Below are 72,089 nucleotides of genomic sequence, written 5' to 3'. Positions count from 1 at the left end.
TATAGAAAGACTACAATTGCCTGAAGGACTAAAATTCAGCAGTAGTTCTTATCAATAAGCAGTAGTTCTTATCAATAATTAAATGCATTCTCCTATAGGAAATATTGGTTCAACTATTATGGATTGAATGTCAGAAAAAATGTCTTCAGCCTTAAGTGTTTAGGATTTGGGCTTTAAAATTATTCCTTCCTTCTTCCTTCCATATTACTGATATCCCAGAAGCTCATGTGTATTTTACTAACTTTGAAACAATGTTAGGGACAGTCCAAAGTTAATAAAAAAAAAAAAGTTTAACAAAAAAATCCAAAACTCAAAAGTTACTACTTGTCTCATATGCTGAAATGCAAAGCAATTGCACTTCATCAGAAATACATGCTTTCCCTCCCTCTGTTATAGGCACTCCTCCGTATAAAAATTCTATTTGAAAATTTAGACAAGTATTACACTCTTGAGAGTGTACAGTACAGTCCCGAGATTTAACAGAGTAACACGATGAATTTCAGAAGTATCAGCATAAACATGAGTGAAGATTGCTAATGTTTGTATGCAGATACATCCTACTTCAAACTTTTTCTTTTTTAACCTGCCTTGTGGCTAATGACCTCAGGTGGGAATATGAGAGTATTGCATTTAAACAGCAAGAAACTACAGACAGAAGCCAAATGTAGGTTTTTCTGCTGTTCTATATGCTCTGAACAGGCAGACCAAAACCAGAAACTTAATCAGAACACCTTCAATTTATTTTTGCTAGAGTTAGACTCAGCAAAACAACAATTGCTTTTTGATTTTCCACCTCACAGGTCTGACAAAAGCAAAACGCAGTGCTGGACACTGACTTTGAAAACATTGTAAAAACAGAGCATTCTGCAATTGATCTGAGCTCTTTAAGAGAGGCATTTGTTTCATTTTTTAGCTTGACACCACAGCCCAGAAAGAGACAAGTGGAGAGGGATCCACATGCTGCTCTAGCAGCATCTCTCATTCCAGGGGCCAGCAATCACACCAACTTGAGGGTGACCCAGACCTGCTAAAGAATATCAGCTCCTACCAACAAGTTTAAGGCTAACTTCTGCTAATGGCCAGCTTCACCTGTTTTTCCTCTGCTAAACTTTGCCAATCCAAGAAACTCTGGTTTTCAGGTTGCTCTGAGACCAGATAGGTTTTAGTCACTAGGAAATAACTCATGATTGAGAATCACTGTTAAAGATAGTAAATTGATATTGTATTAGAAATAGCAGTAAAAGCCACTTACATAATTTTACATTTTCATGCACTTAAACAATGTCAATTTATTGGAAAAAAACCCTCAGTCATCTTATATTCAGCAAACTGAGCCAATAATAAAGACATATTTTACAATGTATGAACTTTGCCATGTGCTGCAGACATATCAAAAAGATCAGTACAATTAAATTGACAAGTTTGTCAATGATTGAAATTAATTTCCTTTTTCCTTGTACCTCACTAAACTGAATTCCGTAGTGTCGTATTAATTAAATGTCCCACTTGCATGGTCTGTGTAGCTGGAAAACAACTAGGTTATCTCTGAGTGCATTCAGGGAAAGGGTTGCATTCTAAGCAGATTAAGACAGTGCAAGGTATTCATATGTAGCCGCAAATTATTTACTTACTAATTTAACTGCACAGACTCTTCAAAGTAATCAGTGTTAAAGTTTTGAAAACACACTAGTCATGCTGGATTCTCAGTTGGACTCTCAGGACCCAGTGTTCTTGGAAAACGTATATCTACAGCATTCCAGAAAATCTGAGTATCTCTGAATGCAGAATCGTAGTATTTGACCAGAAGACAGCTGTAAGACCCAGTGACTCATTTACAAAGTAACCAGCGCATTGGCTAAACCCGGTAATTGTGTCTCATGAAACTCAGAGTCTGAAAAACAGGACCAAAACTTAAACAGGGACACAGGGGAAAGACCTTTGTAGTTTCTGAATATAAACTTGTGGGGATGCTAAATTTAACATTAAACAGACTTAAGATGAAGTTTAGAGCAAGTGTTACGAAATCCTTTCTCTTAGAAATGTGACAGGGGTCGGGACTTGTAACTATAACATGCAGCTATCTTGTCTTTCTGGTCTTGTTTTGGGGGAGTCAGGGAATTTAATTTGTAAGACACTTTGGTTCTGATTAGATTTGGTTCTATTTGCATTCCAGACAAGAAGTATGCTTTTTTCAGAATAAATATTTTGTTATTTGTAATTTTGTTTCTGCAGCTGAAATCAAGCAGCTAGATCAGAGAGATCCTCTGGGGTGGGTGCTAAGGAACGTGGTTTTCACCTTGGTCTTTTGGGCCATGCTCTTAATTGAAGCTTAGTGTTCCATTAATGATTGTGCCTCCTGGGATTTATATGACCATTTCAGAACTGTGGTTTCTGCCTAATGGACTGCTGAACAACAAAGAGTCCTTGTAGTCATACCCCAGCACCCATCCCCCCTCCCCCCCCCCATTAAATATACAGTAGTTCTCAATTAACCTGATGTCTAAAACCCACAATAGCTCTAAAGGCTATCTGCTTAGGAAAGACCATGGTCTAAACTGATACCACTTAATTGTCCCCTAACGCAAGTCTGTCCATATGCAAAGACCAGCTTGCAAGTGATGCTAATTGTTGACTTCATGCTCTGCTGTGACCAGGCTAACAGGTTTCTGTGCCGATAAGTATCAGTTTCAAGGCACTAGGATACTGAAATTAGCCTTGATCATATCACAGAGTTCACAGGATCTGAAAGTACAAAAAGCAAGACTAGTTCCTCTGAAGCTTAAGCCACTGCAGGAATAATGTGTCACAACTCTTTCTATGAGATCAGGAAGGTGGATATGGAAAAAGATGATGATAAATTCACTAATCTCAGCAGCAGTGTGGAAAGACAGGGCTGACATGTTTCCATGCTCAGGAAAGCGAATTCCACCACCTTCCTGAAACGCCTGTAACAAGACAAATCCAAGGAAGGCAACTGATTATTTAACTACAACAGTATATAGACAACTATATTACAAAGTCAACTTGTCAAGGTAAACTTAGGTTTCAAGTTAGGAAACATATGCAAGCTATTTCTATTTTTAAATGATCAAGAAAGAGCTTTCCTGACCTTCCTAATACATTTGCTCCCACTGCACTTTCAAAAAGGGCTGGTGACATAGCCAAGAAGAAATACTAGAGAGAAGACATGAGGTCTGCACAGGACCAAAGAAAATTGCTCAGCACAAGATATATATATTTCCATGTATCTACTAGAGGAAATTGAAAACTTCCCCTCATTGCTAACCTGAATTTCTGAGTTTTAAGCTCCTAGCATGCTCCTAGAATGTCTTCCTTGCTCTCTGGTTCTCCAGGCTGTCCTATTTTAATTGGAAAAATCTAGTTCCCTGCAAAAAAAAAGCAGTGCAGAGCAATGTTTGCAAAGTTGGAGGAAAACAGAAAAAGACTCCAAAGACCTGAAAGCAAACAGAGCATCTGTGCTTCACCCACAACCTCGTAATTCCCCAGCACCTGAGATTCCTCTTTCTACTCTTCAGTTTCTACTGCTGAAATTCCTCTGAGTTTTCAAAGATCAAAAGAAATTTTAAAAATCATGAAAATTTTAGTAAAAACAAAACAACAAAAAAAAAACATAGCCTTGAAAATTATCCTGTGGATAGGCAATTTTTTTTTGAGAGAGGAGGTTTTTAGCAAAAGAAAAATGACAACCACTAGATACTCTGTCAAGGTAAAGACAAGCCTAGTGGCCAGTGCACTGTGGTAAGTCTCTGGAGATCCCAGTTCAGAGCCATAGATTTCTTGTGTGAGCCCAACGTCAGAAACATCAGATGCTAAAAGAACATGAGGATGAGAATCTTTGATTTCCTTAAAAATATGAATTTAGCTCTTGTTAGAAAAGTTTGAAGATTTATGGTAAGGGAAGCAAATCCAGGGCAGGGAGGGTGGTAGGGAAGGACGTGAGAAGGAACAGATATGACATTAGTTCTGAGCTCTGATCTAGTACATTTTTACAAATAGATTATCTCTGAAACTCACTCCCCTAAATCATTCCTTCCAGCCAATGGATTTGGAGCTTTGTTTCATTATCTCAAAGCTTTTACAAATAATAAGGCTAATGTGAGGGCCTTTCCCATAAATAAGGTCCAGCTGAGCACAGAGAGGTATAATTTATTCTAGAGAAGGGAAGGCCTAGGCTGGCCGTAGACACTGAGAAGTTACTCATCACTGATGGCTAGTAAGTGCCTCTTAGTGAGAAGGGGAGACTAGATAAGTGTCTTCAGAGGAAATTTCCTAGGATATCTCAGGATCTCAAGACTACTTTGATCTGGGTCCTAAACTGCTCTTTTCACCCCTGTCTGAAAAAAAATGAGAACATCCCTAATATTCAGGAGTTAAGAAAGTGCAGAAGGCACTGATGAGATATGAGATAACCAATATGGTCTCACTGGGAGACAGCAGGGAACTGAGGGAGTGCATTTCTGTTCTGCTCCCACTCCATTTCCCTCCCCTGACCTCTTTCTTTTCCTCTTTTGCCCCTTCCTCTGCTATAACTCGTCTAACATTTTTTTTCAATCTGTTTACAGCTTGCTGATTCATTTAGTCAACCTGGCAAAGAGATATGTACATCTTTTTGCTGAAAAGTTTTTAGTTTTTCAATATTTTACTTATTGGAACTCCTTTACATATAATCAAATGAGGAGATCAACATAAGTTTGATAGTAGAGTCATATAGCTAGGGGATGGGAAAGGGATCTCCAGGGTAAATTGTTAGTGACGCGTTATTCTATGCCTAACAGCTTTCTCTTATTAAAAGCAGGTGGATTTGCTCTCTTTGCCTTGCTGTTCATCCCCACTAGCTTTTCCTTCCTTCAGTCTTCTCCTAGCTGCACAGTTTCTACAGGGGACCCCTCTGCTGGGTCAGTGCCTCTGGTGTCAGGTGTCCCTATGAGTCACTTATAACTCAGCAAAGAAACGTGCTTTTTCTTCATTTTTTCTTTCTTTTTTTTTCTTTCCCAGTCTAGATTCCATAGATGAATGAGTTAATTGACTATCTGAAGAACCCAACAGAAGCCAGACCCATCACAATGTGAACAACAGATGTGCAGAGCTGGGACTGCCTAGAAGTTAGGGTATAGGACAGTTAAAGAGATGACTTAGACTAACAAAGTATTCAACGATTGCCAAGCTAGTCCATGGAAAAGGACTGGAGTGCATAGCTCACATGAAAAGAACAGGGGATGAAAAAGGCAAAAACTGGTCACGGTTTACAACTTCACCTCATGCTTTGCATGTTCACCCACCTCTTATCTGAACACCTTCAGGCATCCCAGTGCATTTCCATTAACTTCTCTGTGAGGTAGCTAAGGTTACCCATGTCTTATAGATGAGGAATCAAAACATAGAGCGCTCAAATAATTCACAAGAAGTCCCAGAGAAAATAGGGGTCTGCCTAGAATCTGAACCCAAGATTTACCAGGTTCTCTGGTGTTAACAAAGAAGGACAAGTTGTTCCTGGATTTGAAGACCCCAATGAAGGTGACAAATAATAGAACTTGCATCGAAGTTCCACCCCTACCAAACTCAGCACAGAAGCCTTGACTATTCAGTAGGTACCGTCTTCCCTCACAATGTTTGTATTATTAAACAAAATTTGTATTGTTAAAGAATTTAAATAAGGAAACTTCAGTAAGTACATTGAGAAAGCAGCAAATGCACTTAAAGCAGAAAGCTACCTTCCTTTATTGTTATAATAATAGCATGGAAGAGCTTTATAAAAAAAAAAATCAAGTGTACAAATTATCCAACATTCATTGCACGACATCCTGACAGCTATGTTAGTCCTGTTAAAAATATCCAGGAGGACGGCACAGTGCAGATGGTACTTCATAATGTGTTCACTTAAAAGCAGTCATTCTCTACCTCAAAGAGAGCGCAGCTTGATGAAGGCCATAGGACACTTGGTCTAGCCAGTAAAAGCTGCTTGATGAGGGCATCTTTAGTTAGTTAGCTGGTAACTTATTCATTCATTCATTTTATGCAGGAAAAAAATGATGAAACTTGAAGGAAAAATCACAGCCTTGCACCTTATTTGTGCAATCCAGAATCTAGGTCAAATAACGTCTGCTTCTCTGAGAATTACAAGTGTGAAAAATGGGTTAAAATGCCCTAGACTTTCACCTCTAGAAACAGGAGCTCAAATCTGGCTTCCTATGGGTTACCAGTGAAATGATTGACTATTTGTCAGTGCCACAAAGCCAATAAATTACTGGGCAACCTGATAGGATTGATTGTCAAAAGATGCCCAGGAGTGGAATATCCTGCCTGTGATGAGGTGTCTAGGCAGAACCCTGCAAGTGACCTTCAGGAACAGTCCATCTCACAGCCCACCCCACACCCCCTCCCCATTCTTCTTTGCTACAGAAAAAAAAAATGTTTGCCCTGAATAACATAAAAAAGAATATTTTAATAAATACCAAGTAGTGAAATATAATTTTCTCAGCAAACAAGATGTCAACTTGACAGTGCAAATGTCATATTTACATTCATCTTATTAAGATTTATACCATTTAATGTTGGGTTTTAAGAATTACACTATAAATGGAATATAATTTTCATATAAAAGGGATGGTATATTTTTAAATCAAGCCTGTAGAAACTCACTCGTCGGTGGTTTATGAAACTTGAGTACACTTATGCTTCAGTACTCAATTAATGTCAGGCAATATGGATTTCAATCTGGCTTGAAATATATTTAAACAAATGAAGTAGATACAAATGTTGGCTCTTTGGCCAGACAGAGCTAAAAATCCATTTTCTACCCCATTTATAATAAGAAGTAATCTGAATGTAATGTATCTAAAGCACAATATGTTTCCCTAATTTTTACATGTAACCATTACTTATAGTTTAAGTAACAGTTATATCCATGGATCTTAGTGCACTTAATTGAAAATGTATGGTATTAAAATGTAAGACTCCATCCTTCAAAAATAAAAGCACCATCCTAAGGAATAATTAAAGTGGGGAAGCAGGGTCCGGGAAAAGACAAAGGAAAAGAAGCTTAATAAAAATCCTGAAATGCAAACATTTCTTCTCCTTTATGTTATATTAGGCTTGTGTTTGAATGAAATTAGTCTCTCTCAGCCCCATATTTCAGTTCAGATTACAAAATTCTCTCATCTGATTGTCACATTTTGCGCTGAAGTCAAATCCTTCTGCAGCAGAGTGACATGTCAAGGGTGACAGTGACAAATTGTCACTAAGTAAGGAATAACACATGACAGGGCGTTCAGCCATAATGAGATATATGCATGCCTCGAGAGCGTTTGCAGGCATGAGGCTGAAGGGCGATTGCTCCCAACACTCATAATGTTGCTAGGTCTCATTAAGACTTTACATGCACTGGAATAGATTTCTAGTGATTAAAAGAAAAAAAAATTATGAATGAGTAAATCGTGGCAGCAAGGTTTATTTTTATTCATACCTACCCAGAAGTTTGTATAGCTTATAAGGCTAGGGAGAAAAAGGAGAAGGACTCTTTTATCCCTGTTTTAAATTTTTTATACTACTGTCCATCACAGCAATGTATAAGTTTCATCCCCTCTAAATGAGTAGCATCAGTGAAATCTTTGGCCTAATGGACTTGATGGTGTTCCCTGACACATATTCATTTGTAGCCATAAACTCTACATGGGCAAGGTGTTGCTCTTCAAATATATAATGATTTTATTAATGTCCCTTTTTGTTGATGTGGGTTTAGAGGTAATACAGAGGCATGTCAAAGTTCATGGAAAGGTTTTTAACATATCCTTTTTGATTTGATTTCTAATGACTTTTTAAACTTAGTGCTTCTTAATTAATTATTAGCACAACTGCTAAATTCTGACAAGACTGTCATAGCATAGGGGCTTTTATGAAGAAGGTCAGGCCTGTGGTTAAAGGGACATAGGAAGTCATATATTCAGCTCAGCCAGTGTCTCTCACCACCAAGGAAGGAAAAAGATGTTACAGAGTTTATTGTCCTTGCACTATAGATCTGGTTGATTCAGGCTTCAGGGCAAGATATAGAATAGTTCACTGTGCAGAGAAAAACTTGAAGCCAGGTAAAGAGAAGTGGGTAGAGCTTATGGTCCCCTCCCTAGCAAGAGCAGGTTGACTGACCTTTCCATGCCTCAGTTTCCTTGATTATGAAAGGCTGCTATGAAACTTAATTTCTCCATCACCTGTAAGGTACACAGAGCTTTGGGGGCTAAGAATAGTCCCAATTCAGAGTACAAAGCTTCTTGGTTTCAATTTCAATGTATAAGTTTGCTGCCATAAGCAACAGCAGTTCATGATTTCCTTACAGTCAAAAGAAAAAAAATAAGATTTTTTGTCTAAAAGTGAAAGCCAAAGTCTCATTCCATTCTCCTCTACAAAAGATGTACTGTCTCATTTTGCTTTAAAAAAACAAAGACGTACCCAGCAACATTGTGGTTGCTCATCACGTGTTCCAGTTCTTAGAGAACTGCAGTGACATTCCCAGAAGATTTCACCACTGAAGAAAGCTAGTAGACGATAGTATATCTTTTGTAAAATCCATGGAGCATTAGGAGCATCTTCTCCTAAACAGAACTTCCTCATTTCTCTGCAGGAGTGAAACACTTATCATGGCAAACAGTAAAATGGAAAAAAGGATGGGTTCTTTGGAAGAAAGAAGAAAACAATGACAGCCCCAAAGTCCAGAAGAAGAGAATGTGTCCCTGCTTGGATGCTTGACACGAGAGCACCCGCTTCTTAAAACAAACTTTAGTGGCCAATCATTTTATTAGTCACAGTGATACTTACTATTTTTATAACATCTGCCATTTAAGAGCTTCACACACCCTTCACAGAAAAAGCTCTTTCCATTTTGTTATCAGATATGTGTCTTATAAGCTACAGGGAAGTTATGGACTTGGCTCAACCCATGACAGAGCAGAAATAGGGAAAACAGATCTCTCAGATATAAGAAATTTTTCCAGCATGATATTCTTCTGGATATCCTGAACTTAATTCCCAAATCTCAATCACAATGATGCGTAAAATCAGAACTGATCTTGAAAGCCTTTCCATTTGTATTTGAAATAAAAACAAATCAGTGGTTGCTACCACATTGCCAGAAACAGGCAAATCAGAGACACTTTCCATTACAGAAAATAGTTAGAGCCTATCAGATTGGCCTGAGGCCTCAGATTCAAACCTTTACTCATATAAATGTGTCCCTTTTAGGTATTTTTCCTCCTGCCAAAGAGAGCAGTTTGTGCCCTTACGTCTTATCCAGAAAGTCCCCAGCCATATATTCTAGCCTCTAAACAGCAGTGCCAATCACCAGCCTCAGCTCTCCCATTCAAACAATAAAGTCGCAGGCCTCTTGGATCAGGGAACAACTCCTGTCACTAGAGTTGACAACCTTGGATTCGTTGCTCTCCCAGCAATAAATGAGTTATGCAAGTACATAAATTTCAATTACTCACAGCTTTGGAAAGAGATTTCTGGATTGTATTATCTGCAGTTATATCCCTGGCAGAGGGGCCACCCAGGCATTTTTCAAACAAGAGCGACACCTGGGCTGTGGCTTTCACTCCAACGGGCTGGTTTATGCCTGCAACCCTTAACTATCCCTCAGAAATATGTTTCACAGATGGGATGGTCATTGAAACAAACTGGGAAGTGAACACAATGATGGCAGTTTTATGCATTGGCAACTTGTCTGTTTTAATTTTAGACTTTCTTGATGGCTGTGTTGGCTTTTGACAGCCATGGCCTCCAGATATTGCAGAACAGGATTTTTTAATAATTTTAGATAGTATCATTTATACTTATTATATCATAGCCTTCTACAAAGCAACGCATTTGCTGCGGATATTTATGGAGAAAAAATATGACGACAAGCCTAATTGTTGATTTGCACCCATGAACTCTAAGCTGCTCTACTACATTGTCATCATAGTTTGTATTACTCATGTCCCGGTAGTCCTCGTTGAATGGAACAGAGCATGGAGATGTGCCCTAAAACACACAAAGACTCCCAAGCTTTAGGGGTCCTACCCTCCCAACCAAAGCACCTCACACCCTGAGGAGACAACGTCTTCCTGTGGGTCATGGGGAGCACAGCAGCCTTTAGGAATTGTCCAGGTCTCTTGAGAAATCACATGAACAGTCAAGAGAAATCCAAATCTGTTTCTATGCACCTTCAGGATTAGGTTAGCTTGAGCCCAAAAATCTCCCCAGAACCTTCCAGTTTCAAGAGTGTAGAGACTGGTGGATACCCAAAGAGAAACATTAACACTGGATGCGGGAGTCCAAGTGCTTGTGGGTTTTCATTCTGCTGAAAGAAACCCAAGAATACTAATTAAAGCCTCAGGGAGCTAATTGGACTCAAATAAATGAAGCTGCAGTAGAGGATTTTGAAACTGAAGATCCTGTGAATCCTTTCTCAAAGGAACAATAAGAGAGGCAAGTGTGATAAACAAAGCAAATGGAAAGGCCTACAGGAATGGGCATGGAGTACCTCAAGGTGTGTACAGGTTAGCATATTTTGAATATTTTGGGGTACTAAAATATTCTGAACAATTGCAATTTCGTTTTGGTTATTGAACATTCCTTTATGCTGCCAGGTATAACGGAAGCTTTCCTCCAGTTCAAGTACAGAATACAGAGGGCCTTAGTTAATATAACAGTTCAACAAAAAGAAGGTGGAAGGGACCAGCGTTCTGAAATGAAAGCATTTAGCCTTTGCTGAGTGGCTTTAAAATATGGCTGGAAAGTAGATCCTAGCCTCTTTCCAGCTGATATCATAGTTTTACATTTTTGCAGTCTATGGTAACTGAATAAAGCTTATGCTGAGGTGAGAAAAGGGTTCCCTAGAAATGCTCAACAAGTTCCTAAAGCTTCTTCTCCATGGCATATCTCTCCAAGTGATACTGCTGCATTCACTCCATCCCCGTTTCCAGACATGCATACAGCTACCTAGGAGGGGTGGGTAAGGAAAAGGCCAGTCTGCATAGCTGATGTTTCCAGGATATTAACCAGTCTTGAACTCAAGTATGAAAATAAAAAAAAAATGTGTTGTACAAGGGAGAAGAGTGTTCAAATAGAGAGCAGTACATCGTGGATCTCTAAAAACAATGCAGGCATGCAGCACCATGTTATGCCTTGTCCATCACTTGGGCAGTACCAACCTGACTGCCAGATCTCACCTGTCACTCTGCCTTAGGTTTGCTAGCTCAGCACTGTGAAGCAGGCATCAAGAGGAAAAAGGAGCACAGCAAAGGACACAGTAGACTAGACAGTGCCACATTTGACCCTCAAAGTTCAGCAATACTGAGGGAGCCATAGTATTCCTTGTGACAGGAGGAAGCCTGCGGGCTTTTTGCAACAGTGACTACAGCCAGACCAAGTTCAGGTGACAGGAAAAATGGTATGAAGTGACTTTCCCACCACCTCTAGCCAAGCTTAAAAATCTGTTCAAACAGGAATTGAGTCCTGAGTCTTTAGACAGAAACCTCTCTGAGCTGAGAGTAAACCAGAAACAGTTCTAGGGTTGTCTCTTTTTTTAGTTTGGATGTGTTACTAACACAGTATAACGCTACAGTCAGCTACACATCATCCCAACTGTAAAAATTAAAAAGAGCTGTTGAATGTCAAGTGATGAAGCACTAAGTGTCACAACTTCAAAAGTCCTGTTTTTCTGGCAATATTTACTTATTCACATGACACATTAACATATGTAATAAGTACATAAAAGAACAAATGTCATATGGAGAAGAGAAATCAATGTGTCCCCATAATACAGTGTACAGTATCAGAAAACCTTAGATTGTTTTAAATCATTGATTCATACACCTGAAACATAATCTTTATGTTGCAATAGCGCTCTTTTTCTTCAGGGATTGTACAGGAACTTGCACTGTCAGGGTTTGTGATTATTGCTTCTCTTTTCTGCCTTAACACACCTAACAAAGTGGAGTTTCCTTTTTCCTTTTCACTGAATTTCTTCTAAAGGAATTTATAAAAAAAAAAGAAGAGAGAAAGAGCGCTATAAAGGAGAGCTGTGCTCTAGGAAGATTTTTAAGCATCTTTAGTTCTAACTTTGCCTGCAAAGGCTCATCCCATCAGTTCTTAACCCATATAAGCAGCAGAAGTTATTAAGTCATAAGGCTGCTACAAGAGTATCATGTAAGATTATGACCACATCTTGAAAGTTCATTTTATGTCAGCTTTTCACCTGGCATACACTTAACTGCTTTACTTGCTTCCAAAATAAGTCCATTGCATGTGTCATATGGCAAACATCAGTCAGTTCTGTGAAAGCTGTATCTAAACACGTTTGGCTAGATTTTTTTTTTAAGGCAAGCTAATTTCCTCTGCCAAATTTAAAGGATAGACAGTCTGACATGTATGCAGCATTTCAGCTTCCCAGTCAATGGTCTTCATTCATTATTTGGGTGTGAAAATAAAGTGTAAGAAATTAAATGCTGCTGCAGCCTTCTCTACATCTGATACTAGTAATCACTTCCTCCAGAGAGAATGTTACGGGTTTGGTACATATGCAAAGAAAATAGAAACACAAAGGTGAATGATGAAAATGTATGAGTCAGATACAAAAAAAAATTGAATAATATTTTAGGCTGCTACATCCTAGATCTAAGCTCTTCTCCAAAAAAATAAAGATTGTATTAATATTCAGCTGCTAAGTTAGAACAGATACATTTTGCCATTTTAGGCTTCTGAAGAGTGTGGAGACCTGTGTCTAAATAAATCTCTCAATTTTTAAACTAGTAGAACAGTAGCAAAGATGCTGACTATGTGCTATTCGTTATATAAACGAATACATTTGACAGCTGAACTGAGACTCTCACTGTTACCTTCAAACTTGAACTTCGACTTGACCTAATCCCATATCACATGATAACAGTTTACCATCTGTCCTTGGTCAGCCCAATGGAAGACTTCAAAGGACAGATTTAATAGCATATAGTTTGGCCTTGACATACAGACTGTATCTGTTCTTACTTAAAGAACAATAAAACCTTGTATTTCATTTCTTTTTTTTTTTCTTTTTTTTTCTTTTCAACAGATGGAGGGCTGGTGCCTTATTCCATTCTGTCACCCCATCTGGACGCCGTAAATGTGATACTAAGGGAAGCATGGGGTGAGGCCACCAAAAGCTCAGTTCAAGCTGAGATACAGTGAGAAAGAAAAGAAAATAGACTGATACCTATCCTGTGTCATGACAAAATAAAGGCATTTAAGGCTGCCATAGGGGAATGTGGAGAAGAAATCAGCACTGACTTCTGCAATAGGAATGACAGAACATTTCAATGCAGCATTGGAGTACACTGCGAAAAAGCATAGATGCTTCATCAGTGACACCTAATTGAAAATAAATATATTTGTCAGTCAGTTTATGTGGCACTTTGTTAAGCAGCAAACCACAAATCTAAACATCACAGGAATTGCTTTCTGCTTACTGTTCCTCCTGAGATTTCACAACGCTGAGTTTAACACAGGAAAACTTTCTTTGGGGAATTCAGAGAATGTCTTTTACTCTCACGGTAAAATTAACTATTTTGCTCTTTTCTGACTGAGATCATCATTATAATCAAAATTTCAAAAGTTTTTTGCGAAACATTCCAATGCTTTAATACAGTGACGGCACCTTTTAATTCAGAGTAGTAAATTCAGTTAGTATTGATCCAATAAGCAAGAGCTTCAGTCCTCAGTTACTTTTAACTTAATAATTTCAACTTAGTGAGTCCTGACATTAAGAAATTTAGGGGAAAGAATTAAGCATGGCAGGATAATGCAAAGGCAAATGATTAATGAATATTAGGTATTATCCCTATCCTTTCCTCGTGTATTAATCCCTCTGTAAATAAGAAAAAGTAATGTAATTCCCTTTCCTTCTAGCACAGAATATTGGACCAGTCACCATGGACAAAAATTCATCATAATGTTGATATGTCAGTTAAAGCCTAGACAACGCTAAGTCCAGTGACCAAATCTTTGGAAAAGTATGAACAGCTTTCTGCCTACTGAATCTCTGCATAGATTCCTCTAATCATATTTGTGAATATTATTTACAAGGTGGACCAAAATAAAGAAGAAAGGGAGAAAAAAATCAAATTTGATCTAGACCAAATATATTTTAGTGAAGTTTGTGACAAATATAAACTCCTTGCATTTGCTTTGGATTGAAACAAAACATTTTGGCAACTTGTTTAAAAAAAACAAGCAAAAAAAAAACAAACAAACAAACAAAAACCCAGAGAAAATAAGAGTCTAAATATTTACAAAACTGCTGATGCCCACTTTCATCTTTCACCCCTTACTTTTATTCACAAATTGCAATGCTTTGGTAGATCACTTGGAATGGAACAGTCTTGTCATTCTTCCAGGACAGCACCCCAGCCCTGAAGCAATAAAATTATTTGAGGCATCATTCTCTCCTATTAACGTTGTTCCACTTTGGGAAATAAGCATTTCCTAGATCAAAGACTGAAACTTGAGTATCTTAAATACAAGACTGTATAATTACTTTATATAAAATAGCTTGAAAGCTCCAGTGTAATCTCAAGTTCAAAATGCAGTCTGGTTGAGGAGTTATGTGCTCTTCTGATACATGGGAAGGGGATGTCATTGGTTCCTCTGTAAGAGACTGCAGGACAGCACTTTCATGGTGACTGGCTTCAAGGAGCCAGTTTTTCAGGAAACAACAAATGAACATGCCTCTGCATATGGGCTGCAACTTCTGTGCAGTTAAAAACTGGGAAAGCAGGTTTTGAACATGAAAACATCTGTCCTCCACCAGTACCTCAAGCACTCAGCATGAGGCAAGCCAGACAGCACTTGAATACCCAAATCCCCAGTCCCTGTACACACCAAGAGGGAATGGCACCTGCCAGCCTTACAAATTGGAAATCTTCAATAATGTGTTTGTTTGTTGGTCCTCTAACGGGCATTTCTCCCATTCACTAGCCTGCCTTTACAGGTGTTCCTGTGAAGGTAACCATAGCAGCCTGTCTGCTTTAACATAACCCCTGCAATCAGCACTAACTGGGTGGAAGGAAGCATTGTAAAGTCCTTTAGCAAAGATCACAGTAGGTCTCAAAAACTCAGTCTGCCGCTCTTCGAACGCAGTCAGTCTTGGGAACCTATGTGAAGGCTTCATTAAGGTAGGGAATCTGCTTTCTTAACGATCTGTCCTTTCTCATCTGCAGAAGGGAAGCAAGTCAAGTGTGTCCTTATACACTACTTTAGTAAAATGGATGTGCAGTACACACTTCATTACAACCGTCATGGGGATTAAAAGTAACTTGAGCAAATGGCCCCAACTCTTTGTAATTACCTTTCAAAGCACTCGAAGAGAGAAGAAAAAAAAAAAATGAAAAAAACCAAAAAAAAACCAAAACAAACCAGAAACAAACTAACTCAAGGACAGCAGATTTTGCTGAGGAGCCAGTGAGCAGCTAACACAGGCTGTGGGCTCAGTGGTTCCACCCATGAACCTGGCTCTCCCACAGCATCCTGGGTAGGTGGCAGGGATGGTGGGACCCATGACACAGGGAGTGTGCAGGGGTCCTCAGAGAAGGAGGAGCATTTGTTTGGATGTGTGCAGGACGAGGTTTTGTATCTGGGCAATGCTGCCCTCCCACGGCACGTCACTCAGCCCGCTTGCTTCTGTACTGACACCCCTCAGTCTCGAATGCTTCTGCACTGACACCCCTCATCAAAAAGGCAAAGAGTAGGGGGCACATGATGATCAATTGGTTGCTCTTTCAGGCTTGGGGCCGCTGAAACACATTCCTAGATGACTAATCCAGCTGGCAGAGCAACATAAACTGTCCATGCTCTGGTACTGGACCATAGTCCTTCCCAGACTTCAGGTCCTGTTTCCCTCTGAAGTCTCTTGGCTACAGAGCTCATTTTCCTGCTAATTCTTTCACAGGAAATGCAACAGAGAAGCAAGAAGCTAAGAAGTTTAACTGAGAGTACAAATATTCTTTTAAAAACAAACATTCAAATCATGACAAGTACTGTTCAAGGTCTGCAAGAAGCTTCTGACTACAGTCCTGTACACCCTTGTGCACCGTGCAGGAGGACTGCAGCCCTGCCTGGGTCCTTCGGCCAAGCCAGTCACTTGCTTAAAGATTATTTATTTGAAAACAGTTTCTGGTTTCTTTCTTATCTGCTTATTTGCAAAGTTCCTCTTCTTTGCTGCCACAAAGTGTCTGCAAGCGGCTGTGGTGTTTTCTGCAGACTCTGCTCACAGCACATCTCTACAGCTTTGCATGGAGACTCCCTTCAATACAGCCACTCAGCCCTGATAGCAGCCTTTGAGGTTTCCTCAGCTTACTAAAATGTCATTCCAGTACACCACCAATCTCCACCAGCGTCAGTCAAGACCTGTTGTTTGTTGGTGGGACCTGGCTTTAAGCCCTGAACACATATGAAGATTTATTATAAAAAGTACATTACTTGATTTATCTGAAATATAGCACAGAAGATTAAAGGTCAGCAGGTGGTTCAGCAATAACACATGTGCCCACATTCAAAACAATTTTATGTGGATTCAAGCCTATGGCTAAATTTTTGTGGAGAAGCAGGCTTGAACTGGGTACACCTCATGGGTTAACAAGCAGCCACACAATATAAATATATAAAGGGAGGAAAAAGAAATAATAAATGGAAGAGATTTAGCATGGAAGGAAAAATGGAAATCCATGGACTCTGTTCAGATGCACTTGGTGCCCTGGATGATAACTGTGTATTTTTGCACTTAAAGAAGCTAGTTGAATAAGGGACTCAAATACACAGAGCCACTTACAGCTAACAGGGAATAGCCTCCTGACTCTCCCTCAGATCCCCAAAATACCTGTGAAATCATTTCTCCAGCATAGAAGTAGGTCTGTCTAAAGCCACGCCAAGCCACTTACCAACTTCACTGTATCAGAGATCTGCAGTTCTGAGGTAAACCTGTTGCTTTTATATAATAAAAAAGTAATAGATTTTGTGTTCACCGTGTGCATTCTCAGATGCCTCTCACATCTGGATTGCTTCCAATGTACATATATGTTTATAACTTTATAAAGTTTTAAAAGCTTTAGCAGTCTCTTAGCCAGAGCTGTGATGTAGGTCTAGCATGTGTTTATGGAGTCTGAGCTGAGTATCAAAATACAGGGAAATTTTGAGCACCTTTATGGACTTGCAGGTGGAGCTAAGCAGAAGCTGTAACCCAAGTGAAGAGGATTTAATCTGTGCATTAAAAAAACCCAAAGTTTTCTTACAGCAACAAATTCCTGACTCAGCCTCACTGTAATCACTTAAATCACCAGATCCCAGGCAGTGTCATCCTCCCAGGAACCTGCAGAACCACATAGCTGTCTGACACACACAGGCTGTCAACTCCCAGTGCCACCCCAGCTCTTGCTCCCCTACCCCCTTATTCTCCCCACCCTCAGCTCCTTCGCAGCCCACACTACCTTGCACATGCTGACAAGCCTGAGCTTCAGGCCTGGCCCACCCTCCAGCCTCCAGCATGTCTCACGTACCAGTCACAGTCTTCATTTGTCAGGCAGGATGGCTCTTTGCATGCCTTAACCCTGGTCTTGCTGTCCCTAAATTAAGAAAGACTGCACTGGGGACTAGAAGAAGGGAGCATCAGCAAGTGCCACCTATTCTCAGATGCAGAATTTATCTTTAGTGTCAGGCTTTGATCACACATCTCACCCTCAAACTTTCTTGGGCTCTTCCGCAGTCAGTCCTCCAGCTCCCACGTTTGCTGTCCTTGAGCAAATCCACATGTAGTGATACACTTCACTCTGTGAATACCTGTCAAGTGGATCTTAGAGGTCCGTTTCTGAAAAAAAACTCACCTTGCATGATTGTACACTAGCCCCTATATAGGCTACCACATACAGTAATATCGTGACTCTACAGGTCTTACACTCCACTGTGACATGCTCTTGAAACCTGATAAATAGCTTTTGATGGTAGGTCATAGCTGACTTCAAGCACGCAATCCAACAAGCAGTGGAGATTTTGCATATAAAGCTATTAAAACACAGGGTAACATGAAGGGTTGACTTCTTTCCATGCTGCTATAGCAAGCAATGAGAAGATAAAGGCAGAACACATTTCTGTAACGAGCTAACTACACTTCACACACACAGAATCACACAGAATAACCAGGTTGGAAGAGACCCACCGGATCATCGAGTCAATAATAACTTAATACAAAAGAGCACAGAGTGGTTGCTCAGAGAATCTGTATTCAACACTGATGGATCTAGGACACTGGGCACTGTAGTTTGCACTTCTTATAATAGCTAAGCACCTGTTTCAAACTATTTTGTGACAACCTAATTTCTCCCTTGAAATTTCAGAAAATATGGGTACCGGTTTTGTCTCCTGTCATTACTCTCAGAAAAGGAAGCACAGCTATTTTTACTAGCATTACAAAACACCTTTCATTTAACCCAAACTTGTATAAACAATGGAAGTTTTATTGCTTTTATACATTATGCTGAGCACTATTATTTCCCTTCTTGAGAAAACACCCTCTATCAATAAATATTTAGAATTCTTCCCAGAAACTGATGAACTGATTGCAATAACAGAATTACTAGAAAACTGACAAATTGTTGATAATTATTTTGAAAGATAAATACACCTGGTCTTTTACTAATCATATACTATCAGCTTCTTATATAATAATATCTATCATTTTGAAAAGATCAGATCCTCAATATGAAAAGAAAATACATACTAGTTCAATTTCCCCACTTGTACAAAGTGGAAGGTTTCAGGAGTATAGTGGGAGACATTGCATTGATTGCTGCAAATAATTAAGCAATCAGAATTTGCTTTGCATAGTGTTCTTTATATATGAAGAGCAAAGAACTTCTCAGAAGCATGCTATTAGTTTACCTAGTTTCTTAAATAGAGGTAAGAAAAGCTCCAGTCCCAGCAACAGAGACAGTTACTGAATCCAGCTGCATGCTGACTCCCAGCACTCTGCTGGAAGTATTAGGAAGTTTCCCTCAGATAAAGAGTCAGAAATAAGCTAACTTCTGCTCTCTGCAACACCTGCAGAGTCTTAGCATTAGAATTAAGTTCATGACACATCCTAGCCAGTCAATCACCTCCTGTCCACCCAGGTAATTATATTTTAACAGTTAAAGGGCTTTAGGAAATTGGCAGCCACGCAAATACTTGGTTGGTGTAGTACATACATTTGCCATCTTAAAGTGATTAATGTAATTCCTAGCCCAGAAGAGGTCAGATGGTGAATTCAGTGCAATTGCTGGTATTTAAAAGCAACTCACCAAGAGGAATAATTGAGGACACATAGGCACTACTCTTAATTTGTTACAGATAGATAAAGGAATTTAGACAAGAACCTATATAACTTCAATTACAGATAGCTCTTTAGATTTGACTGAACAGACTGAGGCTTCTTTACTCCAGAAGGCCTCCAGAGGACATTAACATTATACCTAAGTAATTTAGCTGGACAGTGAAATAAGAACAAATGCTTTTCAGGACTTGTATGAAAGACCAGGAGAAATGACATGTGCTGGTCAGTGATATTATAAGGAGTTTAGCACCTAACTTAACATGTGGTGTGGAGTAAGCTGAACAGTGTTTCTGTTTCTGTGTTTCACTGTTCTTAAGAGGAAGAGGGTACCTAGTTCCTAGATCTGAGCCCCTTCTACTGAGGCTGTAAGGCTCAATGTTTGTAGAATAACTTGGGATCTTCGGAAGAAAGATGTACAAAATCATTTGATCCCAAATGTTTTGTGTACTCTGTTGCTGCACTCAATAAACAATCAAATACAGAACATGTTTCTGCAAAGACAGTATGTAGAAAATTCTCTGTGGTCTCTTTCTACTTTATCAAGCAGCCCATGGAAATCTTTAGAGCCCCTAGTTAATACTATTCAAAACATCAAGACAGATTTTACACTCCACATTCTTTGTAATTTCTTTGTCTTTCAAACAGGTAATATACTTGTGGGAAGAATGCCTTCCCTTCGTAATTACAACACACAAAGCTTCAGACATGCACATTTCAGTGAAGGCCTAAAATTTTGAAGGGTCTCATTATCCTTTCAACACAAAGAGACTTTCCTGGGGACCACTGCTTTTACGTGAAAGGATGTGTATTTTGTGTCCTTTCAATGTTACAGTAAAAGATAATGTCATGACCACCTCATAGACTTACTGGTAAACCATTTCATAAACAATCAAATCCACCCATTGTATAAGCATGGCTTTATTATAATACAGGTACTCATATAGGCTGGCCTAAGAGCAAATTGATTCCACCTTGTCCCTTCCAATCATTCAGCTTCCACTGCATGTCTCTTGGCATCACAGAGCTGGCACGTGCATCTTGACTTCTCTGGAAATTATTCTAAATCAGTTCATCATATTCCAACTCAACACTTCTTCTAATTACAAAGTAGCTTGAAATGGACATTCTAGATTAACCCTCTGACCTGCTTAATTGCTGACTTGAAGGGCAGTAAAATGTGTTCCAAATTCCAGGCTAAGAGTAACAATGTCTAGTGATGCTCCACTTCTAGAAGCAATGCTGGAAATTTAAGGTGATTGCAGGTTTTTCATTTCTTCTTTTGGCCCACAAAAGTTTTCTTTCCACAGTTGACTTTTACATGCTACTTATTATGTTTATTTCTCAAGAGGAAAATATCACTGGTGGGGCACAATGATGCAGCTTGATCACGTACTTGGCTAATTCTCCACTGATTGAAGACAGAAGGGAATTTCCAAGAACGGAGTTTATGACTCTTAGAACAGGACAGGTATTCAGAACAACTGAAAATAATAAAGTATTAAAGGCCAGGGGAAAAGAATTATTTCTTAGATAAAAAGGGGCCTTAAGATTTCCTTCTGAAAACAAACAAACAAAAACCTTCAATGCCTGTTTAAACGAAAGAGTTGTACACTTGGAAGGTTTAGCTAGCTCAGCTCAGGCTTGAATGAGCAATATTACCAGCACAGCAAAGTGGGTAGGAACACATTAACTAAGGAGGAGTAAAAGGAAATGGGACTGTGCTACTGATCCCATGTGCCCATTAGATTGGCTTAGTTGTAATGTGAATTTCCTGTCTGACTGATACCCAGCCTAACTATAGAAACATGTCAGACAGGAACCGACCAAGTGAGTCTCCAAGTATAAGACTTGACAGGTCTGAATGTGGGTTTTAAATGGCTGAGTAAGGAAGGAAAGACATTCTGGTGATGAAAACTTTTTGCAGAACAAAAAAAGTCCAACTTGAATCCACACTGTGTAAAGCATTAAGGACGTCTTTTTATCTTTGGAAATTATTTTACAGTTAACTGAATAGCAACTCTGAAAATAAAGCCTCTTTTTGTTTGCTGTCCTTGGATTTCCAGTGGGAAGGATTTAAAGAACTATATTTGATCCATTAGGTTGAAGAACTCACAGTACTGTACATTGTTCTAATGTACTAAATTTAGTTGACTCCTGTCTCTTTCAATTACCCTTCTAAAAAAGACAGGTGAAAAATAATGTCTCTTTTTATATCATTTGGTTTGCTGTTGATTAATTCTTCTCTTCTAGTGCTTGTTTATGTTTTGTAGGTTGGGGAGGAAGGAACAGCTTGAGAGGGGAAAAAAGCCTTAATAAAAAGCTCTTTTTCTGAGTTCGAACTTGTAGAGTCTCCCCTTTCATATTTATATCTAATCAATAAAATGTCAGGATTGTTGATAAGGACACAAAAATCAGATGGAGAATGGACTGAATCTTAACTTTGGTAAAATAGGCCAACTGGAAGAAATCCTGAGCATAAAAATAAATTTATATGCATGCTATCCTCATCGTTATTGTGAAGCAAAACTAAATACAAGTTTTACACAGTTAACACACTGACTTGCCCATTTTTGCCACAGCAAAGAACTGTAGAGGAACAGCGTGCCCTAGTTCTTAAAAGAACAGCACTTTGCATCAGAAATACTCTTAAGACATTTCAGAAATGGTTCAATTCCAGTTTTAGGAAGTTGGACACTCTCCATTGCTTGCCACTGATCTACACGGGCTATCCATGCATTCAGACAGATTGCCACAGTAAGCAGGCTCGCACTAGACTGTGAATGAGATATATGAGTCTTGTCTTCTAATCTAGATACATGAGAACTCATGAGATAACTTGTGGCTCATAATATATGCTGCCTCTCTCCTGGGGACAATTAAAACATTAAGAAACACAAACACTCTCAAGAAACCATACCAAGACAATATATACAGACAGAAAACTCTCATGCCTATGAAGAAAGAAATACTCTGGTTGCTGAACATCATACATGCGGATAAAATTGTTATCCAGATGAAATCACTTTTTTTGGTACAATTTTTTTTTTCATTCCCATTCTTTTCCTTCATCTTTCAGAAAAACTAATGGGATTGTGTAGAAGGGAACATCACGATTGTGAAACACAGTGAACTGTAGGCTTCTCTGATGAGTCTTCAGATGTGTCTGTGCGGGGAAAATGGATGGAAGGGGAAAAACCAATGTCTATAGATCCTGTAAAAATCTGAGGAGATGATATGGTGGGAGAGAAATAAAATGAGAGAAATAAGGAGAGAGTGGAGAGCAAAACCTTCTCCACCACTTGTGTCCCCCTGAAGGCTCTCTGTAGATACCAGAGCCCCTGTCAAGCTGTGAAACCCAGCTGACCCACAGTGACTTTTTGGGTCCCCTAGTACCAGTGCAGAACTCATATTTCTGATCCCACGACTTCAAACATCGCATACATGGCTCTGGTTAGAACAGTGCAACCAAACAGAATAATAGCAATTAAAATTTTCTGCACTCAATGGGGTAAGAAATCAGATTGAGTAGAACTGAAAGAGACAGATGAAAGAAAGACTCTAGGTGAATGGCTCTGATTGGCTTTTTCTAGGCAGACCTAACAAAGAGGAAGTGTCAAGGCAACCACTGTTGTAGGAAAGGCCCACATCTTGAAGCTTCAACCCTAGGCAAGAAGCAGACACCCTGTCCAGATCAGCAACACAATTTCCTCAGCTATAAGCACAATGGTCTCTTGTTCCCTGATCTGTTACGGTGCCCATCAGTGCTGCAGCTCTGGTCTGGTTCTCCTCAATTTCAGTGCTCTTCAGGGCAATGTAAATTTCAGTAAAGCCAGTAAGTAGCCTAATGAGGCTAAATAATTAGTCTAATAAAGCTAAACTACTTGTTAGAACAACCCAAAAGATCCCTGGGAAGGCAGGAGGAAGAAGCATATTCACATGAATTAAGCCAAATAACTAATAAAAGAAAATTAATTTTATCATAGGCACTCAACATCTTTCATTCTAGTACACCAGGAGCGATGCAGATGGCTAAAATGACAACTGCCTTTTGAAAGAGCTGAAAACAAAGCCAACACGCAAAAACTATGAAGAACACAGCAAAAACACAAACACATTTCAATACATTTGTTTCTCACTCCTGTGGTCCCTCATTACCTTGGTCACAGTAACCTCAGTTAATCAAGAAAAGTCAAGTTCAAGCATAAGTTCTGTGGGTTAGCTTAACATTTATTGCATTGCAGCACACGATTTCACTTATGAATTACTTATTCCCTGTTAGGGCCTCAGTAGCAATTTTGCTTCTATCACTACTTTTAAAGGATAATAGCAGTGTGCTAAACAGCCAAAAACATCACTATCATTCTTACGGGCAAGGGGTACATTTTTAGAAGAATATGACCTTGATTTCAGACCTATTGGATATCTGCAGCTCGTACCGGCTTCAAATGATACTTTTGACACTGACACCTCAGAAAATTCAGGCTTTCCATATAAACAACTGGAATTCATCCCCAAAACAGAAGTTTCCACACAGAAAAAAAGAGTGTTTTGGTCAGATTTAGAGAAAACCTTGTGCTGCACTTATAGAAGAAATGAATGACGAGTTTCAAAATTGGGTTTGTTTCTTTTCAGCTTGATGAAAGGGAAACAAGCAATCAGTGAGATAACTCACTGCCACACATACAACCAGCTAATGTATTAAGGTAACAGAGGAAAAAAAAATGCTGCCAGTCTCTAAGGTGCTGTATCAAGTGACACCTGGTCCAGAAAACAGTTGAATTTTAAATTCCACCCCCTTCCAGGTTTGACAACACTGATTAGGAAATCCCCAAAGCTTACTGATGATCAGCTCTGTCAGTGACAGAAAGAACTAGTTGTTAGACCATGCACAGGTATTTTCAACACCATATTGTCCTCTAGATATGGTGATGCTTACTGTATACCTTCCACTATGGCTATCACCAAGCATTATTAGAAGTGAGTCAGGGATATATCTGTTTTCAGAAAGGAGTCCAGTTAATTAGTAAAATTATTTTTTTAGGTTTAGCAGCAGATAGACAAAATTAGCTAGAGGGTTACTTACTTTCAAGTAGATAGCGTTCCACTCCTCTCCTAGCAGAAAGGGAAGTACCTTCAGGTTTTTAAGGCACAGATTGTGTATTTCTTGTGGTATAAAGTAATTTCTTTTAACATTCAGCTGTGCAATTCACCAATTCCCAGAACTGCATGTTATAGTTTGCAATCTGAACAAAGCTAAGTACCTTCCCTTCCAGGGCTCTTTTGTCTTCTAAATGCATCCTCCTTGGTTGTATTTCATCTTATTGTGTTCTCACTGCTTCTGTATAAATGAACATATTAATCCTTAATTTTCAAGGTTTCTTGCTCTGTTTGCCAAGGAAGCATTTTTTTTCTCTCAGAAGCTGCAGATGCAGATTACCACTGTGCCAGCTTCTTCCTGTCTGGTGTGGTCTGGCAAAAGGAATTAGTTCAGGAAAGTTCATAAAAATGTGTACTTTCTTTTCACTTCTACGGTATTTCACAGTTGTCTCATTATGTTCTCATCACTTTTCTTTCAAGTATACTTATGAAAAACCCATCATAGCAGCTAAGGTCTGCAGGGTGGAAAGCTGACCTTCCAAGACAAGGGGCAGAAACACAGGAGACAATCTTTCTTCAATCAAATGACAGTTCCTCCACAACTCTTTTACCCTTTGGAGTATCCCTGAGAAAATGCAAAACCTTGATTTTGACTTGTTGCAGCATTCACAGTGGTGAAGAAAGAGTTGTCAGGATTCACTTGTCAACAGCTTTGGCAGTTGTGAAACTTAAGGTTCATTTGAAAATACTTCATGTGTTTGTATGCAGTAGACCTAAATGCAAGGGCATTAAAAACTGGCGTGGAAGCCTACCTGGACAGGATATGCTCCAGTCTGAATGAAAGCATGTTTTGGTTGGGATAGGAACACAGACCGCTAGAAAGAAGTAGCAGTGCAATACTTCTGGTGACTTAGTGTTCAAAAACATGCCACGTCAGTGTAGAGAAACTGGTCTGTATCATGCAGCTTGAGTTGTTGCATTTTTCGGAGGTATCTGGCTTACTCTGCATGCAGGCAGAACTCAGCTCACAGAAACAATAGATTCCCTTTTCTACATACCCTTTCAGGAGAAAAGAAAACAAAAAAACCCCAAAGCTATTGCTGTAATAATAATCCAGAGATAAAGAAGGCCTAAAATGAAGCAAAGAATTCATACAATCACCTTTCTATCTCTTCAGCTGCTCAACCTTGAAAATATCGGAAGAAAACCATGTGAGTTAGCATGTAGTTGCATAGGGCTATCCATGAGATCCCAACTAGAACTCTAGGAATTTGTAAAGAACTTGACCCAACCACACGTGCTTTGTTCCTGCCTGTGAGAAAGAAAATAATGAAAATTAGTCCTCAGACAGACAACACAAGTCACTTCTCCCTTTGACTACTGCATCATTGCAAAAAGCCCAGCACCTCCAAAACAGCACAGGAGGTAAAGGAGTTGGAACTTACTGCCACAGAGCTTTTTCAGTTTGATGTTGCTACAAATGAGAGATGCTAAGGGGCATGGTTTAGTGTTTGATAGGAATGGTTGGACTCGATGATCCGGTGGGTCTCTTCCAACCTGGTTATTCTATGATTCTATGAGAGGATCCAAATCGCGTTCAATGAGCACCAACTCTATATCTTGTTTAACAATGGAACCGGAGTGCTATGGAAACTCTAATTCAATGCTCAACTCTGTATGTTGGTAAAAGCATATATATACTGGTTACTCAGACATAATCTGGGGCTTGCCTCACACCTCCTACCGTGAAGCCATTGATACTTATTAACCACAGAGGCCACTGCAAACCATACCTTAAACCACTCATCAGCAACTAGATTCTCATACAAACTGTAGCAGTATTAATATCTAATGTCTTCACAAAGTAAAGACATTATTTTTAAAGCCTGAGAAAGTCATTATTTGTCACAGGGTGACAGGGTAGACAGGAGAAAAATCTAATTTAAACAAGTGCTACTAGGGGTAAAAAATTCAGACTGATGCTACATTAAATTACTCGGGAAGCTGAGGTATCCAGCCATGGTCTTCAGTAAAAAAGAAAATTATAGGGTCTAGCAATTAAAGAAGCAGCGTTCTGAGCCTATGTGCTGGCATGCTTACAGTTTTTTTAATGTCTGGCAGGATGTTTTACAAACTAAACTCAGCAAGATGACAATTCCACCAGAAGGTGCTTCAGATGGTTTTGCTAATAATTTTGATCAGCTGAAATGGAGAAAAACATCACTTCAGTTACATGGTTTTTCCAGAACCTGTCAAAGTAACAGAACCATTAATTGCCCCCTTCAGCATCTCCCCCAATCTCTCCTACCTTCTTCCAGAAAAGACACACTTCAATTTTATTTTTTTCTGACAAGTATTCTACATAATCAGTCTTTGTTCCCAAAAGAAACTTTGGTCATTCTCTGTGCGCTTCCTTTGCTGGAAGGAAGTGCCATTTCTTGAGAACACTCATCGGAGGCTGATACTACTACTGTTGCAAACATGTAAGTGCTAACCACCATATATTGGCTTTTGTTTTAATAGCCTTTTAACCAACTTTGTTAATGGACTGAATGCAATTTAGATATGGAACTTGGCTAAAATGTAGCTTCAATTGGCTATTAAAATTTAAGAGCCAACTAAGATAGCTAATTACAAAAAAGCTCCAGTGATAATGCTAAGCAGAATTAGCAATAGCAAATGACAGTCTGTCTAGTCTTATTCCCAAAGGGAAAGAAACTCTTAACTGAGAAGTCAACCAGACAACGTGCAGAAAACCTAATTGCATTACTGGTGTTACAGCATCCCAAATCTGGCAGCTCACTGGGACAAAACAGTGAGTAAAGTCTGTCAAACTACTCAAGAAAGCTACTGACCCCCATCTTAATGCTAGCTGCAACAGATATTGGGAATTATGCTATTATTTTATACTAACTCTTTGGGAAATATTCTTGTAAAAATTATCAAATCAGCACCATCTAAAAAATATCTTATACCCCCTCTGAATTTGATTCTCTCTCCAGATATTTTAGATTAGGGAAAAAATATAAACAATCTGTCTGCAAATTGTTCAAGCACTAAAAGAAGCATTCTGTGCTTCATTATCAATATCCTCATTACACCATCAGCTGAAGTGCCGACTAGTTCTCTTGTGAAGATTTATCATGTATGGTGGCCACTTTGAAACATAGGTAGCAGAGTCTTTAACATTCCCTACTCAAGTGTCTCCCTGCTGTGCCTGTAAATGTCAGTCCAGTTTTTTCACGGCTGTGCACACAGATTAGAAACAGCAGGAGAGCTTGGGAGTATGACTACAATACCAGTAAGGACACTTGTCTTCATGGCACTGCTCAAGTGATTCTTGGAATGCAGGACCCTGCTGTTTTCTAATATTTACACACAACTGGAGTCATCAAGAGCAGTAAATGCAGTCTAAAGGCAGCTTGCTTCTTTTGTGTTAGAGGCTTTACTTTCAAACGGGGATCTCAACAAAAACCTACTACACCCTCTGCCTCTTATAAAGTGGTGTATTTCCCCATCACAGCAAACACACATGTGCAAACATATACTGTATGCAATACATACAGTAGTACTGCAGGTATTATCACAGCCTCCCATTTGGCGTGTCCCAACTGCCCTACACTTCAAACATTGCACGTTACAGTTAGACAGAGACATTCTTGCCTGTGAAAACTAGTTTTGCAGAGTCTTGTGAGCAGATACAAGCTCTGAAACAACATTCACCTAGAATGCAAAGCACTCCACCCTTCCACTTCCCAGAACACTTGCCAGTATAAACTTTTTTCCAGGACCTTGTTAGGATGGCAAGAAGAGGTGGCTTATGAAATCTGCACCTGAACACATTCTTTTCAAATATAAGGAAATGTCTGTTGCATTGTTGTCAAAAGAGAAAACACGCTCCTTGAAAACTTGGAAAATAAAAATAGGAAGTTTACTGGTAAATAAGTTACTAAAAAAATTAAAAAGTCAAACTATTAAAGTACAAAAGAATGAAATTAACTTTGAGTGTGCAAAGCAAACAAGAGAATACAATGTGATTTCTGACAATAGTTCTTCAGAATAGCGTAACATACTTTTTGAACAAAATGATTAAATGAAGTCATTAAAATGATAGTTCCATTTGAGAAGTTTTAAATATGAGAGAATTTAGTGGTCCTGTTTTACATCTGAAACAAAGAAAATGCTGTGCTTAAAGTAGTCAGCCACACTTTGCTAACACCCAGGAAAATGAATCTGTACAGCAGTTAGAGTAGAAATGAGAAGGCACTAGATCTTTTAAATGTTATTCCAGTTTTATTTCAAAACAATGGTTTTCCTTGTTTCCAAAACATTTCAGCATTCATTCAACATTTTATGCTACAACATATTTATTTCAGTGAGTAGTTACTCAGGCATTACACAAGCAAGCAAACAGAGCACTGGACATCCACACAAATCCACCACCCACTGACTCACACTGGATTCCTTTTGGTTGGCTAAACTTCATAAAGCAATCTCCTTGATAAGAATTATGTTCATTCCCCAATTATATGTATTTTTGCAGTATCTAAGTGAAAAGTAGTGGTATTTCACACCAAAATTAAACAGTGCATTTCTTTTCTTACAACTCTGAAGAGAAGATTCAAAGCCAAGCAAGGAAACCTGGAGGGTGTGGGGATGTTGGGAATGGGTATTGGTTGGCTCTCTTCTTTGCCCTGGGCCCTATGTCTGAAAATCTGGTCTCTTCCTTCCCAGAGAAGCTCAGAATAATCGGAATATGTAAACAAACACAAATATTATGCAAAATAGTAACTAAAATTCACTACCTGTCCTTCAAAGAATTGTTGAAACACATCTTATTACAAACTAGAAGGGTGTGATTTTTGTCTTATGTTCTCTTTTTTAATTCAAACATCTGATAAATATTTAAAAGATGTCACTACCATTTCAGACTTCATCTCAGTGTACATCTAAGTGACCTCCAATAAGACATTACTCAAAATTAGAAGAAATCAGATGCAACACATCTGTTTCTTGTAAAGTACCCATAACTAAACCAAATAAGGCTTTATTTCCACATTGTAAAGCAGAAAAAGCACCTTCTTTTAGTTTGCCTTTAAAGATATGAGTTTGTATTTATAAAGAATAAAAATGCATCCTCATTTCAAAGTTGGCAAAATTTCACATTAGCATCTAAGTACACATAAATTATGCAAATACTTTAATAAAACATTCTTCAAAAACAGGTACAAACATTAGTCCATGTTTTTTACAGGATTTAACATTTAAAAACAGAAAAAAAAAGAGATTCCAGTACTATAGTAACTGAAAAACTCAGAGATCAGCCAAAGAGCAACTTAATTTATTGTTCCATTTATTATTCACTTCTGGACTCTCTTTCTGGTTGCTGTGCCTTTCTTAGGATTTGGTGAGGTCACCTTCCGGGTTCTAGTAGCTACCGCATCTGCAAATCAAACAAACAAAAAAAAAAGACTTTCTATAAAGTAAAATAAAAGAAATGGATGAAAGAAAATACTCACAGTTTTTAAGAGGATAGATGAACACAAATAATTCATTTGGTTTCAACTAGGGGGATGAGAGGCACACAACCTGGGACTCAGAAGACTTCACCATAAATTCTGGGCACCTATTTTCTGCTGAAAAATGCATTATACAACTCAACTTCTCAAACAGCGGCATTATTTGATGGTATTTTATTAACAAAGGTAATGAACAGTGCCATCTAAATAAGATTTCTAACAAATCAGGCAGGCAGGTTGTTCAAAGAGACCATGCTTCAAATGCAATAATAAAACATCCCTGCACTTCGATTTTTTCCTGCCCACTAGCAGGGAAAAGAAAAAATCAAAACACCACAGCTCATTTGCATGAATCATATTCAACTAGAGCAACTTTGAGAAAACTATATTACATTTGATAAAAACTGCTGCTATTTTCACAAATGCAGAACAATAAAATGTTCTTCATATTCTAATCACAGTATTAGTTATTTATTTTAATCCTGGCTTCCTCCTTGAAGTCAGTATGCCTAACTATTTAAGTTCCTGCTTGTCAAGCTATATATAACTCCGCAGTTCCCGTCAACTTCTTAATCTGCATCACTGACAAAGGAAAAAAGGCAAGACTGAGTTTTATGGAAGTCCTTCAGAAAGAACCTGCCTGCATAAGACAATAGCCTTTGAGCAGTACATGCTACTGATCGTTCAAGTTTAGTGAGTAAATCTGGGGGAAAGCAAGGAAGCAGAAAACAACGTAAAACAAATCAAAATAATCTTGAGTCTACCCAAACCCAAAGTCACACCAAGAAAAGCAAAGAACTACTGCAAACAGGTTTGCTTCTGTGTTTGAATAACCAAATTTGCTCTTAAAGCTCTGATTTGAAATTAGAAATATAAAATTAACTTTGAAGAATTTTTCCATTCTTGAAAAAGAAATTAAAAATAAAAATATTCTTGTTACTTTTTTGTCAAAAAGCACTTGCTACATTCACCATAAAGCTATAAATAGGTTTTGTCAGACAATACATCTTTGATTAATAAATCATAAAAAACCCCAAACAAAAATAACAAATGGCTAAGGTGATAGTCTCTCATTGAGCAGAGCAGCTTTATCAATGAATGATCTGTTCTAGCCAACCCCCAACCCCGCAACGTTAAAATCAAATCCATTCTGGTACCCTTACAAGTACTGATAGCTAAAAGCTACACAAGCAGGTATCAAAGTATTAACTTAACTATGTAATTCATTCCTTCTCCCAGATAAATTCTGATTAATGTTCACATATTAGTTTATACTTTTCAAAGTCACAAAACATTTCAGCTTCTATAATTGTGAATTCTAGCAATAGACACATCTTCTGAGTTTTCAAACTTAATAGGTCTTAGTGATCTGTAGGCCACGTTATCCTATAAATCGCATAAATTGTACCAGTTTCCCTCTCCATCCCTCCTAAGATTTTTCCCTGGAATCTTTGTATTGAAACAGAAAGCAGAGAATGACTAAACTTCCTCTTCAAAAAAGAACAATCTTACATTTTTCCCTTTCACTAGTTTTCATTGGTTTTGACTGAGGTAACTGTTTTTTCTTCTCATCCAATCACAGACTGTGTAAAAAAATGCTGCAAAGACAAGTCAAATTCATGTTCTATTATCAGAAAGACTGTCAATATGAAAATGAATACCATAGGCAGAAAATTACTACAGGTATTTGTTTAGAGAGAAAAAAAGAAATTAGTTATCAGATATTTATGTTTGTATTTTGGGAATGTATTTTTTCATGCTAGTCATGGACAATACAAGCAATTGATGCTTACTACTTCCTAATTCACTAAAAGCTTACCCATTTCTAGTTGCCTATGCTGGATGAAGAAAAAGGAGCAAAGAGTTACCCTGTCTCTGATCTTTCCTTTACCTTTATTGCATTAATACCTTCTTTCTAAGGCCTTTCTAAGTAAACAATGATCATGATGAATCTCTAAGTGAATCTTTACAAAAAGGAAAAAAATCCTTGTCAAGCTTCTATTATTCAAAATTTCAAACTTAAGCAGCAGGAGTATTACCTTAAACTATCTGATAAAGTTAATTATGTTAAACTCAGAATGACAACTCTCAAACTATGCTCAGCTTCAAAGTTTGCAGCTATTTCAGAACTGAAGGTCTTCTGTACCAAAAAGTTCATTTGCATTATCAAAATTAGTTAGCCTGATAATGTATATTGCTCCCTCCCCACAAACGCTTCTTGTGGGAGAAACATCAATTCTGTTTCCAAAAACAGGAGAAGTTTTGTGTGGGCAGCACCAAATGAGGACACAAACAAAGCTATTACAAGCAAAGGAGAGAGTTTTTATAAAGCAGATTAAACTGAATTAGGTTGAAACAGCAATTTAAATGAGGAAGAATTATATAGACAAAAATAAACCAGATGGTGTCACTGCACAGCTTGTTTTGAGACTGGAACAAAGTTCAGCAGAGGCATAAGGAGTCCCACAGGCTCTAGAGGAATTATTAGACAAGTTGACTGCAATATCTGATCCTCTCTGTGTTAACAGTATTCTAAAGCAACATTACAAAAGAAATCCAGCTGTACTGCGTATGGTTTGGGGCTCTATCCTTCAAGAAAGTTCTGGGAAAAAGACATCAGGAGTGGTGATCATAGTTTCTAGCTCTCAAATTCATTTTTTTTGTTGTTGTTAAACTAGTTTATCTGAAGAAAGGAAAAAAAATGGGACAGAGATGTGATAGTGCATTATTTTGTAATGATCAAATGTGCAAAAAGGTTGCTGAATAAATTGAGAATAATTTTCATGTCCCTAATGGATAGGACAACTAATAAGCCTAAGGGAAATTCATATTAGATAGTAAAAATATTCAAAGAATATACTCTGCCCTATCAAAGACTTTTTAATAGTAAGGATAGTTAAGTATCATAAGTGGTGTTGACCAGGGATGCTTTAGAATTTAATTATAGCAGTTTTAAGAGAAAATATTGGTATATACCATCAAGTTTAACACAGATGTAGGTAGATAAGCCAGTTCTTAGGCTCGTGTATAAAGCACATCACCTCTTGTTGCTTCTCATCTTGTTTTCTGACTCTACATACACCGTTTTAGAAAGACATATAAGTCTTCTAAGTAAGAGAAATAAAACTGTACTTAAGTCAAAAAATGAAGGTTCATGAAATAGAAGTTCCTTTGGTAACAATAAGCAGACACCATAGTCCCAAGTTTCCCATTTAACTGCTTTGTCGCAAATAAGGACAGTGAGACATGCTAATCATTAAAACACAGCTACAAGTATGATTTAGGTGTTAAAGGTGACTTCTAGGTCACATCATAGGTTAGAGTATTTTAAAGCAGAACCACATATAGATTTTAGACTCTAGACAAACATCAGGCAAGTGAAAAATATCTAGCAGTAGACAGACTGGAGGTCAGCAATTGCATCACTTGCATACTCTGAATTTACATCTCACAAAGACTGAGCACATGCCACTGTCTAACGTCTGAAGAGTTCCAGCAATTCTAGTCTACACAAGCTCTTAAACTAGAATTGTAGTAATCATTTAACAACACAGCTAACATCCTTGGCTCTCAAAAGAAGCACATGCAGTCAAGTACATTGATCAGACACAGTAAGGTTTCTTTTCTTTAAAAAAACCAACAAAAAACCAAAACAACCTATTGGGTGCATGCATTTGTGTGTAATCTCACACAGACACTTTCCTGCATGTTTATGTCTTTAAGAAACAAATGTCAATAAAGCTGGAGAGTTGGACCATGTGATGGAGAGTTCTCAAGTGGTTTCTGGAAGAGATGTTCTCAGACTAGTCTCCACACAGATGGAGCTTAATCATCATTTCTGTATAGATAGCCAGTGTGCCACAGCAGGGCAGTCTTATAAGAGAAGCGACATTTTTTTAACATTGGCAACTTCATGCCACATATATTGAATTGCTACAGTTAAACTCAGAAGCGATTAAGAAAGAATGAGGCCACTCTCCCTAGTCAACTAGATAGAATCTTGCATATGCTACTATATCAGATATCAGCAAAAATATATTAATAAGAATATGTTTTGTTACTAATTTAAGTAACAAAATTTGGACTTGTAATTTCCAAAGAAGATAATTTTAGGACTGTTAGTTCTTCAAAATACTTCACTGACTCAAGTATCACTTTTGTCTTGCAAAATGTGCTTCAATCATATATCAGGTGTCTTTTATGATATCAAATAACCAAGCCATTTTACTGGATGGCTCCCTAGGAGATCTTTTTCCTTCAACTGCCCCTTAAAAAGGGTTCTACAATAGACTAGAACCCATACACTTGCTATTTGTATATGGAAGGAATGAGATAAAAAAAAAAATTAGCATTAGAAACTCCAAGACCACACTTAGCATCCAGCTGCAAAATTCAAATAAGAACTAAATCCGGGCTATGCAGTGTTCAATGAGAATTAAGTATTACAGTAGTCTACCGTTCTCAAATCAGTTTGGGCAGCTTGAATACAATGCCAAGAAAGAGCTATGTTTCTTTTACGATGATGAAATTAGAAAGAGTATCTATTCCTCTGACAAGTGTTTTCCCAACTTGGCCAGAGAACCCTGCATATCTGAAAAAAACATGGTGTAAAACTTCTCAAACAAGAATTGTTCAGTACTTTGAAGGATATTGAAGGAACTGCAAGGATGACAAATGGTAGTTTTGGTTAGCTGGCTTGTTCTATTCTGAGCAGGTCTTTTCTCCAAAAAATTCAGAAATATGATTCAGAAAAAAGAACAGAGAGGCCAGAGAAAAGGAAATATGGACATGAACTCCAGGAAACATATGATTGTGGAGTGGGAATGACAGAGAAGAAAGTAAGTTTGTAGAGTCACGGGATTTGGTTTGGTTTTAGGTACTTTGTTTTCTGCAACAAATGAAGACAATACTTCCTTGTGCCCTGATGTTTTTTTCCATGTATTCATGATTTATTTTTATGGAAAAACACTGGGACACAAGAAAGTATCATTTGATTATTTATGCCTGTGTATTCCCTAAAGATAACATTGAATCTATGAGTGTTCTTTCAAAAAATTTAATACAAAGTTGTTCCAGATAAGACTGAAATTTGCTTCTATTTGTAAAAAACTGCTTTATTGAAAACATTCCAAAACACAACCGTACATACACATATAAGTCAGTAGTCACACACAGCGCGTGTTTAAGAATAGCTCTCATCTCTACCACACAGTGATTTGCTAAAGGTATAAAGTTTAATTCAAATATATTACTTGCAATCTTGAAAAAGGTTAGTTGCCTGTAAAACTCTGAGTCACTACAGTACAATTTGTTTTTCTTCCCTGTAGAAGAATTTCACTTACAAATTTTATACCCACGTTTGAATTCCAACACGTGTGCAGCATACTGCAATGCATCTTCAGGTCACAAAAAACAACAAAAAAAATCAGACATCACTTATCTATAAACTGTTTAGTTCTACAAGCAAAGTCGTCATACAAGCCTTACCTTATGGAAAATTTTCCTCAGTTTGTTTTGTTTTGATAATTGATTAGCAGTAAACACAAGGAAGTTCCATGAAGTGTAACAAGGAACTTACTTGTATTTACATTTCAAATTCGTTTCAGTGCTGGAATTGGTCTGAAGAGATTGTACAGAAATAAGCTTAAAATACAGACTTAAAAATGACTTAAAAAAAAAGACTAAGCAGAAAACCATGTGCCAAGCAGACATGGGAGTAAACGGGAACATTCCTATACTTCACATATCAGATGTGAATTTTGTCTCCTTTTTATTGTGAGTGGCACATGTTCAAGGTGCTTCTCAGCGAATTTGTCAAAGGAAATTGCAAATTGTCAAGGAAAATCATTGTTCCGGAAGAACACAAAAGATATATTTTGTTTATACCTAATTTATTTTAATCTTCCTGTCCATAATACTTAAGGAGCTTTATACTTAAAAATCACCTCCTACCACACCTTTTCTAAAGTAAATAGCTCTTGAAGATCCTTAAACAATTTTGGGGCAGGCCATAAAAAGACAGATCACTTCATAGCGTGCTTAAATATACTTATGCAAAATATAGAAGCAAGTATTGAGACAATTGACAGCAATACCTCTCTGCTCTAAAACCTGAATCTTCCTGTTTATTTCTAGATTCAGCATAGCAGCACATGCTTTTAACTTCTAAAACCAAATCACTTAATAATTATACTAGAAACTTGCAACATTCCTGAGTCAGGTAAGGGAGGACTAAGAGGGATGCAGAAAGACCAATACCCACTTACCCTGTTAGAGATACTAGTCAATACCAAACCTTCCACAAGAAGGAACAAATAACAGTTAGAACTATTGTACATAACAGGTTCTGCTGAAAATGTTTATATTTGTTTAGAAAATTAAGAGGCAAAAAGCCTGATCACAAGGCCAGTAATTTTCTAAATATAAACATGAGCCTAAGTGTATATTTAACCCAATGCAAAGTAATAAATCTTCCTTGAATAAAGAAAAAAAAAAGATTTCTAAGACAATAACCCATATACTGATTTATGCAGAGCCATGCAATGTAAATAAACATAAGGCTAAGTACCTATTAATTGAGAAATACTATTAAACCTCCGTTTTGGAATGTTTTCTAACCAATCCATTAGTCTGACTGTTTTCATATCAAAGCGTTCACATAGTTCTTTATTTGTACTGCAAGAGTAACCAAAGACCCTAGTTAAGGCCTTACCATGCTAGACACTATCGAGCAACACAGACACGCACAATTCATACCCCTAGCAGTATTGACTAATAAAGTGCATTAAAAAATAGCACTTTCATTTTCATGTCTGATTTAGTATTTCTCTCCATGTTGTCTTAATTAAAAAACCCCAAATCTGTTCAAAAAAAAACCCTCACACAAAATAAAGAAAGCCATTGAAAAAACCTTCTATTCTAAAAAATTCTATATTTTTATAACTCAATCTTCAACAAACACAGGGCTAAAGTAAAATGCTAGTGGTAGAGGTTTTATCTGTAGCTTTAAATTTAGGATTATTTACTAATTCTTGTGAAACGCTTATTTTTCCAGCATTTATGCCATTTTCAAAGTTCCCTATATTAGCAGCCTAGTCCATACAAAAAGCATTGGTGGATACATACACTGTATGACAAAATTTGGTATTCTGTTTTAACTGTATCATAACTTATAAGCCTGTATATTTTACTATCACACACAAAAGCAGCTGATGATATAAATGGAGCTGTAACAGAGTGTGAGGAAAAAAAACTTCTTGTTAAAATAGAAATCATCTCGTCTGATAGCATTTTTCCTGGTGGAAAGACATTGGCTAATGTAATACTTCGATATCATCCGTACTGCCTTAAAAAGGATACCTCTTAAAATTCCAGATTTGGAAAAGCCTAAGGGTGCCAGCCATCCCAGGGTTAAAAAAAAAAAAAAAAGAAAAAAAGAAAAATGAAGAAACTGGTAAGTTGTGTACATCTTATTTTGGAAGCACAACACAGCTTGTTTCTTGAAAGTTTTCTGAAATTCTCTTTCTAAAAAAGAAGAGTCTAACATTCTTGCTTGACAACTCCAGAAACACTGATGGCTGACACGATTGAAAGAGACTGCGTTACTGAACTCATCTGAAGTGGCCACTCTTATACTGAGGACAACCAAGGGGAGCAGACAGAAGAAGCAAGAATTTCAAGATGCACTTGCATTTACAATGCCATTCTCTCTCCCTCCTCTACCAAGCCTGGGGCTCCCTAGCCCCTGATGAAGCAGACTTCATCACTGACAGAGCCCCTGTAGCCACTGAGCACTCTGCTGCACTCAAGCTGCATGGCTGATGAGGATGGTTTTGGGACAACTGATCTTTTGGACTGGATTACACAAACTGCATAGTCAGATGTGGTTAATGCTGATCAGCCAAATTGCAAGAGGCTGCATGGCTCTTCTTGCCACTGTTTTAGTTCCAAACACTCATGATACGCTGTTTGAACATCTCAAGAGCAACCCCCGTCCAGCTACATTTATCCCCTTATAAAAACCAACAAAATAGCATTTCAAGAACTTTTAAAATGTTCCCATATGACTAAACTTAAATTTCTATAACTAAAAGGTATCAAAAAAATGTCCATTTTACCAGACAGTAAAGTTTAGGATATTTTTTTCTGTCACAGGACTAATCACATAATAGAGAAACAAGTCCTTGATAACATAAAACTAGTCAGATTTGGAAACAGACTTAAGTTGAAAATAGCTGATTATTGTAAAAATACTTATCAAAAGTATCAAAATCATAAGATTATGAAACAGTTGCCCTTTCCTTCAACACAGATTTATGAATCATGTAATGAGTGGCACAGTTTTTACTTCCAAATTTGGAGATAACAAAATGAGTAAGTACATGTACCACTTTTCACCTGAAATCATTTGATATATTCCCCCTACTTGGTATTCATTAAATTGGGTAGTATAAAAAGGTGAAATTAGAACCATTTCACCTGTAACTCTATTGAATTGGCAGGAGGAGGTTTGAATTTAAGCTTATGTCCATCATTCATTTTAACCACTGGATGCTGAAAATATCTATAGCCTCCCAAATAACTTTACTTAGCCTGAAAAAAACTTAGGATTTACAAAAAGCTGATGCTAACACTCAGATTGCAGTTCCTCAAGTTCTTTTACATCTCTGCCTATGAGAATTTCAATCTACAATCCCAGGAAAAAAGAAGTTTAATATGTGAAATAAAATAAAATGAAAATATATTCTGCTCATGTGTATGAAATCACAAGCAGACAATGGTCAGCTGTATTAAGTATTTTGTTATAAGACCTTAAATAAAATCTAAAATACTAAAGCTACGAATAAGTGTCAGCGTCATATCAAGTAATGGTATTTCCTTGAAAGAAAGTCTAATCAACAATTTTTCAACCACTGACAGACTAGAAAATTCATAATAAACTGAAGTCAACAATTCAAAAGGCATTCAAGTAAGAGAAATAATCACTGATTTTAATGATCAGAATTCCATAATGCGAACAGCTGAAAATGAGCAAAGCAGTGTCACCTTCTGGAAAAACATTAGCTTAACTACTTTATTTTGTACCATACTGTGCGTGAATATACCTAGGTAAATCTATAACTTAACAATAACATTACTCTCTTTGAAATGTTACATTTTCCTATCCTGCCACACTCCAAACTTTTTTAAATAGGAGGATTTGTTTTGCAGTAGACTCCACTGGTATTGTTTTCTTTATAGACTACTTGACCATGGACAACATGTGACCTTTTACTTAAAAAGTCTTAATCAAAATTTCTTTAGGAAAAATACTTTTCCAATTACTTGAACTCAGTTCACATCTACATGGAGGAGCTGGAAGGTTAGATCCAGAAACATTTTGACTGGACACTCACCATACGCTTACCCTATACAGATCTACTGAAGATTTCTGAACTTGGACTTAACAATAATCCTACTTTTCCTGTCCATGACTTTTTCTAGACATCACTGACACCATGCCAAATTATCTGAAATGCAGCTTCAGCATTTTCTGTACTTATAGCTGATCCTTTCCTCAACTTTAAATACATTCACTTTTGGAAGCTGCTGCTGCTAGCCCCTGGCTCTAACTGTGTGATGAAGAGGTCCTGAGGAGTCAGCATATTCTGACAGTGAATTGGACAAGACTGAAGAACAAAAATGAGAATGGAAAAGACAATGAATAATGGCAAAAGAACGGACTACAACCATCGATTTTTATCACCTAGCATTATTACCAGCTTTAGGCAGCACATAATTGGAGAGCATACCTTTCTTATACAGAAAGTTTAAATATTTCAGTTTTTATTAGAATTAATATAATAAGAAATTATGAAAGATAAAAAGCACTTGAACTGGTAAAGGTAAATGGTTTTATTTGGTACTGTGGCCTGTTTGGTACTGTGGCCATGTGGCAGGGTTTTGGTAAGCTGGGGTCAGCTACAGGGGTGGCCTCTGTGGGAGGAGGCCAAGTGCTGTTCTGTACCCAACACAGCCCATTCCAGCTGGCCCTAAAACTAATCCACTGTAGGCAAAATTAGAGCCCAACTTGTTGGTGGTGCTGCTGTGAAAACGTTTAAGAGAGGGTGAAAAACACTGGACAGGTGGGAGGTGATGGTACAGGAAGAAGAGCAAAAAACAGCAGAGGGAAAATCAAGGTCAGAGGAGGAGGTGGTGGTGGTGCTCTACAGCACTGGAGCAGATATGCCCTGTAGCTCGTGGGGAACCCCATTGAGCAAATATACCCTGCACCTCATGGGAAAGCCCACACTGGGCCAGATGGATATTTCCTGAAGGAACTGGAGCACATTTATTTTCTCTGAAGGACTGCAGCTCAAGAGAGAGAGCCCACGCTGGCGTAAGGAAAAGAAACGTGAGGTGGAAGGAGCAGCAAAGAGAAAATGCTATGTATTGAGAATAACATACTTCCACTCCATCCCCCCTGCACCACTGAGGGAGTGGGGCAGAGGAGTCTAGAGTGAGGAAGTCAAGTTGAGTGTGAGAGAAGAAGAAGGAAAGACATTGTTTTTCTGTCTGCCTTTGTCACTACACAAATTTATTTTAATTGGCAATAAATGAAATTAATTTTCCACAAGTTGAGGCTCTTTTGTCCACAACAGTAAGCAGTAAGCAATCTCCCCATCTTTGTACTGACTCATGATTTTTCTTGTCCTATATTTTCCTTCTGTCCCACTGATGAAGTTTGGCCCTTAGCCAGTGTTAACCTACCACACCAGTACATGTGACCGTGAGAAAGATCTTTTGACTTACTAGAAGTAGCCTTCTTTTTTTCTGGGCTTCCTGAATCTTCCCTTTCTGCTCCAGTGCTCTCATTGGTTGCAGCTGCTGCCTTTCTCTTTCTCTGGGGATAGAAACAAAAAAGGGCAACTGAACTCAAGAGCATTAAAGACCACACAAAGGAGAAAATATCTTAGCCCCACAACGTATTCACCAATTCTAAGCATTATTTCTTCATATACTATAAAACATCTCCAGCTGAGAAAAATTTACCCATATATTCATGCAAAAATACTAATACTAGGCAATCGACAATTTAAAAGTTCAATTCCCCTATCTGCAGATCACACTAGGAGCTGAAATTTTAATGTATGAAAACACAAGTTTTTATGATCAAAACCCATTCTTTTAATTTATATTGAATAACTGTCACAAAAGGAGCAATGTGAAAAATCTTAAAGAACACAAGAAAACATTTTACCCAAAGTTGATGTTAATTGCATTTTTAAAAGCAATTACATCTCATTAAATTCAAGTTTATCTGGATCCCTGCTTCTTACGGCTTTCTTTGCACAGCTTAAAAGTAGCTAACACCAACTAACAGCATACAATTTTTTTTTTTAATAGCAACTACAGGTTCTGTTCCAAAGAGTGGTACTTGGGAAATCTGAACTCTATTCAAGGTATATTATCTTAAAACCTCTAAATGGGCAGAACTGTTATCATCTGTGTATTAACATTGATCTTACTACTGCAAAGTATTCTTAAGGTGGCCATGGAAGGACTTTTAGTGCCATGTGATTTTTGCAAAGGATGAGTCGATCTGTATCTATACTAGACACAGGTGATAACTTTGAAGAACACTGGAAGAGTTCACCTTTTCCTTCTTTATTTTTTTTCATTTGTGTCAGACTAGAGCTTTACTAACACAGCTTTAGAAGTGGTTACAACTTCACATAGATCATGAGAGAAGGGGAGAGTGCATTACATCTTTCCTTTCCAAAGTGTTGCTTCATGATTACCATCAACCCTGCTGGGCTGAACAGATTGGTTCGATAATTACATACAATAACTGCAGTGGGCAGGTAACCCTCAGCTGGCACAGGGCAGCTCCCCTGTGAGAACTTCCATATGCAAAATGCACTGATGGAGTGCATTAGGTACAGCTTTCCTGCCGGTGCACAGGCCTGATTACTGCCAGCCAAGACTCCAAGGTTAGCATGTCAGCAGATTTGTGATGCATTAGGCAGGAATAAACACAGACACTTTTGTTCATTCTGACCAAAATTAAGGAGGACTATTTCAGTGCTGTACTGCTTTTATATGAAAAAGAATGCATTCCTCCCAATTGTACTAGTAAACATTTTAAATGCTCATCAGAAAAACAGATATCCAATACATGCTACACAAAATCAAAATACATTTATCTTGTTTCCAAGCTTATTTAATAAAAGGGAGATTCTCAATCTTGATGCCGGTGAATTACATAGCAGTAGAAATAAGGCAGCATTCATCTGACAAAAGCAACACCTGCGCATCTGAAGCTGAACATTAGAAGGAACTACGAATCAGTAAGACAGATATTTTTCCAGTTTAGTTAACTCCCAATATTTCCTAGCAACCCTTCAGCTCTAAACAAAAGGAAGATGTGGTCCTTGCAATAAATAATATACTCAAGAGCTCCAGATACTTCCTTCAACACAAGGTACGGTTAGTTTTTTGTTTTGCTAAAACTATTATAAAATACCACACACAAACCAACATGCATACAGAAAAAAAAATATACATACACACCCCAAAAAAACCTCCAGCAGAAATTGTGTTTCGTTCACTTATACATCTGGGGAAACTTGAGTCACAATACAGAAAATAAAATGTTAACTTTTAATATAGCAGACATCTGTGAGTTTTAGCTAGATACAAATAAAGGAGAAAAACTGAAATTCTAGAACAACCATGTTTATATGCAACATACAGTGCACGTTATGGCCCAACTACTTACATGAGCTGAAAGGACAGGAGAATCCAACATACTAAGAATTTATATACCCAGAAGGTAAATATACTGTCTCTTAGCCATGTAAGAGCATAGCATCAGAAAGCCAAATAACACCGTTTTGAGAAAGTACTATGGTAGACTGCCGCAAAGGAACTGAAGAGTAGGTGTCTTAAGACCGGTTGTGATGAAAAGATCAGTACGTATAAATACTCTATATTAGAGGTCACCGTCTTCATTTGGACTCGATGATCCCAGAGGTCTTTTCCAACCTAGTGATTCTGTGATTCAAGGGTGGATGCCAGACTGCATCTTTCTTTTCCAAGTTAGACATTAAGCATGCCAAAAGAAATTCGGCATGTGCTGAAAGATACTGGCTTTCAGAGGCAGGATGTTACTGATCAATGGTAAATTATCTTTATGGAAAGCAGTTTCTAATAGACTTTGTAAATAAAGCTTATCTTTAAAACACTGAGTCACAAAGTTAAGCTTCCTGTCACAGCTGAAAACACATATAATTTTAGTTGGCATTCTATGTTCTTACTTTCTTCCTCTATGTATCTAAGTGTCCAGCTATTCTCAACTAACATCTATTGTCTTCCTAGCCTCTCAACTTCTGATACCTGGAAAAAAAACCTAGTAGCGTGAGTTCCCAGACACTTATTCTGGGAAGGCAGACAACACGCTGAAGACTCCTCTTCCATTCATTCCTTAAGAAAAGTGCAAAATACACCTTCGGAGGGAGGACTGAAACAATCTATTCTTCTACCCTAGCTCACAACACAGCTGTTACAAGGCCTAGAGGATCCAACACAGAAGGAAGAATCATCTGTCTTGGTATTTGGTCAAAAGCAAGCAGGCTATGCAAACATGATTTCAAGCAATCAATCTTATTCTGTCTGTACTCTTTAGCAGGAGCTGGCATGAAGTAGCTAAGCATAAAGTCCACTGCAACAGGAAGTGGACAGCTGAAAACGTTTAGCCAAGTGGGCCAGTAACACTCATTGTTTTATAAAAAGTGCTTGAACATATGCTGACCATGCACATGGTTCCTCAGAGTGGAAAAAAGCCAACTAACTGCAAATCCCTGCTACTAGGCAAGAACCTATGGAAATGTACTATTCCACCCTTTGGGAATGGTTTTTACTCATATTGACTAGAGAAATAAGATGTTTGAAGTTTTATTCCATGTGCACCAGCCATCTGTACTGGACAAGGACATTAAGGGTCACATTAAAGGTCACAGATGTTGGCTCAGCAGCAGGTCAACTTTTCAGCAAAGAAAGCAGACAACCACTAAAAATAGATTTACTTTCCCCTCCTAACCTCAAAACACAGGTCTCAAGCCATGTCAATTCACAGGGGAATCAGAAGAATTTACGCTAATGAACTCTTTTTTGACAGATCTTTACATTCTGTTCAGTAGAAAATGTAAGTGTAAAGACCATAACTGCATAATTTTAGCTAAAGTACTATTTACTGGGCAAAAAGAGGTAAGGAGAGCTGTACATACATCCTCAGAAGACTTAGATCCTGTAACTTTTGTGCTTTTTGCCCATCTAACACATTGCTGATCATGTCAGTAAGCAGGCAGAATTAATGTACTACTATCCTGTATGATAATTCCCAGTTTCCTGTCTAAAAGAACAAATAAACTACTCACCTATCATTTAGAAATGCAAATAAACGAGTAATAAATGCAGTTTGAAGTATGGGTTAATATTTATTGTTCCATGCAGTTGGACTCCGTGATCTTAAAGGACTTCTCCAATCTAAGCAGTTCAATGATGCTATGGTTATTTGCCCATTTTTATTGTTATTATAAACCATTTTAACTTATAATATACCTCAGGCTTAAAAAGTTTGTATGTTGTATTCAAATGAGAGTCCAAATCTATAGCTTAAGGTTTCTTAAATACAAAGAATAAAATACCTGCCACTATAGTCAAGGCTCATAAATAACATATTAAATCACAGTGAATTCAATATGTGAATTCCAGAATCCACTACTAGGCATAAAGTTGTATACTTAAAACTAAGTTTTGAAAAAGTCATTCAAAAGAAACTAATCTGAAACGAAAACTAGACTTATTTTACTTGACATGTTTTTTTGACCCATCTGGAGTTTCACAAATTTAAGGAAAAAAATAGCAAACTAACTCAATGTTCATCTGTTGAAATGTCATTACAACTATATATACACATTCTGTTATCCAAGATATTATCTATTATGAAAGTACACCTATAAACATCATTCTGTATTAAGTTTTAATAACAATTAATGAAGTTAAATTAGACAGATAATGCATAAGTGTAGGACAAACATTTCACTATTCGCTTATTTCCTACTGGATGCAGTTGACACCTACTTCCAATACTCTTTAACTCTTATTTAGCTTTAAAAAAAATGCAGTAAAAACCAACAAATTTTTAGAGTAAAAACCTTTTGCATGGGATTTGTTTGCAAGTCTTCATTCTCTGCCAAGCCAAAGTCAAGTATTCCATCATCTTTTTGCCCAATGGCCTTCAGTCCTTGCAGAAGTATTTCTCGGAAATGCTGATAAACAGGTTTTTCTTCATAGTTCAGTAGCTTCACCTTTTCCATATACTTGGCTATTTCATCTAAACAAATGGTATCTCCAATTAATTTCTATTTGAAAACATTTTAATCACTTTTACCACAAATGAATGAAAAATTATGCATGCACTACTTATGCCATTTTTAAATGGTTATTTACAAATTCATAATTATGACCTTACTCCAACTAGTTTTAGAAAAAAATTATACCGAGGTTCATTACCCAGTGATGACAGCATAACTGTTTTTTATACGTTTCTTGCAATGAAGAAAACAGCCAGTCATAAAAAACTTAATAGGCTAATCTTCACCAATGAACACTTGCTTACATGGTATTCCTTATGTCTATATTTAAAAACGCTGAATCGGAAATTCAATGTTATTTCAGAAGTTCAAGACTGAAACATATATTAAAAAAAAAAAATACATGAAGCATTTGACCACTGAAAAACTACTTAAGTCACACTCGGCAGAGAAAACTCTTCTGATCACTAGGAATAGCCACAAATAACTAAATATTGAAGATCCCAAGAAAGTATATGTCTAAGAGTCAGGTTTTAAGAAAAAAAAAATCTACTCAGTAAATCACCAATGCCACATAGAAACAATTTAGACTTCTAGCTTGCATCACTTTATATTTTGAGGCTTAGAATTCAGTTGTGGAAAATCAACTTAGGTATTTCATATTTGCAAATACTTAATAGCATCTCTAAAAATAGAGTCTAAACTTCTCCTAATCAACAATCTAATTCATGCTAATTTGTTGCTGCTGATAAAAGAAAAAATAGGTAAAACTTCATTAAATAAGGAGGACCTAAAGAAGCAACAGATTAGAGTCCAATGCCTGAGATAGATCTCTCAGTAAGAAAAAGACACTGAGATCTGACAACTCCTCACCTTTTGCAGCAACTGAATTGAACTCTTTATTTGAATGCAGAGTAGCACAGCCTTCCCTTGTACATACTTAATGTGCCCCATGCAAATACGAATTTCAGAGCTTCTACCCACTGTTTACAGTTGGCTACAATTTGCTGATGGCACCCAAAAAGACTGATGGCTTTATTGTATATTTTTATAAAGGAAAAATGGCATTAAACCAAATTATTAAAGAATGCTTACCACATGCTACAAACCAAAGCATTTTAATTTAAATTAGCTCCCCTCACCTGGTTTATTTTTCCCAGGAAAGCATTCGTCCATCAAAATTGAAATATTATCTCTACATCTGAAAAACAAAATTATTCAAAACTGTTGTTTCTTTCAAAGTCTGAATCTTGCCGTATTCTGTTAAACTCATGAAGTACCTAGCTTGGACCACTATCAGAGACAGGAAACACTGCTAGATAAACCTTTGGCATGACATAGCACAGCCACTTCTAGGAGTGCCGTACGTTTAAGAACCTGAGAAGTGCCTGAAATACAGCAAGTTCCTATTTAAAAGATTTGATTATTATAAAAGCAAGCAAGTAGAAGACTGAAGGAAAAGAACTGGTCCATTTGAAAACTTCACATACAAATGTTCTAACCTCTTCCTGGTAGAGGACTCTTTCTCTGGCTGATACTGGGAAGAAGAGCAGGGAGCTTTGCTAATACTGATGAAGGCTGAAGTGTTAAAAGCAGTGATAAGGAAGCCAGATGACAAATACTTGTTAAATGAGACAGAAACTGCTGTGCTAATACAGGTTCATATTAAATATCTAATAAGAAAGGGTTGAGCAGGGCACGAATGGAGGGAGGGAAACAAAGGAATGCAACAGTGAGGAAAAGGGGCAAAAATAACCTAAAAAATCCCACATTAGTAGCGCTCCAGCTGGAATGATGCTCAAAGACATTTAAGATCCACCTATACCTCTAATCTCTGTCACCAGCTTCAGAGCATGGTGTCATAAAGGCTACTCATACTCCATGCTTCAGCCTTCTTTCTACAAAGCAGGTCTAACGGCTACCTGCATACTGATAACAGTGCTTTTCACCTTAGCCATGGAAGCATTCTAAAGCACCAGTAGGGTGGTAGATAACTAAGCACCTCACATATAAAAAAGACAAGAGTAGAAAAGTACAAGTAAAGTTTAATCACAGGCCCAGGACATGAGGCACAGTGAAGAGAAACTAAGGGGTATACAAAACAATAGCTTGCTCACAGAAGGGAATATACTGAAAGTACAAAGCATTTCTACTTTAAGACATTTCCGTTCCTCTTTTCAGTATCAAAAGTAAAAGAAAATAAGTAGTTTCTCACCTGATTTTTGAGTCTCTGACAAAATTCGGATCTTTCAAATTATCCTCCCATGGCAGATGGCCACTAAGCCAATGAATCATACAGTAACCCAAGATCTCCAGATCACCACGTCTTGATGGTGCTAGACATACACACGCACATAAAAAATGAACCATAAGACCAGCTAACAAAGCACATACAGTTTAACAAGAGTTAAAATTTGTAAATATATTCAGACTATAGACAGAAAACTCTAACAATGTGTCACACTCTCATCTGTCACTTATTTCTTTATTTTAGCGCAAAAGCAAGGAAGGAAAAATTTTGTTCCTACATCTGGAAGGATAACTTCATTTTCAAGTCCCCTATCAATCTCTTTCTTCTGCTCAAGGGTAAGACATGCTGCAGTTATCCCAGTTTGGGAAGCTTTTTAAGTACTCAGATTGTAGAAAAAAATAGAGCAATGTACTGAAGTGATTGACTTTCTGTTCAAAACAGTTTTTACTTCCCTTTTTCTATAAAAAGGTAATAATGCTAAAACCCTAGCTCCTGAAAAAAAATATTCCACAATGCTGAAATATTTTATGTGGCCTGAAAACTAAACAGAAGGCAGTAATTGATCAGATCCCTAAGCCTTGCCATAAAAAAAGCAAACCAGAAACAAATAACCCATATGTGAATTGACCACAGATTACAGTAGAAGTATAAATGGGCAAATCAAGCCATCTTTGTCCACGTTCCATTTTAAACACAGGTACAACATTTCATCCTGAAGTAAATAATAATTTTTAACAACTGATATTTTAGCATGACATACTAATAAACCAAAATTGAGGAATAAAAAAAAAAGTGATGTTCACCATAACAGACACAGGCCTGTCTTCTTCATGTTTGACTACTTGCCTTTTAATGTTCAGTGACTATACGCATAAATAAAGTTTTGTATAAGTCTTCTAAATATTTAGCTATAAACAAGAATATTGTGCATCTTTGCCAAATATGAAGGAACAACGTCCACGCCGGTAACAGAAACCACTTATGAACTGAAAACAGAGCCTGTTTTTCTATCATGATCACATAAGCAATATTCTATTTCTACTCAGTTAATAAAAAACAATACACTAAACATTTTAACAGACTTTATAAACCAATTAAATCTATTTAAGGAAGTTACTTTAAAAATACAGTAAATTAATATCAATGTAAAAGTTATTTAATGGAAAAAACAGAAAAATGCCAGCATAGTCCCTAGAGAAGAAAAACATTTTTACAGATTCAGAAGCCTGCTTGTTCACAAAACTCAATGCAGCAAATAATGTCTTTTGTATTTATAAAAAGGATGCACACATTGCTGAGTAAATTTTACATCCTTACCCACACCCTTGTGCGCATCAATGCTGGTATATTCAATAGTTCCATCATGGCATCTCTTAGGATCTTCTTTATATATTTTGTGAACTCCTTCAGGACAGTATCGGTAGGCTAGTCCATAATCCACTAAGTATACCTAGTAATTTCCACAAAGAATTCTAATATTAAAGAACTATAAATACAAAACACATGCAAATAATAAATGTAGCTCCCAATCATTCTCAGAACTTCTTAAACAGTATTTAAAACAGTGAGGTTTCAACCTTAACAGATCCTTTCTCAGTGTTTTATTGAGATTACTACATATGATTTGAAAACGATGTGTCAGATAGGTTTTGTTGTTTTCCACATAGCAGACTAATCCGTAGGTATTTTCTCGCTGATGTAGAGGACCAGTGCAGTAAAAGTCAGTTATTACCAGTGAGATTAAATGCCAAAAAAAAAGATATAATGTTCACAGAGTTTTAAACACACCTAGCATACGACCCTCTTTAAAGTCGTCTCATTTGAACACTACTACATACTACTACTACTCACTAACATCGCAGCTACTTCAAACACACTGAGATTTTTTTACTTATTTCATCAGCTAAAACATTTGTGCAAGACAACACGCATCATTCTGAAACTCTGATATGCATTGTTAGAAGAGTAAATACAGTTAAAAATGCAGCAAATGAAAGACTTCCATAAATCAAGTGGAACAATAAACACTTTAAATACCAATTTTTCCAAGTAACAGAACACTTATTTGATGGATTTCTTGAACAAAGAAATGAGGTAACAATGCAGACAGGCAAACATAATTTACCAGCGTGCTATATAATTTTACGCTTCCACCTGCAAATACTTATTTAAAAAAAATTTACTCTGAATCCTGAGAATTTCTTTAGAATATTATTTAGGGCAAATAGTCAATTTGATAACTGTCCAGCCAAATGCGTTAAAAAGAATTGTAGAATACTAACTAGATATAAATGTCAAGCAGAAATAATGTTACCATATACAGCCTTAAAAATGAGCTTCTGCTAGATTTCACAGGTTCAAAGCACTTCCGTGTGTTGTTAAACAGAAGGTTAAAAATATGAGGATAAAACGCATCAGAAATACCTGATTAGGGTTCTTGTAACTCAGAAGAAGGTTTGAGGCCTTGATGTCCCCATGCACATATTCATACTCATGGACGTATTCCAGAATATCAAGCTAACAAAACAAAATAGTCATATAAATGCAGTACCCAGCTCCACCCAGCAGAGGACCTGTACTTAGTACAAAAGCACAATTAAACTGAGAACTTACACAGGGAAGTCTGATTGTAAAAATACTATTTTAACTTACTATCCTCAGGCCTAATTGTAGTACAGTTTTATGGGGAAATCGCTTTGCATTTTCTTCATACATCTTCTGAAGATCTCTGCCAAATCGGTCCATTATCATAAATCGATAACTAAATTCAAGCAAACAAAAAAAACCCCAGCAGGTTACTGAACTGTATTGAGCAAAGTGTTTTACGTGTTAATTGTACAAACTACTGATTGAAAACATATCCCTCAAAAGATAAATTGCACATACACTGAAAACAATTCTATGGGAAATATTTCACTTCATTTTTTAAAAAATGTTGTACAGCAATTCTTAATGTTTTTATATGAGCTAGTCATAAGTTTGTCCATCAAAAAGAATTTCTTTATTCCTGACTAGTTAGGAAATACATTAACAAGTACCCCCAGAAGAAAATACCTGTATTGTAATTCACTGTAGGTAGAATAAAGTATCAATTAGAGAAATACATTTTTTACCAAGTGGCCTACCATGGTTACTTTAAAATGTCAGTTTCTTGAAATCTGTTACCATCTTTTTTTAACCTATTATTAGAAACAAAAATCTATCTCTTGCAAGAGGCATCCTGATACTCACTGCTATGGCCAAACTGATTCAATTACTGAAAGAGCTCATTGTAGCTATGTTAAAGAATCTCATGCGTTAAACACTCAATGGAAAGAAAAGTTTATTTGGGGAAAAAAAATTGTTATATTTAGTTTTGCTCTCAAAATTAATGGGTTTTTACAACAAACCGAGAGTAAAAGTCGAGGACCTATTGAAACAATGATACTTCTGACATACTAAGGCATACATGCCAACTGACCTATGTAATGGTCCACACAAAGCAGCCTCATCTACTATAAGCTGCTAGGGAAATACTAAAAGTCTTTGTGGCACAGCTGTACAGAGAAAGCCCACTAGGAAACATGGACCATTATATGAACAGGCATACCATGCAAGACCAAATAACAAAAACCTTTTGTGACATCAGGCAATACTAAAAACTATCCCTAGAGTTCAGACAAATTTAACAGGAGACTAGCGATTATTCTAGCTTGCAGATTAAGTAATAAGAAAACAAACTGTCCATAGGGAAAATAAAATAGATTTAGAGAGACTACAAAGTCCTTCATATGTGTGAGCAAAAATACTCTTTAAGTGTACGCCATAATGCAAGGACAATTGTAAAAGTAGTCATATTACCCAAGAACTAATACATTAGAAGTCAACTTTATTTTAATTCAAATATGAAAAGCTTGACAAATATATAGCATCACTGTATTACAGCAAAATCTAGACAAATCTAAATCAGAAAGAATATAACAGACACCAATAGGAGTAACCGAGTACAGATAAAATAGATCTATTCATCCATTTTTTCAATACAGCCTGCTACGAATATGAAACTTTGTAGCAGGAATGAAACATGAAGATAAGAAAGGAAAATACATGTTATAAGGTAAATTAGGTTAAAAATTATAGCAGTTACGGATGAAATCAATCCCACTATATGCCAACAAAAGATATATTCACCTGTTTCCATTTTTTTCATGCAAGCCAGAACCCCAATACCTTGGCACACCTAAATATTTCAGTTTACGGGACTTAGTCCACTTCTGAACTGAAAATACAAATAGAGATAAGTTCATGAACTCACAAGAATAGACACTTAGATAAAAAGGGAGTATTCACATACCTTAGTTTGTACATACACGTGAGCTGCTTATTTCATGGAAACTTGTATGCAAAGTATGCGGGAAAGATAATGATGCATCTGTTGTAGCAACTGAGATACAACTCAAGTTTCATTTTAGACAATAGCATCAACACAACTACAAGGAACACCTTACCAGAAATCACTATTTTTGCTGTATGTCTGAATTAGATTTCTATCATTTAAAAACAATTTTGAAAATTACCTAAAAAGATGCCCTTAAAGTTCAATGTTACTCCTGTAGGCTCTATTTTCCTAAATGCTTGTAGTTCATTAAAAACATTTTAATAGACTGCTTACTTTCATTTGGCTTAGCAGCTCGCATGTAGAACTTTAACTCAGTAAAAAGAGGTCCATTCTGGCTGGGTTCCTTTAAGACAATTTAAAATCAGTTAAAAAATGCTGTGTTAATGCCTAATAATTATTAAAAGCTCACAAAATCTAACATTCACCCTATAAAAGCATATTCTCCCTCAATGCTCTACACAGTACTGATAAATTCAACAGAATATAAGGGTTTTATGTAAAAGAAGGTTGGCTCTAAGAAGAGATTTTTATTATAAATCGCTTAAATTTAAGGGTATCAAAGAGTCCTTTCTTATAAAAAAATATTAAAGAGCAACAAATTCACTGAAATTTATAGAATATTACCAATGATTGGCAGCAAAAGTTTAACAGAGAACATAAAACAACATTATCTCATATTATCCAGATTATAGCTGGATTGCATCAGTTGCAATAGCCATTACTGAACCTAAAATAACACCTGAAATTATTTGATGTAAAAATCTTAACAAAAGTTAAATTCTTGCTGAATATAAGGCACTTTGTTCCCTTCACACATTACTTCATCATGGTAAAAGGTGCAGAGGAATTCTCAATTTCTATTTAATTAAATCAAAAGAACTATACCTATACTGACTTCAATCTACCTTCACAGAATCACAGAATAACCAGGTTGGAAGAGACCCACCGGATCATCGAGTCCAACCGTTCCTATCAAACACTAAACCATATCCCTCAGCACCTCGTCCACCCGTGCCTTAAACACCTCCAGGGAAGGTGACTCAACCACCTCCCTGGGCAGCCTGTTCCAGTGCCCAATGACCCTTTCTGTAAAGAATTTTTTCCTAACGTCTAGCCTAAACCTCCCCTGGCAGAGCTTGAGGCCATTCCCTCTTGTCCTGTCCCCTGTCACTTGGGAGAAGAGGCCAGCACCCTCCTCTGCACAACCTCCTTTCAGGTAGTTGTAGAGAGCAATGAGGTCACCCCTCAGCCTCCTCTTCTCCAGGCTAAACAACCCCAGCTCTCTCAGCCGCTCCTCATAAGGCCTGTTCTCCAGCCCCTTCACCAGCTTGGTTGCTCTTCTCTGGACTCTCTCCAGAGCCTCAACATCCTTCTCGTGGTGAGGGGCCCAGAACTCAACACAGTATTCGAGGAGCGGTCTCACCAGTGCCGAGTACAGAGGGAGGATAACCTCCCTGGACCTGCTGGTCACGCCGTTTCTGATACAAGCCAAGATGCCATTGGCCTTCTTGGCCACCTGGGCACACTGCTGGCTCATGTTCAGTCGGCTGTCAACCAACACCCCCAGGTCCCTCTCCACCAGGCAGCTTTCTAGACAGACTTCTCCTAGTCTGTAGCACTGCATAGGGTTGTTGTGCCCCAAGTGCAGGACCCGGCAGTTGGCCTTGTTAAACCTCATGCCATTGGACTCAGCCCAGCGGTCCAGCCTGTTCAGATCCCTTTGCAGAGCCTCCCGACCCTCCAGCAGATCAACACTTCCACCCAGCTTAGTGTCGTCCGCAAACTTGCTAAGGGTGCACTCAATGCCTTCATCCAGATCATTGATAAAGACATTGAACAGGGCTGGATCCAGCACTGAGCCCTGGGGAACCCCACTTGTCACTGGCCTCCAGATGGATTTCACACCATTTCCCACCACTCTCTGGGCCCGGCCATCCAACCAGTTTTCCACCCAGGAGAGTGTGCGCCTGTCCAGGCCAGAGGCTGACAGTTTCCCAAGCAGAATGCTGTGAGAAACTGTGTCAAAGGCTTTGCTGAAGTCCAGGAAGACCACATCCACAGCCTTTCCCTCATCCAGCAGCCGAGTCACTTTGTCATAGAAGGCGATCAGGTTAGTCTGGCAAGACCTGCCTTTTGTGAACCCGTGTTGACTGGGCCTGATCACCCGGTTCTCTTGCATGTGCTTCATGATAGCACTCAAGATCACGTGCTCCATGACTTTCCCTAGCACTGAGGTCAGACTGACAGGCCTGTAGTTTCCTGGGTCCTCCCTGCGGCCCTTTTTGTAGATGGGCACAACATCAGCCAGCCTCCAGTCCAGTGGGACTTCCCCAGTCTTCCAGGACTGTTGGAAGATGATGGAAAGGGGTTTGGCCAGCACATCCGCCAGCTCCTTCAGTACCCTAGGGTGAATCCCGTCCGGCCCCATAGACTTGTAGCTGTCCAGTCGGGCTAGCAAGGCACTGACCACCTCCTCTCGGATCATGGGAGCCTCATTATGCTCCTCTAGCTCCTGGGTTTGTACACAGACGGAACTACCCTCCTTACGACTAAAGACTGAGGCAAAGAAGGCATTAAGTACCTCAGCCTTTTCCTCATCCCCTGTTAGTGTTGTCCCTTCTGAGTCCAATAGGGACTGTATGGTCTCCCTAGTCCGCCTTTTATTATTTATATATTTGTAGAAAGATTTTTTGTTATCTTTCACTGACTTGGCCAATCCAATTTCTAGCTGAGCCTTAGCCCTTCTGATTTTTTCCCTACACAATCTCACTTCCCTCCTGTAGTCCACCCAAGAGGCCTGTCCCTTCTTCCAGAGGCCATAAACATTTCTCTTCTTCTTGATATCCCTCAAGATCTCTCTATTCAACCAAGCTGGCTTTCTCCCCTGCCGGCTTTTTTTCCGGACCACGGGGATGGCTTTCTCCTGAGCTGCTAGGACCACCCTTTTGAAGAGCTCCCAGCCCTCCTGGGCTCCCTTGCCCTTGAGTACTGTCTCCCATGAGACTTCACCAACCAGCCTGCTGAAGAGATCAAAGTCTGCCCTCTGGAAATTTAATGTTACCGTCTTGCTAACCACCCTCTTCACTTCACCTAGAACAGAAAATTTTATAATCTCATGGTCGCTTAGTCCTAGGCGTAAAAAAAAGGTATTTTGGTTCCATTTTCTAGGAACAAATCTATGGTAACCCCATATAAGTAAACTGCAAGCGGAAAAATTATTTGACTATACCAGAGCTTTGAAGTCTCAAAGGCAGTCTAGGAAGACTGGTCAGACTGAAAGCAAGATACCAGTTGAAGCACCCCTCCTAGGTCTGGACACTTGATTACGATAAGCCACCACCTCACTTTATGAAGCAGTATTGCTCTGATAAAAAAATGGAGCCAAGACAACCGTTATCTGGCCCCTCTTTGTGGGACCAACATTCAAACTTAAGCCATGAACCTGAGAAAATTACCTACGACTAGACCAGCTGGTCAATGCACATGAACTATGGTGCATGCATATCTACTACTTCCAGCTAATTTATCATCAACTACAGACAACTAATTGGTGATATAGAGATTATACACATAGAAGAGAAGGGTAAATAGCAGAATTCTTATACTGCATTTACCTCACAAACATTACTTGACTTTACTTGACCTATTCACTTGTTTCTGTGTAGCATAGTCCACTAATATTCTAACTTAATTAGAATATAAATAATACATATTATTTTGATTCAATTTTCACAGGTTTGGGGAATGTTATTTTCTTAGTAAAATATAGCAAAAAGCTGCAGGAGTTAAGAATTCTTAAAACAATTATCTTTAAATAAATTATTCCGCAAAAATTTATATCTCAGCGCTGAAAAAAAGATGTGTCTTTCTCCAGTCAGATCAAATGCTGACAATCTGGAATCTTTTCATAATTAAGGGGATGGATAAACGATTTAACCACAAAATAGATCTTCATGTTGACTATGAAGTTGTTTCCTCATAATACCATTAATTCTACATACAGATAAATAAATGCATATGCTATGTTAAAAAGACTCATGTAATGATGTCCAATATTTGCCATACTAGTTGTCTTATAATACACTAAAACCAGAAAGACTTCAAACATAAATTTCTACAACTTTGTGCCCAGGGTCATTCTAAACACATGATCTGCAAAACTGAAGTTAAAGTCTAATTAGAAAAGATATTATAATGAAAAAGATTATGGAGTACATGTGGAAACTCAACAAATTTCAAGTAGCATTTTAAGAAGTCTAATCTTCTGCACTCAGCAGTTTAACAAAGCGTTATTAACCTTCGCATCCTCTCCTGAACAATGACATCTGAAAGGTCCACATGTTAAAAAAGCATTTATTTTATTAATAAAAACTGATTCATTTTGTACCACTCAAATATCAATACTATGAGAATACGTCAAAGACTAAGCTAACTTCCATCTTGCTTTAATAGTTTCATTTGAAGAACATTACCATAGAAGCACATATTTTGTTAAACACGGGTAATTGTTCAAATGTTTCAAACTCAGAGAAAGAGAGGGAGAGCAATTACGCACAACATAAAATAACGCACAATTTTCCAAGTAAGTCAAACTAGATTCTTCCAAGAAAGTTAAATGTGTCTCTGCTTCCTGAAACTTGCCTGGAGTCAGAACTTGGGAGCCACTGCTTCTCATAGGCAAGGCACCACTGCTGCTATCTTGAATGTCTGTTTTCAGTCTCTACAACAGGCCATAGTTCCCCCATAAAGCACATCACCTGCCCTTAACAGCACAGGTTGGACATACAAAAGCAGGTTGGCACCACGCAACAAATGCAGGCTGGGATTCCTGGTCTATGTGGAACTCCTGTCCACAAACACCTAAGGCAGCAGTACTACAATATTGGAAGTGTGGCAGTCTGACATTTGCATCATAAGCAGTGATTTTTTCAGCAAGTGACAACATTTTGGAAAGAGGGTCTAATCTTTTAGTTTCAGCAACAGATGTTGAAAGTAGTAACGTATTTACATAAGTGGCCAACTACTGCAGTAAAGCATTTCAGTATTGCCATATAGTTAAATAAACAAAAGATGAAAATATTGCAGTTCTGAACTGTGCTGAAGAACTTCTGCTTTACATTGTGAAGTTCTTAAAAATTTTTCTGGTATTTGCTTTTGTCACAGGACAAAAAGTACGACCAAGATAACTAATGGTCTGGATCTACAATGGCTGTTCCCACATTTCCAGTTTTTTTACCAAGACTTTAGCAGGGAATCTTATTTCTATACAAAATAATCTAACAAAGCTTAAGGAAAAATACTTTATACATTTACCTTAGGAAGAGAACCTTATAGCCAAATCAAGTGAAATAATCTTTTCTATTTTAAGATTAAAAACATAAGCAAGTTTCAACTAATAAAAAAAAATTTGCTGATTTGCTATAATGAGCTAAAAAAATATACCAACAGTGGTTTTCCTTCTCTCTAACCATTAGGTTTAAAAAAAATATGTGTAAATGCCATTTTAATTCAATAGAAATTAGAATATGTATGTGTTTTATGATGAAACATTTAAAGGACTTTTTATCTGCAGGGACCTTAGGAATCAAAGTTTTGCTGTTCCTTCTCCCAAGCCATCTGTCAGATTACCAACATCCAGTAGTGAGCAACAGTTCACACAGACTCAGTGTTGAATCACAGAAATACTCCAAAAGCTAGCCAGATTTCACTCATTTTGTGATATTTGGGCTGCTTACAGGAAGCAGCAAGCAAAACAGTCTGATCCATTTCATGAAACCTTTTTAACTCTGCTGATGTTCCATTATCCACCCTCACACATAGGAGTCCCAATTCTTACCACTGTTCCTCTGTATCGCCACACTTTTATTTTAAACAGCACTAAGCAATTGTGCTACTTTCAGTTAGAAGAGGTTTTAAATTACACATGCTATTCCAGAACAAACATTTTCAAGTTGTGAATAAAGACTCAAATGCTCTCTTACCACTTTTGCAACATAAGGTGCATCACTGCCAACCAACTTTGAAGAATTAACATCAGCTGTTAAAAAGGAAGCATTTATTAGTAGTAGGAAACTGTCAAAAAACATACAATTAATTGCTATGCAACATAAATGACAAAGCAATTAAATACTAATGTGAACATATAACAGTACCTTGGGCTTTAGTAACAGAATTACTCTATGGCAAGACTACTCTGTATGGATATGGTCCTGCATTCTCCCTTCTGTTGGAGAAGAACAGGCAGTCTGATAAACAAAAGAAGTTTTCTTATAATTCAGTAACTTGTTCATAGTCAAGAGCATTTTTCTCCTTTCCTAGGACTGTGATGAACATACACAGTTGTGGACATAAAGATAAAAAACACATTGTCTCTACTATTTTGCCACATCACCTACCCAAAGGTGACTTTCAGCTATCTGTTGCTACTAAGCTATTGACACCTGTGGCAGAAGGACATCAAGGAAGACAAGCACGAAGTACAGGGACAGCCAAGGATGCAGCTTTGGGCAAATGATGGGGAAGCAAAGAGAGGCCAAGCTGTGGCTTGAACAAAGCAGAAACTCTTAACACGAAGAACTACACAATTTGAGTGAGCTGGAACTCCAGTTTCAGTAAATTTAGTAGCTCATTGAGTAAGGCTGAGTAAGTAGTAGAGGGCTTCTTTGGCAAGAAGCCATCCAAAGGTCCTGTTTGCCTTCTTAATCAATTTATGCTGCAGTCTGTTAATTTTGAAAGTGGGACAAATTTTTTTTGTTTTTTTCAACTCAGTATGAATTCAGTGCAACTTTTTCAGCGAGAGGAAGAAGATCATAAGAGCATAGCAAAAGAAAACCTTATTACCATGATACAACTGTCATCCCTCCCAAATTGTTTGGAATATGACTAAGGTCAGTCAAATTTTTTCAATTCCCTGGGGTAGCCTCAAGACTTCTCTTGTCCGTTCATCTGTTCAAATAACAGATATACTCTGTATGGAACACTACCTACTAAAAAAGGTTTTCCTTGAATTCAATAAACAGCATTGCAAAACAAGATCTGTGCTGATGTTTTAAACTGTAAAGTCCAAGATTTTAATTTGTCTTGTGCATTGGTTACATAAAAAAAGTATATGACTTATGTCAGAAGTTCAAAGTAATGAAAAAGTCAAAAGCAGTACTGAAGTCAAAACCAGACAAAATACTGGCTGATCAGTAGCCTCCACAGAATACGCCTAGACAGTTTCTTTTCAGAATTTATTATATAGGGAAAAATACCTTCTTTCAGCAGGACCAAAATTCAAATTAAAATAAATAGGAAATTTTCCTTTCACTGCTAAAAAGTAATAAAGATTTTGGTTTAAAAAAATTAACTACCACTGGAATCTCAGACAACCACAGTGCTAACCATCATCATTTGCCCACTTATGTAATTCTTTTCCAACACCACAAATCAAGCTAAGATTCCAGTTAAAAAAAAAAAAAAGATTACTTGAAGACACTTTGCATTTTCTACCTTAGGGTAATTTTTTCATTGCTTTGCATAAGGGTGAACATCTTATTCCCAATTTTAAAGTATTATCAAAGATAACTACACTTACCAAGGTATAGACGTCCAAAGCCTCCTTGCCCTATAGGGACACCTAATTTCCATTCTTTTTTTGATGTATCTGCTAGAACCTCCCCCAGATCAAACATTTCAGCAAGTTTCCTTTTTGCAGGGGCTCTTTTTCCAGCAGTCTTCTTAGCATAAGGCATTTTCCCTGGAGGGAGAGGAGGGAAGGGAAGGAAAAATAATTAAAACAAAAATTATAGGTTACATGCTGACCAGACTTATTTTATGTAGAAATCTATTAGAAGCATGAGAAAGTAGGGATTGTTTAAGTTTTAACTTGTTACTAAAAAGATACTTTAAAAAAAATGCAGTAAGTAGTTTCATTGGCATGAATTCCAAGTGAAAAACAAATAAGTTTTTCAGGTATCAGGAAAAAATCTGACAGCAAAAATCTTCAAAACAAAATGACCTGCTAGAAAAATCTCAGAATCTATCATAATCAATCAACCACAATCAATCATAGGTCTAAAACTAGAAATAAGTAAACTAATGAAATAAAGCCCATCAGTTTTCCTGGAATTGAACTTGCTTATTGAACAAGTGTCATACAGTCCAAGTCTTCAGTAATAATATGAATAACTCCTCTTAAATGTAAAAAAAAACAGCAAAAAAAAATACACCATTCAAAAAGTTAATTATTTTTCTCCTATGTAACTGCAAGCAACAAAAATAAAAATCTGCTTACTGGTCACAGGGCAGCACTTAACAGACCAAACTAGTACGTAACTACCTATTTTGAGGTTATAAATGTAAAGGTATTACTGTTGCTTTCTCCCATCCTTAGGTCTCAGAGAAACAATATTTCCAGAAATAACGTAACAGTCCACTGGAACCAAATACTTGTATCTTTCTGCAGAATAGGCCTCATACGGAGCAAATAAATGTTTTGAATTTTTAGCAGGGCCAGATTTTGATTCAGTAAAAGAACTTACTGAATACATGGTAATGGGACAGAAGCGGCAATGAGAAAATAAACCAGAAGTCTGGAGCACCCAGACTAGCTCAGATAAGGAGAAAAAGAAAGCACAAGAATCAGCAGTGTTGCCAAATGACTCAGATGTGGGACAAGATCACACTCACTCTCATCTAAAGGGTACAAAAATATATACAAAATAAGCATACATAGGAACACTAAGACATGAAGAGGGCTTGAAGAACTGCATCCCTTGACCTCTGAGTTACTACAAATAATTTCAGTGAGACTTGGACAGATTCACTTAGGTGTCTGGATGCTGCACAGACTGATCGCTGTCCAGTAAAAGAAAAATCTGTAGCCTCTTCTTCATTACAGCTAGCAAGCTACTGAAATAAAACTACTGCTTCAAATCTTTGACATTCACAGCGAGTCCCTTCATAGTAGCCTAACTTAAAAGGGAATTATGTTTACTTAAAATATCTCCTCAAGGGTATAAAAGAAAGAGCTGGTGTTTCCCTCTTTTTATTTTTTTTCCTTTTTTTTGTTTAGTGTGGTCGATAGTTGTACACCTTCAGGTGCTTAGTGAAAAAAAAAATCATAGTAACATTAACTTCCCTTTATCTAAAAATGCAGAAATTCAAAATGGGCATAAGTTTGAATGTCCCCAGCTGGGAACCCTGCCCTTAACAAATACACTAGATACACATACATGGTTTCTTGGCTGTCTATATTCATATCCATCTGTCAAAATGGCATTGTGCCTACTTACAAGTTGGTCAAACTATCGGTAGGCCATAGGTGCCAAACACTGATCGCTTTGAATGGGCAGCATGCACAATACTAAGCACTCACTCTTTTGCAAAAAAGCTGTTATCCGTGGAAATATTTAAGCAATGTCTGTACATGCTTTCACATATATTTGGGTAAATCCATTCAAGGATCTTCTATTGATTGCAACCATAAATACCTAGAGACTGCAAATATTTTCTACATGGAAATACAGAACTGGAGGGTGTGGGAAGACAAAATAATAATAATGAAGAAAAATAATGACATTTTAGTGCAAATTCTGTCATTCTATGAGCTTTTCAACTCAGATCATAGCAAACAGGAGGGGTTTGTCAGGAAACTTATGAACCAGCAAACATTGATGTAGAGCTGCCTGCTGTACATTGCATAGCTGGGATGAAGTCATCTACTTCTCCCTAAAACCACCTTTAAAAATTCACACACACACAAAAAAAAAAAAAATACCACAAAAAAACACCAAAAAAACAACTCACCTTCAAGTTTCCTGCACCTCAATTATCTCTCCCTGTGAATAAATGGAAATATTCTGTGTCCCATAGGTACTGTGAAGCTTAATTCATTAGTGCCTGCAACCATGCTGAAGTCCTTGGAAACAGACTGCCATAGATGTCAAGTACTATACTACCATTCAAGTATCAAACAGACCTGACCCTACTTAGCTAAGGTATCTGACAAGAACAATTTTCAAGGTGCATGACTGTAAACAGCAGCATTTTACGTGGCTACAAAACACTCAAAACAAAGATTTTGCTACTAACAAGTATGAACAACATAAGTCTATTTGTCTAAACTCTCTCCGAAAGCCTCTTAGTACCACAAAGGCTATTTCTCCTACTTCTCCCTAATAAAACATCCTGAATACACTGTACTTGAGATATGCAGACAATTTTACATCAATAGTGCTATTAGTGGAGTTATCTTTACAAATGTTGTCTGCAAGACTTGCTACTCTAGTGATACTTGAACTCTTACAATAAATATGAATGGCCACTTCTCAATTTGTGTTGGCATCCATTTTCAATAAAACTCCAAAATTAATATAAATCAAATTTATTTTGAAGGAAGTGTTTCTGCTATGTGGCAAGTCAGACTGGTTTCTTCCTGATCCTCCTCTTTTATTTTCTGAAAATTGCCATTTTTATAGTTTCTTATCCCAGTAGGACCTATTTTCATTCTCAACGTGGAGAAGGCATGCTGGTGGCCTGTGCTCATCATGAATCCCAGCAAGACATGAAATCCATGTATCGTTAATACTGTTCATCAGTCATAGCAAGACATTTAAGTCTGGCTGCAAAAAAGGAAATACAGAGAAGAGAAAAAAACAAAAATAAGTTTTTGCTCAATGAGTTGGAGGGAAAGAATGTGACACTTTAAAACTTCTGAATACTGTAGAACAGTTTCATAGGAAAGATCACAAAAAAAAAGAAGTACCTTAAGTATCAATGACTTGCAATACTAAGGGAGGTAAACATGCGAGAAAGTCTTTGTTCACCAAGTTTGCCATTCTGTGACTGGTCTGTCATTGTGTTACACTTTTGAGTACCACTATAATATCATTTCCAGGTGGTCAGGACATCTGACAAATAATGGAACTTACGGAGGAAGAAGTGCTAGGGTTTCTTCTCCAAGAAACAAAATATTGTTTCAACAATATGTCTTTCATTCAACAAAATGTCTTTTTTAGAGGAAATGAACAATTACACCTTGATGAATCACAATTAAGGAGAAGCATTTCACCACAACTGCGCCACAATGGGCAACTGAACACTGTTTTCTTTTTTAAAACACACTGCTCTGTGGCAGACTTTAAAATATCAGAGTGCAGAGCGTTAAGATATAGGAAACTGTCATTTACAAAAGGAATTACTGTGTTCCTACATAATTTTAAATTGCCTCCTCAGAAATACATGTCCTTCTTTTGAACAGTCCTTAAGGTTCTCCTGAAAATCCTGAGCATCACTCAGATAGTTACTCCAATAAGGACACCAAAAGCTTTATAAGGCATCAGATTATCTGTAACTCCAAACCACCTCATCACTCAAACAACAACAAGTATGCATGCATGTAAGCCAAGCACTTAAATTAAATGCTTTTTGACAGTTTGGCCTTCTGTATTAAAAAAAAAAAAAATCAACAGCTCTAAAATTCACCAAGAATCCTGCCTCATTTGGGGATTATCCCCAAGAATTGAGTGGACAACTTATTCCTACACAGGAAAGCACAAGTCTTTTAACAGAGGAACAGCTACAAGAATCATAGAACCATAGAATCACACGGTTGGAAAAGACACATTGGATCGAGTCTAAGCATTCCTACCAAATACTAAATCATGCCCCTCAGCACCTCGTCCACCTGTCCCTTAAACACCTCCAGGAAAGGTGACTCAAGCACCTCCCTGGGCAGCCTCTGCCAGTGCCCAATGACCCTTTCCGTGAAAAATTTTTTCCTAATGCCCACCCTAAACCTCCCCTGACAGAGCTTAAGGCCATTCCCTCTCGTCCTGTCCCCTATCACTTGGGAAGCTTCACAATAGTTCTACATTTTTGCAAATGATAATAAGGGCCTATAGAGTCCTTAATAATGAATAAAAGCCTTAAGCACAAAGTGAAAACCAGAGAAAACTCGTCTGTCCTGCATACAGTCTCGTCTTAAACAAGGAAGTCGAATGGCGAGAAAGAGCAAAAACCACAACCAGGAACAAACCAGCCTAGCCCAGTTCTTGCACAACAGGCCTGTCCTGATCCTAAAATTGAAGATTTTTCATTTGCGATTGGTAGGTTTACATTTTAAAAGAAAGTATTATGTCTGCTTTAAAGCAAAATTCAGCAACGCCTCCCAGCCAAGGTGATATTTTGTTCGCTAGCCACACCGGGACATTCCTGAAGGTGACAAACCACTAAGCAGCGCTCAACACGGCTTTTCCTCTCGCCTCGGGGCTAAAACAAAAATAAAGAAATAAAAAAATCACGATGGACGGCGCCACCGCAGGAAAATACCTCCTCCTCCTGTCTTCTCCTCTCCCAGGCCCGGCCGCTGCTCCTTCCGCCCCGTCCGAAATTCCCGCACTGCGAGGGGCCCTCAGGCTGCCCCCCCGCCCCGCCGCTCACCTCCCAGCAACGCCAGCTCCCATTGGCCCGCGGCGCCACAACGGCCCTCTCCGGCCCCGCCTTTTTGGGCGCGGTGCGTGCTGGGAATTGTAGTCCGTGAGCTACGCGGGCGGCCGCCCGCGTAGCTCACGGACTACAATTCCCAGCACGCACCGCGCCCCCACAATGGGGCATGAGCTGAGCTGGTTTGTGGGGTAGCTGTGCGGTATCTCAGTGTTTTAAACCACAGAATACGTTTGGATATTATTTATAGTTTTTTTTATTTTAGAACTAAAATATAGGAGTAGCTTGAATAATAACTTTCAGCCAGCCTCGATGCCTACACTTACATAAGGAATTTTAACAAGGCTAAAAAGAATGGGAAAGAACATGACTGTATCTAATTAAGCCAGATAACAGGACTAGTGCCATGATAAGAGGAAGAAGAACCAGCTAGGAGCAGATGCAACCTTGAAGAGGTGCCCAAGGAGTCTTAAGAGCCTGCGCAAGAAGGAGAGTTGAAAAGTTCATCTATGAGGAAGAATCATAGAATCACTAGGTTGGAAAAAACCCACCGGATCATCGAGTCCAACCATTCCTATCAAATACTAAACCATGTCCCTCAGCGCCTCGTCCACCTGTGCCTTAAACACCTCCAGGGAAGGTGACTCAACCACCTCCCTGGGCAGTCTGTTCCAGTGCCCAATGACCCTTTCTGTGAAAAATTTTTTCCTAATGTCCAGCCTAAACCTCCCCTGGCAGAGCTTGAGGCCATTCCCTCTTGTCCTGTCCCCCGTCACTTGGGAGAAGAGGCCATCACCCTCCTCTCCACAACCTCCTTTTAGTCAGTTGTAGAGAGCAATGAGGTCTCCCCTCAGCCTCCTCTTCTCAAGGCTAAAGAACCCCAGCTCTCTCCTTCATCCAAAGCCCCCTGAAGAAGACCCCCAGAGGGTAGAGCACGTGAGCCAAAAGGAGGAAACTTACTTAATAATCAAATTGGCATTGATTATTAAGTCTGGCTTTTCAAGGCATCACCAAAATAGGTTTGGGAAGGGCTTGTCAGGCTGATGCCTTGTGGTGATAAACCCTGTCTGGGAGACAGGGCAAAACACAGGCTGCCAGGTTTCCAGGGGAGAGGATGATGCCATGGTTCTCCGTCCCGTATGGCTGATGTCCCAGCAAAATCTACCCCTCCAGTCAGCACCAGAGCTTGTACTTGCACATCACCTCTTTGCACACCATTACATATCTCATGATTTTGCCTACTGTACCAGTACAGAAAGTGTGTCTACCAAGAGTATGGAGACTCCCATTTTACAAGGAGTCACAAGGAAAAGATAAGGGGTTATAGGTATAATTTGCTTTTTGGGGAGATTCCGATTGTATTTCAGAAGAAAATTTTTCACCATGAGAACAGGTAAACATTGGAATGATCTCCCCAGAAAAATGGTAGATTCCATTTTACTGGACACTTTTAAGGCTCAGCTTAACAGGGTGCTGGGCCATGTAATTTAAATATCGCCTAAAAAGTTTAGACCAGGTGATCCTTTAAGTCCTTTACAACCTGACATTCTATGATTCTATGGTTTCCAAATTACTGATCAGACCCTTTGTGATTCTGCCTACTGTGGTCTCATACAGTGGTGAGATGGAACTTCTCCTTCCTCCAAAAAAGGTTTTTACCTATACTTTGACAAAGCCTGTGTTTATTTAGTCCTCTGATATTTGTTTTTAACAAGCTTTGTGATACCAAAATTGTTTTGAATGCACAAGAACATTTTGCAAAATTGGTAATAGTTGCAAAGGTTTATGAAAAAAGATCCCACACCTTCAAAGGCTCAGAATGGATTCTGGCCCTTCTGATTCTCTTTCCTCCCCATCCCAATCTCCTTTACTTTAGAGCCAAGTCAGTTCATACTGGCAGGTCTGATTAATTTGTTACCCAGTATCAGCACATCTTCTCTTGTTGTCAGGTACAAATGCATGTACAACCACAATTGCTTATGCAAAGCTGTGAAGTTGGAAACAGGCATGGAAGATTAAAGTTATGCCAAAAGAAAGGATTTAGGGGATGAGACAGGAAGATTAAAGGACAATGGGTTTGTGTTATTAATTTGCTGGGCAGGGAGAGGTTAAGCCTTAAAAAAAACACTATGTTTTCATGACTACCAACTTGGCATGCTGCAGTTTTAGAGGTACTAAATAGCTTAAACCACAGAATTATTATTCCATAGTATGTTCATCAAGACAGTATATATCCGTCCTACTTCTTTTTAACAAAAACATAAGATTCTGCTTATAAAGTATCAGAGCAGAGACTTTCACATATTATGTTTCCATACACTAAAATGCTGTGGGTTTGTTTAGCCTGTCTGAATGCATTTGCTTTAATGCTGCTACAGCTGGAGATTCTTCAAGTGTTATCCAAAACCAAAGTGGCCACAACTTTTCTATATAATACTGCCAATTGTTTGACTAGATCTCAGAAAAGCAAATACTGACCAAACAATCAAAAGCATAGGATGGGTTTCTCATTAACATCCTTCACTGTAAGAGCATTCATGGAATGTGCTGACTACAACTTTCCCATATGCTTGAAGAATTATTGTAGATTTGATAATCTTGTTTGAATCATCTCCAGAGAAAGGACTTTATATCTTTTCTTAAAGAGTTCTCTAATCTTAAATGAAAAGGACGATCCTGTCTATGTATGTGCTACAGATAGAGCTCTTAGGAAGAGTTCAAATGCAACTTTTAAATAGTAGTAAATATGCAATAAATACCGTACTCCAGCACTTAAGCAGTTACGTACTTTCAGTTTAGCAATGCGGATAAGCATGACATTTTGCATATGGCTTGACAAGAATGCCTGAAGAGATAGTGATCAAACCACAGTATGAATTCTTCTAAACCAACATCTCATGAAATAACCTAGATAAACCTTGAAAATTTTCAGAAGACTGTCTCCAGAGTAAATGGAGAATAGACATTTCTTAAATGTCTGTTCTTTTAGGAGAGCTACGTGTACTCATCAGTTCCAGAAGACATGCGAGTTACATCCTCATTACTAGGAGAATATTAATAATGTTCTTCAAAAGACTCAAAATAGCACAAAGAACATTTGAATCCTCCTACCTCACCAAAAAAAAAAAAAAGTGAAAGGATCTTCAGGAATTATTAGGCAAGGTTAGAAATGTAGCCGAAGTCTCTTAACCGATTTCAGTGCTTTCTCACAAGACTAGGTAGAATCAAATAAGGAAATGCACGAATGCGAGGTTTACAGTAAAAATACCAAATGAGAGAATGCCAAATGTCTGCAGGTAGTGATATACTGTGTTACAGTCATTTCTGCTTTAGTATAGAGTTTTTCAGGCTATGATTTGTGGACTAAAGGTCTGCAAGATATTAGAAAGGAATATTGGAGCGAAAGATGCTCACATGCTCTTCCACATACAAATGCAAGTAGTCAAGCAACAACCTAGAAATGTAAAAGTAATCCATTTCCCTTAAGTGTTGTTCTTGAAAATTATAGTTGTAAAAGCTCACAAAATTGTTGTTTATTTCATTATAAAAGGATTAAATAACTTTTCGATTTTAAAAGTTTGTATTCAAATGATGCAGTAGTATTTTTCCATTATGTTCTTCCATTTCCCCTCTTCCAAAAATTATAAATTTTTATTGTTCTGCTTTTTTGCAAAATACTTATACATTATGCAAACACTTTGCCATACTACACACAAAGCTTTAGAAAAGCAAACATTTTTTGAAAAGTAAAAGAAAATTCATCAAACAATTACAAAATTGCTTATGAGACTGTGCCACCAAAAATGCTTGATAAAAGAGTACATATGCACTGCACTCAGCTGTCCTAACTGGGATTTGAGGACCACAGATGTGTGTAGAGATGTGAGATTACTTTTCCTGAAAATCTCCATGGTATTTGCATCGAATTACAGTTGTCTTGAAGGGCTAAACCAGAAAAGATTTGCTAAAACCTGATGGTCAGAGGCTGTAAACAGTTTTAGGAAAGAACAGTGGTATGACCACATTCCAAGAAGCAGTTCTTGACTCAGTAGCCTTGTGTTACCATCTGCCTACAATGTAGCTACTGTCATGTATGAAGAATTACACTTCCCGTAATATTTATGTGTAATACTGCAGAGTGAGTATACTGACACATGGGGAAAAAAATGTGGTTACTCCTTACTTTCTATTTTTTCCTCTCATTCACATTTCATGTTGTTTCATCAGTGGAAATATGTATATTAATTAAATTAAGGGTGTGGGGTTTTTCCTGTAATGTGCTTTTATTAAACTTTAAAAGGGTAGTCACTATTTTCTAAGAATAGCAGAATGGTGCTCCAGAGTTGTCTTTGTTCATCCATTAATATACATTCTAAGATTTGCCTAGTAACCTCAGAGCTTGTGTGTATTTTAGGACCAGTTCAGCATCCTGTTGCGTATGAGTGCTATTAAAAGGTAGGTAGGAACAAAATTGGTCTTACCATGTGTTTAAGATCTTTCCAGGTATCTTTACAAGTTAGACTAATTTTTGTATTTGATTAGATAGAAATTTGAGGACTTGTTTATTCAGAATAATTCAGAATATTCACAGGATTTTGTTTGTTCAGAATGCAGTAAGAAACCAGAAAAAATCAGCTATTGTTTTGAATACTCAATCCATTTGATAAGTCAACTTTTTTGCTCAATAAAGCTATTACAAGTCTGTCTAGAAAATTACACAAGATAAGGCCATTGCCTACATTCTCCTCACTAAAGGAAGATGCAATATTGTTTCGTAATAAGGTCAACTTCTTAAATAAACTAATAAAAAGTCACTTCAACAAATAAATGTTTACCCCTTTTTACAAATTGAGAATCGGACACGGAGATGCTGTGTCAGGTTTGCTTAGATATGATGAATGAAATTTGTAATAAGTGTCAAAGTAAGACCTGGGTTTCTTGACTTCTTTTTCTATATTATGAATTGCAAACCCATTATTAGTTGTAGTGTTGAAAACATGAAATTCAGATTTAAGGCACTGAGGCAGGAAATGTCTTAGTAAATCCTGCAGCTCTTTGAAAACATACTCTGTATTTGTTCCCCAAGTTAAGTAGTTAAACAGATAAAGGAATGGAATATGAAGAAGGGCAGGTTCAAACTCTACAGAGTACTCAATTTAATGGAAAGGGGATGGAAAATTGGAAGAATTAATGAAAATTTTGTGGAAGAAAAGCTGCAGAGTCAGATCCATTGGAAGTTTCACTTTTTCTGAAAGTTTTGTGATGCTAACAGACACACAATTTGAAGCTGTTAAAGGGAATCTTTTTTTGAATAACTTGAAGCTTCTAAGACTAGAGTTTGTTTGAAGTGCATTAAATTAATCCAAATTAAAGGACTTTCATGAGTTTCTAAAGAGTCTGTATGTTTTCTTTGGTCAAGGTCCAAACTCAAATGCATGGGCAGTATTTTCTACTTAAAAATAAACAACTGGACTGTCTTGGATGTAAAGTGTCTTCACCTGTCTTAGAAGCTATGTGTATAGGTATGCGTACATTTTGTCTGGGGAGCACTGTATATCCTACACTGCAGATACTTTTCACATGCACACAAACAACGGTACATGGAGTCAAAATGTAAAGTACAAAGAACTTCTGTTTATCATCAAACATTTCATATATCCCATTACATGTGAAAGAATTATTATCTATCCTGTTGCAGTGCAATGTTTTTTCCTATAATGGAATTTTACAGTGCAAATTTATTTTGGTACTAAAAAGTTCCACTTTATAATGCCTATGGTTCAATCAGTGATCTAAAAGGCACTTAAATGCTTTGAACAAGATACATAAAATGCTTTTATTGAAAAAGCTTTGCTGTATCTACCAATTCTACCATTGATCTCTTTCCATGTAAGGCAGTTCTGGAAGCTGCCCATGCTGTATAAAATCACATGGTGGCTTTTGATCTCCAGCTGGTGATTAAAGCACATTTATGAAGGTTTGAAATTTTCTTGTGGCCATTAGCATACCTCCAAACACTTCTCTGCTAAATAGGAGTGGTGTTCTCACTACATACTATTTAAATAAGAAACCAGGAATCTATAAACTTACTTAATATCTTTTGTAGCTCAAGGATACAGATCTCTTGAATGAGGTGACCTTCTCTTAGCAATATACTTACTGGTCAAGTAGTGATTTCTGAAGGAGATTAAACATTATCAAAATGCAAGAAAGAAGGAGGTTATATATTTTTGAACCCACTTTTGATACAAACAGACAGAGCTCTGTGCTTTTCAAGACCTTATATAGTTACTTCCTATCTACAGTTCCGTATTTCCCACTGCATGTCACCATTACTTCCAAGGTCACCAGGCTGTTATATCTATTCTACAGGGAATTTTTAAACCATGCAGCATTATCTCTGTTGCATGTAAACAGGAAAAAAAAGAAAACAGCAAAAAAACCCCACCAAACCAAAACGTCTTCCTCCCACTTTTTGAATCTCTGTTTATGTGGTGGGAAAAATAGAGAATCACCATGTATTTGTTACTTTCTCTAGCAATATCTTTGGGATTTCCTTTCACAGAAAATAAATGAGGATGTCAGCTTTATATTTATATTTCACTTTATTATATTAGGTTTCATTTTATTTATGGTTTTGCCATCTATATCTTGCTAGCAAGCAAAGTTTACTGTTACCCAGATACAGAGGAAAACATAGCATATTTTGAAAGAGATTACAGTCAGTAAATACCAAATAAATTCCAAAGCTTTCTGTTAGTTGTTCTACTTTGTCCCCTCACTTCCAAAAATAGAATGAATATAGGTAACCCGGTTTCTGACAAGTCAGCAGTTACATGCTTTTAAATGGGAATAAAATCTGGGTCAAGGGAAGAGTATTGGCTGGAATGGATGTTCCAGTTGTAAGAGAGACTGTTGAAAGAACAGTAAAAATTGTGAAAGAGATGGGCCAGCAGAATATCAAGGTTAGCAGATATGAGCAGACCGGTGAAGGAACACGCTTTGGAGTCTATTATATTAAGTAGTAAAGCACCATGAATTATTTGAATCTAGGAAATAACAGATTCCCATCTCTGCTTTTATCCAGCAGTTTGACTAATGCTTGGAAGAAAAGCAGTACTACAGAGAGGGAACACTGAAGATTTATCATCTAGGTAGCATTTTTCTTTTATTTCCAAGCAACACCCTAAAATGCCTAAGATCTTTTATGATATTGGACACAGCAGTTGTTATCCAAGGAGCTTATTGTTCAGAGAAAATAAAAGCTTAATGAAAAGCAGCATACATTGCATCCTTTCTCATATCAAAAGGTAATCCATGTTCATGTAAATAGGTCTTTGGTGGACTAATTGTCTCTTTCAAACTTTGTTTGAGGAAGCAGCAGGGGCAGAAGTCATCAACTGCTTCCTCAGAGAAGATATCGTACAATGAAAATTAAAAATAAACCATTACAGTTCATTTTAATCCACACTTTTCTGTCTTCTGGTAAGCTTTATTATCCAGAACTAGCTGTTGAGAGAAGAAAAAATACTTACTGCTGCTCTTCCTGTGCTCGAGTATAGCATGGAATCCTTCCTGTCCTGCTTCTCTACTGCATAGTTTTGGTGTTCATGACCATGCTAATCTACATAAAATTTACATGACATACAACAAAATATATGATTTGCATAAGAACTGGGTT

At 37.6% G+C, this 72,089-nt stretch overlaps 1 protein-coding gene across 1 annotated transcript; it reads right to left on the bottom strand.

Moving 5' to 3' along the window:
* Positions 1 to 29,665: 29,665 nt before the first annotated feature.
* Positions 29,666 to 64,372, bottom strand: VRK1 (VRK serine/threonine kinase 1). The gene is made up of 13 exons (XM_069858770.1): positions 64,295 to 64,372; positions 59,559 to 59,720; positions 57,964 to 58,019; positions 52,256 to 52,325; positions 51,775 to 51,862; positions 50,257 to 50,365; positions 50,029 to 50,121; positions 48,922 to 49,054; positions 47,569 to 47,689; positions 46,496 to 46,554; positions 45,195 to 45,373; positions 40,789 to 40,879; positions 29,666 to 29,921 (listed from the first exon to the last, which is right to left on the bottom strand). The coding sequence occupies exons 2-13, from the start codon at positions 59,713 to 59,715 to the stop codon at positions 29,839 to 29,841; spliced, it is 1,239 nt and encodes a 412-aa protein (XP_069714871.1). The 5' UTR covers positions 59,716 to 59,720; positions 64,295 to 64,372; the 3' UTR covers positions 29,666 to 29,838.
* Positions 64,373 to 72,089: the final 7,717 nt, after the last annotated feature.

Source organism: Phaenicophaeus curvirostris, chromosome 5, assembly GCF_032191515.1.
Source record: "Phaenicophaeus curvirostris isolate KB17595 chromosome 5, BPBGC_Pcur_1.0, whole genome shotgun sequence".
Taxonomy (NCBI): Eukaryota; Metazoa; Chordata; class Aves; order Cuculiformes; family Cuculidae; genus Phaenicophaeus; species Phaenicophaeus curvirostris.
This window is presented reverse-complemented; position numbering and strand designations above follow the sequence as displayed.

What these genes read in the sequence shown, in the direction of transcription:
- VRK1 (XM_069858770.1), bottom strand. Translation starts at nt 59,715, where the DNA reads ATGCCTTATGCTAAGAAGACTGCTGGAAAAAGAGCCCCTGCAAAAAGG. An exon ending in CATGAAAAAAATGGAAACAG is followed by an intron (nt 50,366 to 51,774) that starts GTGAATATATCT and finishes GCTTGAATTTAG; the next exon opens with TTATCGATTTATGATAATGG. An exon ending in TACAATTAGGCCTGAGGATA is followed by an intron (nt 50,122 to 50,256) that starts GTAAGTTAAAAT and finishes TTGTTTTGTTAG; the next exon opens with CTTGATATTCTGGAATACGT.